The sequence below is a fragment of the Mytilus edulis genome, chromosome 8, assembly GCF_963676685.1.
Source record: "Mytilus edulis chromosome 8, xbMytEdul2.2, whole genome shotgun sequence".
NCBI classification, from domain to species: Eukaryota; Metazoa; Mollusca; class Bivalvia; order Mytilida; family Mytilidae; genus Mytilus; species Mytilus edulis.
In genome coordinates this window covers 69,386,459-69,454,371 of record NC_092351.1, presented here as the reverse complement: position 1 = coordinate 69,454,371, position 67,913 = coordinate 69,386,459, and the positions used below count along the sequence as shown (strand labels likewise).

The 67,913-nt window shown below is 31.8% G+C and overlaps 1 protein-coding gene and 1 pseudogene across 4 annotated transcripts; both read right to left on the bottom strand.

The window, feature by feature from the left end:
* Positions 1-10,656: 10,656 nt before the first annotated feature.
* LOC139486145 (alpha-N-acetylgalactosaminidase-like) lies at positions 10,657-40,805 on the bottom strand. 4 transcript variants are annotated; one of them, XM_071270878.1, is made up of 9 exons: positions 40,675-40,764; positions 35,703-35,820; positions 34,678-34,855; positions 33,632-33,806; positions 32,786-32,960; positions 27,299-27,393; positions 26,374-26,535; positions 17,195-17,392; positions 10,657-15,364 (listed from the first exon to the last, which is right to left on the bottom strand). In XM_071270878.1, the coding sequence occupies exons 3-9, from the start codon at positions 34,836-34,838 to the stop codon at positions 15,092-15,094; spliced, it is 1,239 nt and encodes a 412-aa protein (XP_071126979.1). In that variant the 5' UTR covers positions 34,839-34,855; positions 35,703-35,820; positions 40,675-40,764; the 3' UTR covers positions 10,657-15,091. The 4 variants fall into 4 exon arrangements, with proteins under 4 accessions (XP_071126979.1, XP_071126982.1, XP_071126978.1 ...); XM_071270881.1 differs by having other exon boundaries at positions 34,678-34,890; positions 34,953-35,820; positions 40,675-40,757; XM_071270877.1 differs by lacking the exon at positions 35,703-35,820 and having other exon boundaries at positions 40,675-40,805.
* A 24,784-nt stretch (positions 40,806-65,589) lies between these two features.
* Positions 65,590-67,913, bottom strand: part of LOC139484299 (SWI/SNF-related matrix-associated actin-dependent regulator of chromatin subfamily A member 5-like) — a 27,756-nt pseudogene continuing 25,432 nt past the window's right edge.

Below are 67,913 nucleotides of genomic sequence, written 5' to 3'. Positions count from 1 at the left end.
AGGTCAGTTTGTTCCAGACTTTTAAAAGCCTTTCAAAAAAATAAATCAAGAAAACTGGTTTCTTTTTCAACCCTTTTCTTTAAATGATTTTATTTTCAAGAAATTCTATATTAGAAACACTTAATTATAATACTTGATACGTGTTTTCCAACTTAAAAAAAACCCAAGTTTCTTACATAAATTTCATATAAATAATTATTTTTATTTGATTTCCACAAGTAATTTACCTGGTACCTTATTCATTAGGCAGCAGTCCTTTTGCGCCAATTACTGTTTTTCAGGGGTATCATTTGCGCCAAATTTTTTTTCAAAATATATCAATTGCGCCAATATTCGCAATTCATTTGCGCCAATTTACCTGTGCACATATCTATCATAAATATTAATGATTACTACATATTTATTCTTATTTTGGGCTTAAAAAGTATCATATGTTCGGAGATATTTCACCATAAAGATTAGTTTCTGAAGAAAAATGACTTAAAATGCATTAGACAGTCAATGTTCAGAGAGAGAATAAAACTTATTGCTTTGTTGAATATTTAACAAAGATATGCCAGTATAGAAAATAGAAGCTTTTGCTCTTTAAGTTTTAGCCACATATGTTGATGACATAGTGCTTTGTTTCCACCATGCGTATGAGCTTTATACTGTTTTATGAATTCCATCCTTCAATTTTTGTGGTCTTGGACAATAAAGAGAAGTTAAAAGCTACTACATACATTAAATTGGGAAGTACCCATGCACCAGCAGTAAGAGAAAGATATGTTTCCGGAGTAAGGAAGTCATTTTTCTTCTTATTGGCGCAATCGTATGTTTTATTTTTGGCGCAAATGATACCATCTAATTTTAAAACATGTGGCGCAAACGTAGCATTTGAGAAAAAAAGGTGTGGCGCAAAAGGACGCATTTTTGGCGCAAACGGATTTCTCCCATTCATTTGTAATTAGAGACTTATAACTAAAACAACAAATCTTGCAATAACAACATCTATTGTTCTTCCACTAATCTCCCATGTAGGAATAGCTAGAATTGTAAAATACTAAATGTAGGAATAGCCAGAAGACACCTAACCCGAATAATTCAGTCGTTATATTCCGCTGATCTCCTCGTGTGGGAGAAAATCGGACACGGAAAGGGCTTGAATTATTCGAGTTAGAAGACACCCAGAGTGACCTTTTAACAATTCTTTAAATCACTTCACAGCCTTGGGACAAATTATATTTTGTTTATTTAGTACTTAACAATATAACGATCGTTTGAACTTATTCCGTTATTTGCACAACAGTTGACACCTTTCACTAGCAAGTCTCGTCCAATATTGTGGACACAGGTAATTATTCTAATCCCGTTAGAATGATATTCCCAGATTCCGGTACCGATTTTTATAAAGGTACGTTGAACTTAGATGTTGAAGGATATTGTGTTATATATTCTACATACTGAGGTAAGTAAAGTGATTCCTAATTTCTAAAAATATGTTAAATAATGAATGTTATATATGTTGTGTACAAGTTGTAATGTTGTACAAATTATAATTTGTACAGATTTTTTGTACAAGTTATCAGTGTTTTATGACCTGCTGAACACAAATGGATAATGCAAGCAAACAGTCTTTTGCTTCGCATATTTCTGTCATATTTTCACAACTTCATGATACAGTCTAATACTGAGCATTGATACAAAAACATTATAAGACCACACAAAGATTTTGTATGGAGATGAATATGGTATAAGGAAAAAAATAAAATTATCTTCTAGAATTTAAACCATTCAGGTATCCTCATTTCCAGTTTGAAGACAAGGAGAATAGCACTAAATGTTAGGTTGAAGAATAATATTTGAATTTAAAACATTCCACTGGTACATTTTATAAGATACACCTGTATCGCCTGCTGAAAGAAGGAATGTGTCAAAAAACTTATTACTTGTACAAAAACCCTGTACAAATTATAATTTGTACAAACTTACATCTTGTACACAACATATATATGATTTGGCAAACTTGATTTGTGTTGATTTTTTCAGTGATTACTTTATATGTGGGCTCTTGTTATATCACTGAAATTAAAACGACATTTAATAAAAGGCATTATTACTTGGAGCCACTTTTATATTGAAGTTGAAAAACGACTATACCATTGAACGAAACTAACGGGTCACTATATTCTCCCTTCCTTTATAATCATACCCATTGTTTTAGTCTCAATTTACGGAATTCTCATAGTTATACTAAACCACCATTCATACTGTATTAGTGTAAAACTACCTGTAATATGTGTGAATGCCGTATTACGTATACGATGCATATGCGAATTGTGATGGAACAAACATATACGGTTGCATAGTCATATGGTTTTATAACTTTTATCATAATTATCTAGAAGAGAACCATCAATCGAGTTTTATATGGCTCCCACAAGTACATTTGGAATCAGGGAAATACTCTTTAAGTTCAATTGTCAGTGAATTCGCAGTTTTAATTATTTTCTTTTCTTTTACAGAAAACATTCGGCCATTTTTTAAAAGGACAAACCATGTCTAACTTCAAATTCAGATACATTTTGATTATTGGATTCTCTTTCGTCGTAACATATATTGTATTTTACAAAGCAAATATATTTCATGTGGAAGAAAAAATTAATCATACAGAACCTGGTGACAAACCTTATATTGTTTTGGGCATATTTAGTGCAAATGGCAGAGAGCGATTTCGGAAAATACAACGAGAGACTTGGATTGACGCCATGATGAAAATGCAACACCACATACCATTCAGAATAACATATAAATTTCTATTAGACAATTTTGATGAAGGATCAATTAAAGAAAACATTATTTATAAAGACATTCTCAGTCTGAATGTTACTTCTCGCGATGGATCTATAAATGTCGCCAGAAAGATGCACTTATGGATGGAACACATAAAAATATATTATCCAAATGCTCTTTTAGGAGCAAAGCTAGATGACGAAACGTTTATGTGCGTACCCCAAATATTTTACAGATTGGATAATCTAAAGTCTAAAAGCTTATGCTTCAGCTACAATCATATAAAGGGGAATGCAACAAACATATATTCTGACTTTGATGACCTGTTCGTTGTGTTAGGACGTGATATCATTGCAAGAATAGCAAACAGAACCTATTGTACACAGAATAAATGCGAAACAAAAAACAAAACAAACTATAGTGGTGTAAAGTCATTAGCCAAATGGATTACTGGGTCTTCTGATATAGATTTCCATGGCGATATACATTGTGCACCCAATGAAAATAACCAATACGTACAGCATAGTGAATCAAATTTTTGTAGAACCCATCTAATCTTTCATAAATCTACATACAACATATTGGTTCGGTTACAAAAATACAATGACTTCCTAGGAAATAAAATTCCGTTTGCTGTAACTAGTTCTGTAGGAGAAGAAGAGCGACATATACCACGGCTATATCCCCCATCAGAATATTCCTATCTGGCGAAACACGATAACTTCGTTAATTGTAACAAATGGGCAGTGGTTACTACAATATTTGAAACATCAAAAGCAGTGCGGCATATTGCAAATTATAGCGACTGGTGTATTATTGTTGTCGCAAATATCCAAACTCCAAATAAACACGACTATTTAAAGAATTTTCCGACAGAAAGAGGAAGAATGAAGTATTTATCTGTACTGGAGCAATCTATTCTGTATCCACTCTTATCCGATGTTATTCCGCCGAACCATTTTGCAAGAAAAAATATTGGATACATGTATGCCATTCACCACAAAGCAAAATTCATTTGGGATTTCGATGACGATAATATTGGAATTGTTGATATTGAACATTTGGGTGAAACACTGACAGTTTGTCAAAACAAGCAATCTTACCTAATGAATCCATATCCATACTTTGGGGTAAACAATACGTGGCCTCGAGGTTTCCCACTTCAGTTAATAAAAGACGAAAAGACGCATCCAACAGATTGCTACATAGAGGATAGAAGTAATACTATCCAAGTAGGAGTAATACAATCACTTGCAAATAATCAACCCGATGTTGATGCAATATATCGCTTAACTCAGAATGGTCCTTTCAATTTATCCACTAAGAACAGCGGTCAAATTTTGTGTACTAACAAATATGCTCCATTTAATGCACAAGCTACTCTATGGATATCTCCGGCATTTCTTTATATGGGCTTACCTAACAGTGTGAATGAAAGAGTTAGCGATATATGGAGAAGCTATATAGCACAGTATTTCCTCCATAAAGTAAATGTGTCAGTAGCATTTACAAAACCATATGTGACCCGGGAAAGCAATTATCATAAGCTAACGACAGATTATGATGATGAAACTGTCTTATATGACAAAAGTTATCAATTAGTTCAATTTCTATTAAATACAATAAGCGATGATTTGTCAGAACTGTATGAAAAACTTTACAAGCGTAATTTTATTGAAATTTCAGATATCCAATTTATTAAGGCATGGACTGAAACTTATCTACACGTCATCAAAAACTTTAAACGTGCATCATGAGGGGTAGGTGTAAATAAAATGGAATTCCTCATTTGATTGTTCATAATACACAAAAAGATCAGTATACAGTTTTTGCAAACATTTTACCAGAAGATGGGATATTTAATTACGAGTCTATACCTTCATACTAGGAAGAGGGTCCACCCCTCTCCCTCATCCCTTTTCGATGGTAGTTACGTTGACTCCAATGTCGATATGTGTGTCATTGTCAATCATACTACATCTCCTTGTATTTACATTAACGATTTTTTTTTCGACAATTACTCGTGGGAAGATTAATTTTGTAAGAGATTTACTCCATGCACGACAGTAAATTATACATGTATTTCTTTGTTAAAAAATTCACCACATTATTAATTTTTTTTTTATTTATTTACAGTGTTTATATAGCGCTTATCTAAATAAACATTTACTCTTAGCGCTTTACAATTCATAAAAAAAAAAACAATGAAACAAGTACATATAAACAAATTTAAAAATAAAATTATTAAAAGAGGATCAACAGAAGTGCTTCAATTTAAAAAAAAAATTGGACTAATAGCCAATTAATGCACAATATGATTGGGGAAAAAACAAAATAGAAACCTAATACCATACTATAACGTCATGGACAGGATCAGAGCCTAACACAAGTGTCTTACATTACTATTATATTAAATCTTATAATAATAAAATATTATTTCATATATTCTGTTTACATCTGGCTCTTATTTCTAAACAAAGCTTTAATAATGTAATTTCCTAGGCACATGAGAGTTGGTAAATGCTCATTTGTAAACAGCCAGAAATATTTTTTCATGATCCTTAGGTAGTTCTTTAAAATCAGTCCAACAGTGTTTACTTTATCAAATAATATTTTCCTCTGTTCATCATATAAAGGACAATTTACTGTAAAATGGGTCTCATCTTCAATAGAATTTGATCCGTATAAGCAGTATATAATGACATAGACGCTGAGTTCTCTCTATGTATTTTTTACTCTATCTTTCTCAGTTCTATTATCATGAGCACTTATTCTCATTTTACATATAGCTCTTCTTTTATTAAAATCTTTAGTTTGATAAATAAGCCTCCTTTACCAAAAAAGTAAAACCACAAAAAAACTGAACTCAGAGGAAAATCAATTCGGAAAGTCCATAATCACATGGCAAAATCAAATAACAAAACGCATCAAAAACGAATGGACAAGAACTGTCATATTCCTGACTTGGTACATGCATTTTCAAATGTAGAAAAGGGTGGATTGAACCTGGTTTTATAGCTAGCTAAACCTCTCACTTGTATGACAGTCGTATCAAATTCCATTATATTGTCACCGATGCGTGAACAAAACAAACAGACACAATAGGTAAAAATGTCAAAAATAGGGGTACAGCAGTCAACATTGTGTTATCATCTTAATCACTATAAAAACAACAAATGTAACGAAGAAGCACAAAAAGGCATACTTCAAATTAACATCCTCATTTTGATTATATTATACGATTTTATTTGTCTATGTAAAATGCACCCATCAAGGAAGGAGGGTTTTGAGTACTGGTGTAAAATTATAATTTACTATTACCTTGTGATAAGGTATCAGATCTTTTGACCACCCAACATGTTTTAAAACTATTACAAAGTTTACATTTTACGAATTTGATTAATTTATTTCAAGCTTTGTATTCAAATTTTGTATATCAAGTGATTGAAGTACATATCTCATAGATGAATACCAACAATTAATGGTTCCTGCATCTAAAATTTTATTACAAACATAAGCATCATAAAGTAACCCTTCGTCCAATTTGTTAAGCCTTAGTACAAAGAAATACTACACCTGGTACTAGTATATCACAACAACAAAAAGACACTAACTACAGACCTGAGAGTACACGTAGTTACTAGTTCAAAGCCACTAACAACTAATAAAACCAGGTGCTCCGCAGGGCGCAGCTTTATACGACCGCAGAGGTCGAACCCTGAACAGTTGGGGCAAGTATGGACAAAACATTCAAGCGTGATACAGCTCTGAATTTGGATTGTGATCAAATTTTTGACATTACATGGTTTTTTTTTACACAAAACAAATGTCAAGATTTTACAAATCAATTAAAGATTTCTTCTTCAAACTTTTTAAATCTAAAATTAAATAGTTGATCATGACACAGCATAGGTTTCTGACACAGAACGAATGTGGTCTAATGAACTTAAAAGTTTTTTTTTGCCTTTGAGCAATTCACTATGCTGTTGAATATTAATCCTCTCAAAAAAATGTTTGAAGAAATTTTCTTTTTATTTATGAAATCTGAAATGAGAAAAATTTAACCCCCCCCCTTTTTTTATCACATCCCCGTTTCCCTTTTTCCAAAACTGATATCAATTCAAATTTCTAATGGAGTTTGCAACAATAACTACTCTTTTAAATACATCATAAAATATTAAAATGTAAAATAAAGTGCTTGTTATCACTGAATGGTAAAGATTGGTTGGTAGTAAAAGTGAATATACATTGTTTATTGTATAAAACAATAAAAAAAACTTCATCAGCAACATTTTATATTGGCAAATTTCCAATGAAGTTATTTACATAAAGTTATTGGCAAATAAAAATAGAAAATGACATCATAGTCATGTCTGGCAAATGTCCAACATACATTATCTAAAAACATTTTAGATAAGATAAGGAAAAAAAGCTTCATCAGCAACATTTTATATTGGCAAATTTCCAATGAAGTCATTTACATAAAGTTATTGGCAAATAAAAATAGAAAATGACATCATAGTCATGTCTGGCAAATTTCCAACATATATTATCAACTACTATTCTATACAAAGAAAGATAACTCCAATTGAAAATTAATTGCTATTGCACAATATTGTGCAATTAGATATTTCTTGCTATTGTGCAATACTGTGCAATTGAAAATTTCTTGCTATTGCACAATATTTCATATGGAATCCTGATTTGGACCAACTTGAAAACTGGGCCCATAATCAAAAATCAAAGTACATATTTAGATAAAGCATATCAAATAAGCCCAAGAATCTAATTTTTGTTAAAATCAAACTTAGTTTAATTTTGGACCCTTTGGACCTTAATGTAGACCAATTTGAAAACTGGACCAAAAATTAAGAATCTACATACACAGTTAGATTTTGCATATCAAAGAACCCATTTATTCAATTTTTGATGAAATCAAACAAAGTTTAATTTTAGACCCCCATTTGGACCAACTTGAAAACTAGGCCAATAATTAAAAATCTAAGTACATTTTTAAATTCAGCATATCAAAGAACCCCAAGGATTCAATTTTTGTTAAAATCAAACTAAGTTTAATTTTGGACCCTTTGGACCTTAATGTAGACCAATTTGAAAACGGGACCAAAAGTTAAGAATCTACATACATAGTTAGATTCGGCATATCAAAGAACCCCAATTATTCAATTTTTGATGAAATCACACAAAGTTCAATTTTGGACCCTTTGGGCCCCTTATTCCTAAACTGTTAGGACCAAAACTCCCAAAATCAATACCAACCTTCCTTTTGTGGTCATAAACATTGTGTTTAAATTTCATTGATTTCTATTTACTTAAACTAAAGTTATTGTGCAAAAACCTAGAATAATGCTTATTTGGGCCCTTTTTTGGCCCCTAATTCCTAAACTGTTGGAACCAAAACTCCCAAAATCAATCCCAACCTTTCTTTTGTGGTCATAAACCTTGTGTCAAAATTTCATAGATTTCTATTAACTTAAACTAAAGTTATAGTGCGAAAACCAAGAAAATGCTTATTTGGGCCCTTTTTGGCCCCTTATTCCTAAAATGTTGGGACCAAAACTCCCAAAATCAATACCAACCTTCCTTTTGTGGTCATAAACCTTGTGTTAAAATTTCATAGATTTCCATTCACTTTTACTAAAGTTAGAGTGCGAAAACTAAAAGTATTCGGACGCCGGACGACGACGACGACGACGACGACGACGCCGAAGCCAACGTGATAGCAATATACGACGAAAAATTTTTCAAATTTTGCGGTCGTATAAAAAATCAAACATCTTACTCTTAGACTAAATCAACAATCAGTACACATCCAACATCCAATGGATTTAGTTTTTTAGTGTAAAGACGTCACAAACAGTCAAAGATAAACATGACATTGTGCAATACCAAGATACAGGTATCGACATATTGTAGATCCATGAATGTGTATATGTATATAACAATAATCTTTAGTTTGCTTTTAATTGACTGATAACAAAATCAATATTTATACCAATAAAACAGTATTCAATGATCTAACAACAGCGTTCATTTGATTACCTTATAGAAAAGTTTATCGATAAGTTTACAAGGATCGTTTCTAAATTTCCATTTCCATTTCCGTAAAAATGAGGATGTGCTATCCCGTTTGAAATAAGTTTTCTACAGGAACAAACAAACTTCAAAACCAAATATTTATATTTATATTATGGAAAAATTTAGTAAAAGTTATAAGTAATTTATAGTATTTAAACGAAATCCCTGGCTGAATATTTTACTAGAACTACATAGATTACGTTCGTTAAAATCAAAAACGTCACTAGAAACGAGCATAACGAACTAGTTGTGAAATACAAACACCATGGTGCCAAAGGAACATCAACATCCAAAAAGTGAAAATTAATAACAGGGAACGAAAAATTGTCCTTTGTGCGTAAATGTTAGTGTGGAGTTTCCCGTGTAAAACCGAAAGATCTAAATCTAGGAAAGGACAGTTATTGCCGTTTAAATTCAATTTATTTAAATAACTTCCTTTGGGTAAATTTCGACAGTATATTTAGAAAATTCTTGATGACGTCTACCTGACATGACAATACATCCTTGTCTTCCTCAAAGACGATATTACATCCTTGTACACCTCAAAAACGACATTACATCCTTGTCGACCTCAAAGACGATATTCCGTCCTTATCTACCTCAAAGAAGACACAACATCCTTGTCTACCTCAAAGACGACATTACACCCTTGTGTACCTCAAAAGACCACATTGCATCCTTGTCTACCTTAAAGACGACATAACATCCTTGTCTACCTCAAAGACGACATAATATACTTGTCTACCTCAAAGACGACATTACATCCTTGTCTACCTCAAAGACGACATTACACCCTTGTCTACCTCAAAAGACCACATTACATCCTTGTCTACCTTAAAGACGGACATAACATCTTTGTCTACCTCAAAGACGACATTTAATTGTTGTCTACCTCAAAGACGACATTATCTCCTTGTATACAAAGACCACATTACATCCTTGTCTACCTCAAAGACGACATTCCATCCTTGTCTTCCTCAAAGACGACATTACATCCTTGTCTACCTCAAAGACGACATTACATCCTCCTTGTCTACCCCAAAAACGACATAACATCCTTGTCTACCTCAATGATGGCATTTCATCTGTGTCTACATTTATTCTAAAACCAGTTGTTGGCATTATACGGGTTATTTTCTTCTCATATATTTTATGATGGTATAAAATTAAATCCTTAACAGGAAGGATTGTGCTTGATATTTTTATGATGAAGACTTGACCTTTCATTTAGTTTAATTGAGGGGTGAAGCTGAAGTAACTGCTAGTAGTCCTAAAAGTTTGTTTAATTTATGCATGATAGGCATTTTGTTTAGTTTTTTTACCTATTCTGACATCTGACTCAGACTTCTTTTAAACAGAGTTTTTCTGTGCGTATTGTTGTGTTTGTTTTTCTACATTGACTAAAGGTAAAGGGGGAGGGTTGATCTCAAAAAACAGGTTTAACCCCGCCAAATTATAGCGCCTGTCCCAAGTCAGGAGCCTCTTGCCTTTGTAAGTCTTGCATAAATCTAGTTTCTTCTATTTATTTTTGGAGTTTATGATGTCCATTATCACTGAACTAGAATATATTTTTGTTTAGGGGCAAGCTGAAGCACGCTTCCGGGTGTGGGATTTTTTCGCTGCATTGAAGACCCATCGGTGGCCTTCGGCTGCTATTTCCTCTTTGGTTGGGTTGTTGTCGTTTTGACATGTTTCACATTTCCATTCGCAATATTATTTTTATAATATATAGTGTATAATACAATACAAAACTATATTTCAATAATAAAACAACAACATAAACACATATTGAAGTAATGATGAAATGTATTTTATTATATCTAAATCTATACAATGTGTTTTTTAAAGACATAGACAACAGGCCACAACCGTAGGAGAATCTAATGATCACTTATGGTCTGACTGTTGGAGTATATCCATACGGTCCAGATCATATGTGTATGGTCCAAATTCTCATACGGTCAGAAACATATATATATATATACATTAAATCAAAATTTTACTCAGCATTATTGTCACAAATTATTGAAAAATTTCTAAGTTTTCAAAAGCAATCCTGAATCAAAATAAATTACTTTAGATCTGATTTTTTTTATCCTTACTTCTGACAGTTATTTGGCAGTTAAAAAATGTCTGTTTTCATATTTGGATAGATATTCAAAACCAGGTACATATTTCTCCAGCATTTATAATTGGGTCAATGTTCCAAATAGCATCTATATTTTGTAAATCACAAACGTGAATCTGTGATACTGTTAAATTTTAGTAAATATTAAAGGACTAATTCCATCTTTTCATAAAATGTGAATTGTCTCTCATAAATGTACTGGTATTCACTGCAAAGTACTTACTGCAAGTTTTTAAATCTATTTTACATTTCAAACATTTAGGGAAAGTATAAGAACTTTTGTAGGAAAATAAAAGTGTTATAATGTAAACTTAGTTTTCATCATGGTTTAGAAAAATCAAATTTTATGAAATACGATGACGAAGTCAAAATTGCCTTTTTTCATTAAATAAAATCTTACCAATTAGATTTTCAATTCATAATAATTACATAAGATGTATGTTTCATTATTATACTTTATTTTGAATGGATAACAGCAATATTGTGTCATTCTTCATTTCAAAATTAATTGCATAAATTGTTACATACATGATGACTCACATTTCCACAATAAAGTGTTCAGGTAAATAACAGAAAAAACTAGATAGTAATAATTGTATTTTCATGATCATAGCGAAAATATGTAATTATAAGTATTGAATCATTCTTTTAGTAATTTCATAGGGTTGAAAAGGTGTTGACTGTGCATACATTTTTAGAATGAAGCCATTTCGCGCTTCATACAAAATGTACTAATCCATCAACGCTTCTACACCTCAATGAATTTACAAAAAAGAAGCATACAATTCTTAAATAAAAAGAACAGTACAATGAGAAAGCATGAAGAAATTTAGACATCATTTAAATGATAAAATTCAGGGGCCGTGTCAATGAAAGTATCCTAGGACATGTCCTAAGATAGGTCTTAGGACATTATTTAGGATGGTCTTATGACGTGTCTGAGATATGTCTTAGGATGTAAAACAAAGCTGTCTTAGGTCAGTCCTATACTACGATGGTCATCCTAACACATTTTTTAATTGAAAATATATGTAAAGATTTGTATGACATAGATTGAATTGTATTTTAGAACCTATATGTAAAGAGAGGAATGATGACTCTAATATAGAAAACAATTAACGCAAAATAAAAGTTAAAGTTTTTACGGAATACTAATAAATACGTTATTAAATATGATAAAAGATATAAATGAATTTAATACGAAAACAAAAGTAAATGGTCACAAAACTTTGTGATATTCGTGCTGCAATTTTAGTACATAAACTAGTTTTGTCCTTAGGTCCACTCGATTTCATTACATGTATCGAATCAGGATTAGGTAAAAGAGAAGTAAACTTTTCCCCATATTTGAATTATTTAAAATATGTTGCTTATGATGATAGTATTGTTTAGGCTTCAAAAAAGGCAGCAGGAAATAATTTAATATAATACAATTAAAGTTTAATATTGTATTAGTATTTTTAGTATTGAGTTTATGCCAAATTTGTTGTTTTTATTACGTTTTAGGACGATGTAACCTTTAGGACTATCCTAAGACACCTAATTGTATATCCTAACTTTAGGACCAAATTTAGGACATATCTTATTTTAGGAGACTTTCGTTAACCCGACTTAGGACTAAGACGTGTCCTAAGACCATCCTAAGACATGTCTAAGTCCTAGGTCAGCTTCGTTGACACGGCCCCAGATCTTTATATGTAGATATTTCTAATATAACTCATCCCATTTTCCATAAAAAGAAGGACGGATAGAAACAATTTGCATTAAATTTTCAAAGTTTGATTAATAACTGTGAAAATTGGAATAAGACAAAGGGGCATTAAAATCAGAGGAAGAAAAACTAACAACAATGCTACCAGAAGTAAAAGTACAAAAAACAAGTTAACAAACATAATCTGTTAGCCTAAACTTGAGTAGCATGAATACTAGTCACAAATAATGCAGGTTTTTTTCATAAATCAATCTAAATTTTTTTTCTTTTTGTTTATAAATATGTTCATGAACAATTTATTATGAGTATTATACATATGAGTATTATACATAATCTAAGTAGAACTGGAAAATAAGTAATTACACAAGAGTGCTGAAATGTCTCGCCTGCCTGCCTGATTATTAACGATCAATATCAATGAAGTCAAGGTCAGATGAACCCTGCCAGACAGACATGCACACCTTATATAATACCATACAACAAATATCCAATGTTAGCATATTGCTTACAGTAACAGAGAAACCGATCTAATTGTAAAAAGTATACATTAACCAATGAACCATAAAAATGTTGTCAAGGTCAGATGAACCCTGACAGATGTGTACACCTTACAATCATTTCTTTCACCAAACAATTGCTTACAGTACCTTAGACACAGACATGGAAACTTAATATTGTTTAATGACTATGAAAATCAATGTCAGATGAAACCTGCCAGTCAGACAAGTTTACAATCAATCATACACTAAATATACTTGACTTATTGTTTACAAAAGAAAGGCGAAAGATACCAGACTTGACATTGATTGCTTATCCTAAAAATGAGGTAGATTCATTTGCATTTTTAAGCAATATATATGTAGGCTTCGGAGGTGCGATGGAGACACGGTAGTCCGATGGTTCTCTCGCTGAAGTGCCGTGGTTTGGCATGACATTATTATTTTGTGACGTTTTCATATACAACGTTACATCAAATACAACATAGATTCACATGCAAGAAAATAGATTTTGTAGATAAAAGTTAGATGCGAACAAAAGAAATGAAAAAAATTAACAATCGAAGGATTTAAGTCCCGAAACATAATTGAGCAGTGCTGGTGGATATTACAATAATATTTAGCTATATCAAAGCGACAAACAGATGTACTTGGTTTGTAGTAGGCCAGCCCTGGCCTCAGTGACTTATTTGTTGTTGTCAGTGAAAAAAAATAAGTAACCGAGGACTAGGCTGGTCTAGGTTTGCGTATTTGGCACAACTTTTTGGAATTTAGGATCCTCAATGCTCTTCAACTTTGTAATTGTTTAGCTTTATAAATATTTTGATATGAGCGTCACTGATGAGTCTTATGTAGACGAAACGCGCGTCTGACGTAGTAAATTATAATCCTGGTACCTTTGATAACTATTTGCAGAAGAACTAACCAGTATTTGGAAGAATGCCTCAAATTTTTTGTTCGAATAAAATGTCTTGATATAAATAGTAAATTTTACTTCTCTTCAAGCATGATATATACGATTTTATGTGGAAATTTTAATGATGAAAATTACTTACTAGCATTAGCAATGTTTTTATTATATCAAGTTGATGTGTAAGAACACCGTCACTGTAGCCTTATTTCATTGTGGTTACAGTGTTTAATTTAATTTTCACAATATGTAATGTCGAAATTAACCTGACTGGTTCATACGGATTCTTTACTTTTTACTTTATTTTCCTCAGCAGCGAATCAGCTAATTTCAGTTTAATAGAAATTAAAAGATCTTTCAAATGCGAGGTTAGCAGCTACTTTCGTCAAATCTGAATAATGTTATTTCATTTAAACATCTGATGTAAATTTTGCTTTGTACCGTCTATATCACACTTAACTACCATAGCTCTTCAGTGTAGCTATCAACAAGTTAGTATCTTAATGCTACCATCGCACTTCAGCGTGTTAACCAACGCACTTTAGCGTAGACCATCACACTTTAGTGTGACCAACGTGAATTGGAGTACCATCACGGTTCCAAGTCCTACATGTATACCAAATATATGCATACTTTTCCTATTACTGATAATAAGCAAGTATTTCAAGCCGTCACTGAACCATGACAATGAGGTGAAGTATAATTGAGACATGACAGGAGGAAACTTTGTAATATAAGGCATCAACAAGGTATGAAGCATCATAGTATTGTTCCTTCTGATATATAATTTTGTATATACTTGATCTACAACGTCACCCCCTCCACCAGATAGTAATCCCAAGGTCTTGCATTCTGCAACATTCGTGGCATACAATAAAACAATACCTGAAACATTTAACCCTCAACAGTTTCTATAATACAGTTTATCTTCTTACACCACACATTCATTGCATATTTTCTTTTCTTTTAATCTTCTTTCATCTTTTCCATGACATGACTGGATCCAGTCTAACCATATATATCCCTGTTGGATTAACTTCATATATGAATGAATCATTTACATGTGCCACACCATGGCTGGTACCATCAAATACATCAGTAACATTGAAGGCTGGGGAACCAGTCACTCCAAACTCAGATAATGACAACTTTATTGTCCTTGGAACACCTTCATTGTCACTGTTTATAACAGCTATAGCATAGGAGTGTGCCTTGTGAAGGGGGCGCTGCCAGATTTCAAACTTTCTAAACTGAAATCAAATGCATTCACATATTTAAAGTTTTAATATCATATGTTGAATACTTTAGAAAAACAGAAAAGGAGAAATTTAAGAATACAATATCACATATAACAGAAACAAGAAGTAATGATATGTCATATCAGAAAAATCCCCTGAAAATGTACACAGAAAGCTAATGCATAAGACATTAAAACTAAGTTAAGTATAATGACAAGATTTACCATGCATTAAGCTTATCTATAAAAGCTGGAATGGAAACTTCAATGCAAACTTTCTTTTTAAAGTCTCTACCTATGTAAAGGAGTGTAAAATACATGTAGCTAATAAATCAATTTCTATATCACTTATCTTACAATAGGGTTTAATATGTTACTGAGAAACATATCTAATCATTAAAAGTTGATGTTGAAAATGATCAATATTATGATTCACAAAATGAGGTCCAGGTCAGACAAAACTCATTACCTTCATGTCACCGGGTATATGTATCCATTTTGTTCCATGTATTAAATATATAATGTTTGTATCATTTGTGTTTTCAGTTTTATGTTTCACATTCATATCATAATCATATTTCATATTCATGTTTCTTGACGATTGACGACAAATAGTTTGCGCTGCGTATTTTGAAACAAACTATAGCTTTGTAAGCTATGTTTGGCTTTACATACTAAATATTTAAATTAGTATGATAAAAGTTTAATGCAATTTTTTATCATTTATGATTATTTAAATGATATATATTTATATTCAAATGGCATGAGTTACGCATGAACTCAAAGCGCGGCAATACCAACCATATATTTATACTAATATAAGCACTTTTCTAGTAAGTCAATGGTCAATATCACATACAGGAAGGGTGGAAGACAAGAGTCGCCGCTGCAGATTCATAATAAGGTATTATGATTGGACGACTCTATACATCATCACACAGATCAAAGGGGTAAGTACACTCCAGAATTTTAGGGAGAGGAGACTCTTCCAACAGCTAAACGGGGAGTCAACTGGGAAAGTGAAGAACAGCAATTACTTTTTTTATATGATAAATTTACTACCATTATAACTTTTTATTATTTGCAGGACCCTTTCTAATAACAAATGTTAAGATTTAATTTCTTTGCTTTATAGACTAAATGAATTTATTTGGCAAGCAGTTGTGGAATTTATACCCCTATTTATTAATATTAAAAATTCATGAATTAATATTAAAAATGTCAGTAATTTATTAATATCTATAAATGATTTTCAATTTTAATAAATAGAAAAAATAAATTCCACAACGGCTTGCCATAAATTTACAATGAGTTAAATAATGAATTAACTTTAAATTACTCTCAAAACTAATTCAAAGTGATAATATCAAATAATAATTATGAAACAACTCACTGCACCATTCTTTCTCTCTCGACCCAAATGAAATGTGGATGTATAGTTATTATGTAATCTTTATTACAATTTCACTCTGATTTCAATATCATATTTACTCTTTGAATGATTCAATTACATAGTTAGATCAAAGTTGACCTTTAAGCTTGCTGTTAGGTGTGAGCCAAGGCACCATGTTGAAGGCCGTACCTATAAAGGTTTTCTTGTTTATGACGATATAAAGTTTCTAAGGAAATATCTATAACATATTAATGATTATGAAAGTGAAAATGTCTACCATGTAGTTAACAAATAAGAAACTGAAGAAGGTCAATGGCCAAAACGTCTTGAAAATTGGTTTATGATACAATGAGTTACTTTTACAAATTGTAAATTGGATGTAGAGTTGTCTCATTGGCACTCATACCACATCTTCTTATATCTACTTCTGTATTCTATCACAACTCTTACCTTCCATATTCTCTGACCTTGAACTCCAAGAGGGTCCTGATTGATCTCTAATAGCATTTTATTCAATAGTAATCCTTTAGATGAGGGTCGAATGGTTTCCAAATCAACAGACATAAAAAGAGGAGATGCCATCATAGCCCACATTCCCATGTGTAACTTCTCTTGATTAAAACTCAAGCCATATCCACCTATTATTAGCTACAGAGAAAACAATCAAATATATACAGTTGATTATAACTCAAGCCATAGCCACCTATTATTAGCTAAAGAGATATAAACACAATTAAAAACCAATTCTTCAGAGAACAATTGAAGGTCTTTCCACCTCGATAATAAAAATGAAATTTAAAATACGTTGTTAGAAAATGTCACTCCTTGTTGATGTAATTTGGTTCTTCTAATTGATACAAAAAAATAAGATTAATATGTATATGCAGAAGACTTAATTGTTTAATTATGAACAGAAAATAATTTTTAGCAAAGGTCAAAATCTAGAGCTTCAAATTGACCTTTGACCTTGACCTCAATTTCAAGGTCATAAGTCAGTGATCTCAAATCAGAAGACCCCAGGTCAATCATTTGCATGGTTGTGGAGAAATACTGATGTCAAATACATAAGGGGAGAAAACTATAAGGGTTAACCAAAACACTTCGACTGAAATAGGTTGAAGTTGCGCCATTTTGTAAACAGTAATTTGGCAAACACATCATATCATTTACTGTCACAGTTTCTTTTGAATAACGATAACAAGCAAAATTCAAAAATTTATAACATGACCTTGACCTTTGACCTTGACCTCAATTTCCTTCAAATGGACCAAGGACTTCATATCTATAGACTGTAGGCCTCTACGACTTATAACGTATGAATTTATCCAACAAATCGCCTATCTTAAATTTTCAAAGGGAAATAACTCCCATAAGATGTCTTCCGATCACTGAAGTCAAAATTAACCAAATCATTCTCAAGAGTAGACGAACAATTTGGTGAAAACAGTTTGCTAAAATCTTTTACGGTTTTAGAGATACAGCGATAACAAGAAAAAGGGGACGCAGGGAGATAACTCCTATAAGAACGAGTGTTCAGTCACACAGGGTGAGTTTTGAAACCCCCATTACTGTACAACATCATTGGCCAAAAAATCCATTCGATATGTTGTAAGACAAAAAAAGCATCTCAGACGGCAGAAGAAAAAAAAATAATAATCAGAAGAAAAACAAAAGGTCAAAGTGGAAAGACCTAAATATATACAGTTAATTAAAATTCAAGACATAGCCACCTATTTTGAGCTACAGAGATACAAACACAAATATTTACAGTTGATTTAAAAACTCAAGCCATAGCCACCCATTTTTAGCTACCGAGATACAAACAGAACTATAAACAGTTGATTAAAACTCAAGCCATAGCCACCTATTATATTCAATTCAAATGTGACACAACATAACAAAATGAAAATAAAAAATAACAACAAGATCATTAATATACACAATTAGTTAGAGATACAAACACAAATATTTACAGTTGATTAAATCTCAAGCCATAGCCACCTATAATGAGCTACAGAGATACAAACAGAACTCTAAACAGTTGATTAAAACTCAAGCCATAGCCACCTTTTATTAGCTACAGAGATACAAATACAAATATATGCAGTTGATTAAAACACAAGCCATAGCCACCTATTATTAGCTACAGAGATACAAATAGAACTTTATACAGTTGATTAAAACTCAATCCATTATCACCTATCATTAGCTACAGAGGTACAAACAGAACTCGAAACAGTTGATTAAAACTCAAGCCATAGCCACCTATTATCAGCTACAGAGATATAAACAGAACTTTATACAGTTGATTAAAACTCAAGCCATAGCCCCCTATTATTAGCTACAGATATATAAACACAAATATATACAGTTGATTAAAACTCAAGACATAGCCACCTATTATTAGCTATGGAGAAAACAATAAAATATATTCAGTTTGTCTATACTTTTTCAAAGGTTACTGCAAAAAAAGCAAATTGAAACTATTAATAAGAAATTAGCAATATCCTTTAACTCTACTTTTGGCTATATAGATGATGTTTTTTCGCTAAACAATTCAAAATTTGGTGACTATGTTGAACGCATCTATTCCATCGAACTAGAGATAAAGGATACAACAGATACAGTTAAGTCGGCATCATATCTTGACTTAAATCTAGAAAATGAGGGTCGGTTGAAAACAAAACTTTACGACAAAAGAGATGATTTCAGCTTCCCAATTGTGAACTTTCCATTTTTAAGTAGCAACATTCCAGCAGTACCTGCATACGAGGTATATATCTCCCAATTGATACGATATTCCCGTGCTTGCATTTCCTATCATGATTTTTTTGATAGAGGGTTGCTGCTGTTAATTTTACGGACGCCATCACGAGTTGGTTGACCGTTATGGAATAACCGATTCTCAAATGATATCGGATAGGTTCCTAACGTCGTAACTACAATCCCCTTCCCTTTCATGAATGTGACCTACCGAATTGGGCTATTTTCCGGATTTGTTATAATATGAGCAACACGACGGGTGCCACATGTGGAGCAGGATCTGCTAACCCTCCGGAGCACCTGAGATAGACCCTAGTTTTTGGGGTGGTTCGTGTTGCTTATTATTTAGTTTTCCATGTTGTGTCATGTGTACTATTGTTTGTCTGCTTGTCTTTTTCGTTTTTAGCCATGGCGTTGTCAGTTTATTTTCGATTTATGAGTTTGACTGTCCCTCTGGTATCTTTCGTCCCTATTTTTTTTTAATAAGTAGATTCACTAACAATGTTAACATTATTATCAAATAAATTTAATGAATTTGTCATCTACTTTCTTTTTTTTTTTTATGATATCAGAGGATTAAACAAAACTAGGCTTACTATAAAATACATTTCAACATAGATTCATGGTCATCCAGTAGAGTACTTACATAAAATTACAACTATATCATAATAACAGCCATCAAATGCAAATGGTAAAAACAAAAGATAACACTTAAAATTTCGTAAGGGTTCCGCGGAACTCAGTGTCTCGCCTACTGTTTCTGTTAATCGCAGGCTCAACAAAAATGAGGAAATAAATCAACTGAATATTCCTGTTGATACTATCTTTTGATTGTAAGATGCTTCTGTCCAAGTTTGGTAAAAATCCAGGATAGTTTATGAATCTAATAAATGTTTAAAAACTTTAACTGCAGACTGAATGTAATGTTAACTGGAAGAAAACAAAATGTCCTTCTAGATACTAGCTTTTGATCATAAAAAAGCTTCTGTCCAAGTTTGGTACAAATCTAAAATAGTATAAGAAAGTTATTAAAATTCTAAAAAGTTTAAACACAGAGTGAATGTAATGTTTCCTGACAGAAAAGCTAAGTCCATTTGAAAGTAAAATACAGAAAAATGGATTATTTTTTTTTTACAAAATTTACTTCTGGATACTATCTTATGATCATAAACAAGCTTCTGTCTAAGTTTGGTACTAACCCAGGATAGTTTAAGAAAGTTATTAAAATTTTAAAAACTTTAACCACAGAGTGAATATTTGTGGAACCCGCCGACGACGACGACGGAATGTAGGATCGCTTATTCTCGCTTTTTCGACTAAAGTCTAAGGCTCGATAAAAACCAGGTCTGAAGAATGTTTCTGTCATGTGGTAAATTTCAAATTAATCTGATCAAGTGCAGAAACCATGACTTGGATAAACCAAGCATTTCGTTTTAAAAACTCTCTATTTTAATAGTAGTAATATGATCTAATAAGGTTGCATTATAGGGGATGTTTTCTGGTTCATCTAGGAATACAGTTACAATATCTATTAATTTCAGTGTCACTTGTTTGAAAGGTGTCAGTTTGATAGACTAAATCATAGTATGGATTCAGGCATACTAAGAAGGATCATTAAGCCTTGTGCAAAATCATGAATATACTGTCAGTAAAACATATTTTTATATTAGAACACTACATATATCAAACATTAAACTTAAAAGCTAAAACCATTATGAATACCTCGCCAAAGAACAAGAAAGGACATGGAGATTGTGAAAAAATCTGAAAATGAGCTTATGAACAGTCTTGACTTCTTAAATTTTTACTAGACTTAATATTTTCAACTGGTTGTGGTTGTTGATAAAGGTGATAACATGATATCTGATATATACTACAGCAATGAAAGAAAACCAAAAATAAAAAAAACAACAACCGGTTCCTGGCTTGGGATAGGCACATAAAATATGTGGCATCATCACTGGATTACAGGTTCTTGGCTTGGGATAGGCACATACAATATAAATAAAGGCAACAGTAGTATACCGCTGTTCAAACTCACAAATACATGGACAAAAAACAAAATCGGGGTAACAAACTAAAACTGAGGGAAACGCATAAATATAAGAGGAGAACAACGACACAACACTACAATGTAACTAACACACACAGAAACGGACTAAGCATCAGACAAAATCCAACGAGAATAACAAATATAACATCAAAACCGAATACATGAATTTGGGATAGACAAGTACCGTGACACGTCTTATCGCAATGTCAATTTACACTCAAAAATGAGAGAAAACAAACGACGTAACGTTAAATTGTAACACACACAGAAACGAACTATAATATAACAATGGCCATATTCCTGACTTGGTACAGGACATTTTTAAAGGAAAAAAATATGTGGCATCATCACTGGATTACAGGTTCCTGGCTTGGGATAGGCACATACAATATGTGGTATATTCACTGGATTAAAGGTTCCTGGCTTGGGATAGGCACATACTATACATGGAATCACCACTGAATTACAGGTACTTGGCTTGTGATAGGCACATACAAAATGTGTCATCACTACTGGATTACAGTTCCTGGCTTGTGATAGGCAGATACAATGTGTGGCATCATCACTGGATTACAGGTTCCTGGCTTGCATGGGATAGACACATACAATATGTGGCATGATCACTGGATTACAGGTTCCTGGCTTGGGATAGACACATACAATGTGTGGCATCATCACTGGATTACAGGTTCCTGGCTTGGGATAGACACATACAATGTGTGGCACCATCACTGAATTACAGGTTCCTGGCTTGGGATAGACACATACAATGTGTGGCATCATCACTGGATTACATGTTCCTTACTTGGGATTGACACATACAATGTGTGGCATCATCACTGGATTACAGGTTCCTGGCTTGGGATAGACACATACAATGTGTGGCACCATCACTGGATTACAGCTCCTGGCTTGGGATAGACACTCACAATGTGTGGCACCATGACTGGATTACAGGTTGCTGGCTTGGGATGGGCACATCCAATGTTTGGCATCATCACTGGATTACAGCTTCCTGGCTTGGGATAGGCACATACAATATGTGGCATCATCACTGGATTACAGGTTCCTGTCTTGGGATAGACACATACAATGTGTGGCATTATCACGGGTTTACAGGTTCCTGGCTTGGGGTAGACACATACAATGTGTGGCACCATCAATGAATTACAGGTTCCTGGCTTGGGATAGACACTCACAATGTGTGGCATCATCACTGGATTACAGGTTCCAGGCTTGGGATAAGCACATACAATGTTTGGCATTATCACTGGATTACATGATCCTGGCTTGGGATAGACACTCACAATATGTGGCATCATCACTGGATTACAGGTTCCGGGCTTGGGATAGACACATACAATATGTGGCATCATCACTGGATTACATGATCCTGGCTTGGGATAAACACATACAATGTGTGGCATCATTACTGGATTACAGGTTCCTGGCTTGGGATAGACACATACAATGTGTGGCATCATCACTGGATTACAGGTTCCTGGCTTGGGATAGACACATGCAATGTGTGGCACCATCACTTGATTACAGGTTCCTGGCTTGGGATACACTCACAATGTGTGGCACCATGACTGGATTACAGGTTCCTGGCTTGGGATAGGCACATACAATGTTTGGCATCATCACTGGATTACAGGTTCCTGTCTTGGGATAGACACATACAATGTGTGGCATTATCACTGGATTACAGGTTCCTGTCTTGGGATAGACACATACAATGTGTGGCATTATCACTGGATTACAGGTTCCTGGCTTGGGATAGGCACATACAATGTGTGGCATCACCACTGGATTACAGGTTCCTGGCTTGGGATAGGCTAATACAATATGTGGCATCACCACTGGATTACAGGTTCCTGGCTTGGGATAGGCACATACAATATGTGGCATCATCACTGGATTATGGCTTTCTGGCAGACATCATTGTCTAAATAAAAACTATAGGCTCTAAAGAGCCTGTGTCGCTCACCTTTGTCTATGTGCATATCATAAACGAATAAAAAATTACAAAATTTACAAAATTAATAAAAATTATTAAAAATTGACTATAAAGTGATGAGAAAAGCTCACTTGGCCCTCTGGGCCAGGTGAGCTAAAAACTTAACCATAGGTAATGTAAAGTCATCTCCTTTGCAATGCTATCAATTGGAGCAGTGCAATTCCAAATAATTGTGATAATATAAGTTAAAGTGTTCTTAATTTGTTTCACAAGTCTCCATCCCTTTTTCTAAGGCTTTAGTTGCCTACATCCCTATCTGTTGATCTCAGGTGAAGTATAATTATCTCATTTGCAAACTTACATCCCTATCTGTTGATCCCAGGTGAAGTATAATTATGTCATTGGTAAATTTACCACATCTCTAAGGCTTTAGTTGCCTACTTCCCTATCTGTTTATCTCCAGTGAAGTATAATTATGTCATTGGTAAACTTACCACATCTCTAAGGCTTTAGTTGCCTACATCCCTATCTGTTTATCTCCAGTGAAGTATAATTATGTCATTGGTAAACTTGCCACATCTCTAAGGCTTTAGTTGCCTACATCCCTATCTGTTTATCTCCAGTGAAGTATAATTATGTCATTGGTAAACTTACCACATCTCTAAGGCTTTAGTTGCCTACATCCCTATCTGTTTATCTCCAATGAAGTATAATTATCTCATTGGTAAACTTACCACATCTCTAAGGCTTGAGTTGCCTACATCCCTAACTGTTTATCTCCAGTGAAGTATAATTATGTCATTGGTAAACTTACCACATCTCTAAGGCTTTAGTTGCCTACATCCCTATCTGTTTATCTCCAGTGAAGTATAGATATCTCATTGGTAAACTTACCCCATCTCTAAGGCTTTAGTTGCCTACATCCCTATCTGTTTATCTCCAATGAAGTATAATTATGTCATTGGTAAACTTACCACATCTCTAAGGCTTTAGTTGCTTACATTCCTATCTGTTGATCTCCAATGAAGTATAATTATGTCATTGGTAAACTTACCACATCTCTAAGGCTTTAGTTGTCTACATCCCTATCTGTTTATCTCCAGTGAAGTATAATTATGTCATTGGTAAACTTACCACATCTCTAAGGCTTTAGTTGCCTACATCCCTATCTGTTTATCTCCAGTGAAGTATAATTATGTCATTGGTAAACTTACCACATCTCTAAGGCTTTAGTTGCCTACATCCCTATCTGTTTATCTCCAGTGAAGTATAGATATCTCATTGGTAAACTTACCCCATCTCTAAGGCTTTAGTTGCCTACATCCCTATCTGTTTATCTCCAGTGAAGTATAATTATGTCATTGGTAAACTTACCACATCTCTAAGGCTTTAGTTGCCTACATCCCTATCTGTTTATCTCCAATGAAGTATAATTATCTCATTGGTAAACTTACCACATCTCTAAGGCTTGAGTTGCCTACATCCCTAACTGTTTATCTCCAGTGAAGTATAATTATGTCATTGGTAAACTTACCACATCTCTAAGGCTTTAGTTGCCTACATCCCTATCTGTTTATCTCCAGTGAAGTATAGATATCTCATTGGTAAACTTACCCCATCTCTAAGGCTTTAGTTGCCTACATCCCTATCTGTTTATCTCCAATGAAGTATAATTATGTCATTGGTAAACTTACCACATCTCTAAGGCTTTAGTTGCTTACATTCCTATCTGTTGATCTCCAATGAAGTATAATTATGTCATTGGTAAACTTACCACATCTCTAAGGCTTTAGTTGTCTACATCCCTATCTGTTTATCTCCAGTGAAGTATAATTATGTCATTGGTAAACTTACCACATCTCTAAGGCTTTAGTTGCCTACATCCCTATCTGTTTATCTCCAGTGAAGTATAGATATCTCATTGGTAAACTTACCACATCTCTAAGGCTTTAGTTGTCTACATCCCTATCTGTTTATCTCCAGTGAAGTATAATTATGTCATTGGTAAACTTACCACATCTCTAAGGCTTTAGTTGTCTACATCCCTATCTGTTTATCTCCAGTGAAGTATAATTATGTCATTGGTAAACTTACCACATCTCTAAGGCTTTAGTTGCCTACATCCCTATCTGTTTATCTCCAGTGAAGTATAATTATGTCATTGGTAAACTTACCACATCTCTAAGGCTTTAGTTGCCTACATCCCTATCTGTTTATCTCCAGTGAAGTATAATTATGTCATTGGTAAACTTACCACATCTCTAAGGCTTTAGTTGCCTACATCCCTATCTGTTTATCTCCAGTGAAGTATAATTATGTCATTGGTAAACTTACCACATCTCTAAGGCTTTAGTTGCCTACATCCCTATCTGTTTATCTCCAGTGAAGTATAATTATGTCATTGGTAAACTTACCACATCTCTAAGGCTTTAGTTGCCTACATCCCTATCTGTTTATCTCCAGTGAAGTATAATTATGTCATTGGTAAACTTACCACATCTCTAAGGCTTTAGTTGCCTACATCCCTATCTGTTTATCTCCAGTGAAGTATAATTATGTCATTGGTAAACTTACCACATCTCTAAGGCTTTAGTTGCCTACATCCCTATATGGTGATCTCCAGTGAAGTATAATTATCTCGTTGGCAAACTTACCACATCTCTTTATTTCTATACTATTATCCAACTTATGCATAAAGTCAGAAATAATTTTTTAGCATAACAACAAAAAACACTTTATATTTTTCTCAAGTAAGCTCTATTTTGCCATGAATAAACTCTAGTTGAGAATTTCCATGAGAGCAATAAACTGTTGTGATATTGAAGTCAATAAGAATCTTTAACAATAAAATACCTCATCAGGGTCATTCCAATGTCCAGATCCTGCATAGGCTGACAAATTGTAAGTATTGTTGCCATAGTAATCGATGATGTCATACATAACATCCCATGAGTCTTGTATATCTCTATAGTTACGCCACTGGTTGCAATACTTCTTAAATGCTGGATAATCAGTCTGGAATTAAATATTTTTCATCAAAGATCAGTTGAAAGTATAAATGTTAAGGCATTCAACTATATATATATTAGCTATGTATTTTCCTGCAAACTAAAATTCAAAAACAATTTAGCAGTCAACATATTGGATATTGTTTTGCTTACTTATGGGTTAACATTTGTACATTTTTATACTTTCATATGTAAAATGACATTTTTCATGGGTAAATACAAGTTTAATATTCTACTTTGTTTAACACATGGCTCATTGGGTAACATTTTTTTCTAATTTACCCTCTCAACTATTCAAAGACAATATTTACAGGACATTCAGTACAACATCTTAAATAAAACAAATCTGAAAGGTTGATAAATAAGACCAAATTGTTACACAAGAAAAACATTGTCAGCTAAAGCATTCTATTATCTTGCCGTAATAATCATCTATAGAATAAAAATCACTGATAATTAAACGTCAGATTGCAAATTATAAATTTCTTTTTTGGGGAAAATTTTGTCTGTTTTATTTTCAGTTTGAATAATCAGGATTGAATATATTCAAGTAACTCACTCACAATCTTTACAGTTCTATGAATATTGTGGATTCATTATTTGTTGGATACCAATTTTCGCGGGTTTTCAATGAAAGACAAATTTTCTACAACTTTGGCAAAATCAAGAAATTAGATGCAATTTCCCATAATCCGCGAAAAATTGATATCCAACGAAAATAAATGAATCCACAGTATATAAATTGTATCAAAGTTGCAGTTAAATTTTACCAGATCTTTGTATGGAGAAACATATGCTGCCCAGCTACATAGATATAAAATAGGATGGCCTGTCTTGTTCAGGAAAAATCCCATTGCTTCATAACCTATAAATAGATTTATCATTTCTTGAAAAGAATGGCATCTGCAACCAGAGGGCGCAGCTTGATACGACCGCAGAGGTTGAGCCTGAACGGTTGGGGCAAGTATGGACACAACATTCAAGCTGGATTCAGCTCTAAATTTGGATTGTGATTGAAAAGTTGACACAGCATAGGTTTCTGTCACAGAATGAATGTGGTCTAATAAACTTAAAATTTGTTTTTTGCCTTTGAGCAATTCACTATGCTGTTGAATATTAATCCTCTCAAAAAAATGTTTGAAGAAATTTTCTTTTTATTCATGAAATCTGAAATGAGAAAAATTGAACACCCCCCACCCCCATTTTTTTTCACATCCCCCTTTCCCTTGTTCCAAAACTGATCTCAATTCAAATTACTAATGGAGTTTGCAACAATAACTACTCAATTAAATACATCATCAAATATAAATATATAAAAAAGGGCTTGTTATCACTGAATGGTAAAGATTGTTTTCATTTATCAGTTGGTAGTAAAAGTGAATATACATTGTATATTGTATAAAACAATGATTTAAGTTGATTCAACTACTATTCTGGACAAAGAAAGATAACTCCAATTGAAAATTTCTTGCTATTGCGCAATATTGTGCAATTAGATATTTCTTGCTATTGCGCAATATTGTGCAATTAGATATTTCTTGCTATTGTGCAATACTGTGCAATTGAAAATACTTGCTATTGCACAATACTGTGCAATTGAAGATTTCTTGCTATTGCACAATACTGTGCATTTGAAAATTTCTTGATATTGCACAATACTGTGCAATTGAAGATTTCTTGCTATTGCTGAATACTGTGCAATTGAAAATTTCTTGCTATTGCACAATACTTAATATAATAATTTTGGATCCTGATTTGGACCAACTGGAAAACTGGGCCCATAATCAAAAATCTAAGTACATGTTTAGATTCAGCATATCAAAGAAGCCCAAGAATTCAATTTTTGTTAAAATCAAACTTAGTTTAATTTTGGACCTTTTTGACTTTAATGTAGACCAATTTGAAAACGGGACCAAAAATTAAGAATCTACATAGTAGACACAGTTAGATTTGGCATATCAAAGAACCCCAATTATTGAATTTTTGATGAAATCAAACTAAGTTTAATTTTGGACCGTGATTTGGACCAAATTGAAAACTGGGCCAATAATAAAAATCCAAGAACATTTTTAGATTCAGCATATCAAAGAACCCCAAGGATTCAATTTTTGTTAAAATTAAACTTAAGTTTAATTTTGGACCCTTTGGACCTTAATGTAGACCAATTTGAAAACGGGACCAAAAATTAAGAATCTACATACACACTTAGATTCGGCATATCAAAGAACCCCAATTATTAAATTTTTGATGAAATCAAACAAAGTTTAATTTTGGACCCTTTGGGGCCCCTTAATCCTAAACTGTTGGGATCTCAACTCCCAAAATCAATCCCAACCTTTCTTTTGTGTTCATAAACCTTGTGTTTAAATTTCATTGATTTCTATTTACTTAGGCCACACCAATTTGATTCCTTGTTCGACGGACCCGCCCGCACCTATTTTTTTCAAAACAGAATTTTTTTTTTTTTTTATATTCCCGCTTCCCGCATCCGGAAATGTAATCATGTCCATTTTCCGCACCGTTTTTTTTTTGTAAATATTATAAAAAGAACAAAAAATTGGTTACTTTGCCCCTTACATATATTCCCTATTAAAAAATGTTTGTTTTTAGAATAAAGTACAAAGAACTTCTGAAGGATTTGCCTTCAACTGCAATTATATTGTATGCTGGCGAAACAAAACTATCCATAGCCGCTGCATGTTTATGCACCTGTCCTGATTGATTCAGGGGCCTGTCGTTCAGCAGTTATCGTTTGTTGATGTTGTTCATTGGTATTTTCCCGTTTGGATATACATGATATATAAATTAGATCGTTGGTTTTCCTCTTCGAATTGTGTACGCTAATAATTTTGGGGTCCTTTATAGCCTGCTATTTGGTCTGTATCAAAGCCCTGTGTAAAAGGCCGTACTTTGACCTGTGTTTGTTATTATCAGGTTGAGAACAACCCTCCCTCAGACAAGGGGTCATTTTACTGATGTAGAAAAGAATACCACGGATTTGTATAGTTCTTCTATACAAAACCTTTGAAAACTTAGAATTTTGTACTCAAAAAGAGGAGAGTTACATCATATTTTAAACAACTTTTTCTAAAAGAGGGGTCCACTTATTTTGAATAATATTAAACTGTTAAAGTAAATGTGTTAACATGGTTAAAGTCCAGGAATATTACAAAATTCTTGGACATGTTTTGACCATTTAATACCAGATAGATATATAGTTCTTTGAGAAAATATGAGCCTTTTGTACAAACAAATATATTATAACTTATATTAATCCCTCATAAAACATGTAAAAGGGATATTTATAACATTAAGGGGTTGTCCCCAAACTGATTATGACTTGGAAGGAGAATTGTCTCATTGTCAGTCACACATACATAACCCAGATTTAATTATTTCTTGGTGAACATGGAAAAAATACTTCAGAAATTAAAGAAATGTCAAAGTACAAGTGATAAATCAAGCTTTAATATTGTCAAAACCTACTATTTTATGTTTACAAAAAAAAATTATAATCGCTCGCCTTTACTTTTCAAGCTTCGCCTCAAAAATTTGCAAATTAAATATTTTTTTATTAAAATTTTCAAATCGCTCGCTCGCCCCAAATTTTGGAATCCAAAAATCCGTAGAACAAGAAATTAAATTGGTGTGGCCTTATACTAAAGTTATTGTGCGAAAACCAAGAATAATGCTTATTTGGGCCCTTTTTTGGCCCCTAATTCCTAAACAGTTGGAACCAAAACTCCCTAAACAATCCCAACCTTCTTTTTGTGGTTATAAACCTTGTGTCAAAATTTCATAGATTTCTATTTACTTAAACTAAAGTTATAGTGGGAAAACCAAGAAAATGCTTATTTGGGCCCTTTTTGGCCCCTAATTCCTAAACTGTTGGGACCAAAACTTCCAAAATCAATCCAAACCTTCCTTTTGTGGTCATAAACCTTGTGTTTAAATTTCATAGATTTCTATTTACTTAAACTAAAGTTATAGTGCGAAAACCAAAAGTATTGGGACGACGACGACGACTACGCTGACGCCAACATGATACCAATATACGACCAAAAAATTTTCAATTTTTGCAGTCGTATAAAAATACTTGATCCATAACTTATAGTTATACACAAAAAAATTAAATACCAGTTAAAATCAACAAGCATAGCGGGGAAAAAAAACTCCTGACTAATACAATTTTACCATTTTTTGTATTAAAGTTCAAGGGTAGTTAGTGCATAAAAAGTAGCTCATTCTTAAACCTTTACAAATCATAAAAATAGTTCAATATTAGAAAAGTATTAAATGTATGAATTTGTTGAATTGGATAAATAAGAAATAAACTTGAACAACAAAATCTGATAACCTGAAATACAATTCAATCTTGAATTCTGACACCTGGAAGGAAATCCAAACTCTATGTAAATTATTATAAAAAAAACTCAAGATCCAAGGTAGCATAAATACTACAGTAATGATAATAGATAGTTTATGAGATATTATTATCACACAATTCAATCACAAAGTTTGTGTTATAAAAAGGTGGGAAAAAACATACAAATATTTTCTAGACAAATGTCTGGTATGGATTTAAAATACAGTTTCATACAGACAATCCAAAAATGAATTTCATTGCTTTCATCGATACACGGTTGTAGGTACTAACCAAGGGGGCATGATTGATTTTTACCTGACACGGTAAGAAAATCTTTGTTTTGTTTTATCTAAATTCAGTGTACATTTCTCAACATCTGAAATTCATGCTCCCAAATAATGTTTGCGTTTAATTTTTTCCTATTCATAAGACAACTTTTATATTCTGATAAGAATAAAAACTTTTACATGCGCAAATAGTTGTATATGTCAACACCAACTTTCAATTTCGACACATTTGTTGAGCCATTTACATGTTTTATCTGAATGAAAGCTAATACAGGGCAAAAGTAATAGTTACCAATCATAAACCTACCTATGATTACTCATTCCATGAAACATTTTGGGTAATAAACATGATAAACAAGTGTGAAAATAAAGTTTTTGTGTACAGCCGCTGGTGAGTATGATGTATAGAAAAATAATTTCATATAAACTGTACATCATACACAATGCTTCTTTTCGGAATAAAATATCGAAAAATAACATATGTATGAAAGAATTCAATGCCAATTAATGAAACAGCTATACTTATTACGCACACACAGTGGCCTTCTATCAAAAAAAGTGTTGCAATGGATCATGTGGATATAGAATCATATTGGATGAGACAAGCACTAACTTCTTTGACAATGTTTGACAAGTATTTGCCAGTTTTTAGTAAGCGTTCTTGTTTTTGGAAAATAATGAGACTTCTCTAATAATTCACCTACAACCAAATCATTTCTTAAAACAACAATTATGTTTAGATTAAGTACACATTGCTATTATGTAAACAAAACAAAGATTTTCTTACCGTGTCAGGTTAGATCAATCATGTCCGCTTGGTTACTACCTATACGCTGTACATATCTAGATGATACAGTGTTTAATAATTAGCTTTGATATTTGAAAATCCGGACAAGTATAATTCTAATGAAATTTCCTTTGTCAAACTGTTATGTTTCAAGGAAAAGTCTTTCAACCAGAACAAAACATAAACTTGATTTGAAATTTCTAATCATTCACTAAAGTACCAAAAAACAGCTCTAATTCTTCAGGGATTAATATAAAAAAATGTAGGTGTAAGTACAATTTTAAATAAACTCTATCCACAGGCATAATAAGGAAAAAAGTCATGTGAATTGTTTGAATTTATAAATGACAGATCTAGAATAAAGGAATGATGGACTTGTTTGTACATAGTGGACACTGAATGACAGGTGTCCTCATGTGTACCGATTATCAAGTTGTCTGCATGTTGAATTGTAAAATATCAGCTGCGAGTCACAATATGAAGCTTTTTGTCGAGTGAGCGCAGCGAACGAGATCAAAAAGCCTTCATATTGTGTCGAGCAGCTGATATTTTACAATATCAATATGCAGAAAACCTGATCATCGATTTATCGGGCTATATTTGCCTCTTTTGGAAGTGTTTTCTTAGTTTCACCAGCAACCAGAAGTTGACTTGATAAGTTCGGGTCAAACTGATCAATGTCGGTTCAAACATTATGACGTCACTCATATGTCCGGGTCAAAGTTGTTAAGGCTATATGGAATAATATTAAGAGATGATCAGAGTGAAATAGACAGTGGGACGACCGATAAAACAGAATATTGATGTTTTAACCTACCATATTTCATATCTGTCCTGTCAGCATTACAGCCATCAAGCTTCAAAAGATCCACTTTCCAGCTGGCAAATGTTTGTGCATCCAGTTGTAAGTAGAACTCACTTCCAGGGTATCCCATACAGGTCCTAGTACCAAAGTCTTCATATATACCAAGCTTTAAACCTTTATTGTGAAGCTAAATAGAGAAAATCTTCATAAATACCAAGCTTTAAACCTTTATTGTGAAGCTAAATAGAGAAAGTCTTCATATATACCAAGCTTTAAACCTTTATTGTGAAGCTAAATAGAGAAAATGTATCTCTAGTTTATAATCCAACAACAGTGCATGGCCATAAGTATTTGTCATATTATGTGTTTTTCATAATATATTTTATATAAAACTACCTAAATTCAAAAAAATATTATGGGATTTTCTGATCGTGTTTTATCAACTTGCTACCAAAACAGATGAAATTGTCACATATTTATTTGTTCATATTGGTTATGTTTTTATATGCAGCGTTTTCATTTTCAGATTATATATGTCATACAATTCCATGCTTTTAGTATTCATATGCATTACCAGTAAATATCTTTGAAGACATAGTTATGTCAAAATGTTTTGTTGCTAACTAAAATCTACATTTTGTTTGAAGATACAAGAAGCTTTCAATTAGCAAAAATGATTAACAAATCATTCAAGGGGCGATTTCAAAGAAAATCATTTTTTTTTAAATCTGTTTGCAAATTTGACACATTAATTATAAAAATCAGAAAGAGGTATTAATCATATTGATAAAATTATTGCCTAAAACATAATTACTATTTCTTAATAAAAAATGGTTGAATACAGATCTAAATACTCACATAATCAGCCAAAAACTTAATTCCTCTTGGAAATCTAATGGGATCTGCTTGTAACCTTCCATTGGAATCACGCTCCTTAGCCATCCAACAATCATCAATTGATAGATAAACATAACCAGCATCACGATAACCGTCTGCTGCCATTCTATCAGCTTGTCTCATTATCAAGTTTTCACTGACAAAGTAAGACATTGTTTATATTTAAATAAGGTATTTTTATTTCTTTTTTAAATAGAGCACATTTTTTAAAGTTAACAAGATTTATTGTACACACTTGTACTCCCCTATTATAATGATAGTTAATTATACTTTACCTAAGCATTGTTCCTGATTTTAAGTTATTTTTCAGCTGCACTTTTCAGCCAGCAGCTGTAGCTGAGTAACCTTATTTATCTTCTTGTTTAGATTCTACTTTTTTAATTATTTGCCATCTATTATTTTTTTGTTCAAATTGATGGTCATCCTGTTGGTGATTGAACTGTGCAAGGTTTTAACTCTGTGTTTTACTCATACAATTTATGTTCTAGATAGACAAAAGGGAAAATTGGAAACATGTAAAACTAAGTTAACTTAACACATTTTGTTCCTGTTACATTAAGTCAGGCTATCAGGACCACATGTTGCTCATTGTTGTTTTTGGTTCTGTTTTTTTTTTCAAATGGAGATAGTGTTGTCTGTTATACTTTCCACTATAACCATATGAAGTATTTGCTATTATTCATTTTTTGTAAACATGTCTGTCTGTCATAATGTGGATAACCTTGACCTGGACTTAATTAAATAGTTTAATGATCAATCAATGTTATTTTTTAATTTTGAAGTCAATATTTGTTATTTTAAGATTTCATGCTGATATGAGGGTAATACAATGTACAATAATGTAGATAAACTTGGGTTATAAATCATTGTTAGGTGTATGTCTGTAAGGATTCAACTGGCCTTGACTTACTTTTCTTGGTTAAATGAATAAATCATACAATTTATATCTACAATGATTGTGGGAGCTACCTACAAGTACTATAGATTTCTTTGAGAACTGTGCTTACCTGAGACAATTTTTTGGATCTGTTTTACAATCTGTTATACATCTGAATCGTTCCCAGTGCATCCATCCCATGGGTGGTGTCAGAGCTAGACCATTATCTAAGGCATCTCCTACTTCAAACACAACTAATGATAATAACAGACAGAGGAGAACTTGTGTCATTTCTGTAATTTACTGACCTGTAAAAGTATAGATGTGTTATTGAAATAATAGCCTGATGAGGAGTATTCTAATACAAATGTAGTTTTTGATAATTAGTGTTATTGAAATAATAGCCTGATGAGGAGTATTCTAGTACAAATGTAGTTTTTGATAATTAGTGTTATTGAAATAATAGCATCATGAGGAGTATTCTAGTAGTTTTTGAGCATCATGAGGAGTATTCTAGTAGTCTTTGAGCATCATGAGGAGTATTTTAGTAGTTTTTGAGTATCATGAGGAGTATTCTAGTAGTTTAAATTATGATAATTACTTTTCTTCCCAGCATGCCATGATTTTTTTCCCCAGTGATCTCAAAGTAAGTCTTAACAAGAATGTGTCCATAGTACACGGATGCCCCACTTGCACTATCATTTTCTGTGTTTAGTGGACCGTGAAATTTGAGTAAAAACTCTTATTTGGCTTTTAAATTAGAAAGATCACATCACAGGGAACATGTATTCTAAGTCTCAAGTTGATTGGACTTCAACTTCATCAAAAACTACCTTGACCAAAAACTTTAACCTGAAATTTGCACTATCATTTTCTATGTTCAGTGAACTGTGAAATTGGGGTCAAAACAATAATTTGACATTAATAAAATTAGAAAGATCATATCATAGGGCACATGTGTACTGAGTTTCAAGTTGATTGGACTTCAACTTCAGCAAGAACTACCTTGACCAAAAGCTTTAACCCGAAGCTGGACGAACGGACGGAAGGACAGACAAACGGACGCACAGACCAGAAAACATACATGTATATGAAATTCATAAATATATATATACAAATTTTAAAGATATTTCCATTTCCATTTACATTCTGTACCTTTATTAGAATAGAATGCTTCACTTGATCAATAGACAAAAATTTCTACAAGGACTTCATACATGCAATCACTTCTTACTCATACTTGTCAATCATTTGATTTAGGACTGCTGGATATCTACAATGATCTATGTTAGTTATAGTGGATTTATTATTATTTGTTTGATACCAATTTTTGTGGAACAACTAATTCAAATGTTCAACAAATAACATATATATGTTCAATAGGTTATGTACAAATGTATGCAGAGATTGGCAAAACCAGGAAATCAATTTTCCACGAATATGTAAGTTTTCAGCATTCCAAGAAAATTGATACCCATGAAAATAAATGAATCCACAGTATGACATCTTGCATATGACAGATGTCAGATTGTTATTGCATAATGTCTTTAGCTGTTCATGTACAATGATATTCTCAGTCACAACTTAAAATGTATAAGATAATTCTAATACAATTTGCAAATCTACGAATACTTGAATGTGATTGGTCTGAAAGAATTTTTTTAGTACCCTTTGACAGACCATGTTTCAAAACTACTTTTAAAAATTGTCCGTTCATAGCCTTTGTCAACAGCCATAAATATACATGATATATGAACATGTACATCAGTGTTTGAGCATAACAAAAATATATATTGCTTCTATTTTGTTGTTCAAGAACTTCATATAAACTGGAAGTCGTATAGGATATATAATTTTTTATCTAAGTTAGTAAGTTTTGCCATGTTGTTTAAGAACTTCATGCAGTTTAGCTTGATCATTTTCATACCTAGGCGGTTTGTCCGCCCTGTGCCCAACTGGCCCTAGCTGTGCCCTTCTTATGATTCCCTGTTCCCTTTTTAAGGAAGCTGGCTTGTCATGTTTTTATAGATTTTTTGTCAGATTTTCGGAATCCTCTGGTTTTATCCATTTGAATGCCTTGACAAAATTTGCCCGGTGACCCCATTTTTCTTTTTGTAAATCTTTTACATGTATAATGATAAGCCATCTGTTAAAGTCTTATAAATTTTTAATTACTTTTTAACAGTTTTTGAGAACTTTAACTTGTCAATGATAAAGCTATGAAAAGTCAAGAGAGAATATTTCCCCGCCAAAATTTCAATGGCTATTATCTTGAAAACAAGCACGGTGACCTATATATTTTTTTTGCTCTTTGGATTCCTTTATTAATCCCCTATCTATATAAACTAGTGTTTTGAAAAGTTAATTACTTTGAAACTGATAAGCGAACTCCCTTAACATGCACTGCCCTTCTTCACAAGTTTATCCTAGTATTGTCACATCATTTTGATGATAAAATACTATAATTCTACCTGTCTTAATGTTTCTTGACATCATGTGACACAAATCATTTAAATAAGACACTGAAACATAGAAGAACACAGAGTAGGCCAACACCTTTAAACAATGGACTAAACTAATAAAACCTACATGTATATTTGCATTCAGGTATCGCAGATCAAATTTTTTCTTTCATAGTGTGTTAATTTACATTTTTTGATTGAGTTAAAACTTCCAATTGATATTTTATCATGTGGTTTTCTATGTTGTGATGTTATACTACTGTTTCAGAAAAAGGGAGAAGGTTTGGTACCATTAAAACGTTTAATCCCGCTACAAATGTTTGCACCTGTCCTACATGTAAGTCAGGAATCTGATGTACAGTAGTCGTCGTTTGTTTATGTAATTTATACGTGTTTCTCGTTTCTTGTTTCTTGTTTTTTATATAGATTGGACCGTTGGTTTTCCCGTTTGAATGGTTTTGCACTAGTAATTTTGGGGCCCTTTATAGCTTATTATTTGGTGTGAGCCAAGGCTCTGTGTTGGTGGTTGTATATTGACCTATAATGGTTTACTTTTATAAATTGTTATTTGGAGAGTTGTCTCATTGGCACTCACACTACATCTTCCTTTATCTATGTAACAACACAACATTTGAAAATACCTGGTAAATACCAAATCCAGGCATAAATATCACTTCCGCAGATCTCCACTCCAAATATAGATTTAAGCAGAATACTGTAAAGAACTGTCACTAATCAATACTACCAGTCACATTCTTTAACAGATTGTCAGATTATATGCAGATATTATTAGGGTGGGGTCAGGTTTTAGATTAATTGCTACATGACACTGAGGCAAAATGTAACAATGTCCGTTGGATGTGTACATGTAACTGTAACATATCAAGATCAGAACTATTTGAAGGTTTTAGTTGTGTGATTATGCTCCCAGAGAAGATATGAAGCAAGGAATATATTAGAGTGTTAGTAATACATCCTTGTTGCAAGGTACATGTAAAAAAAAAAAAAAGAGAAATAAAGACTTCTGATAAAATATTTAATTCAGCTTACACTGTCACTGTACAATGTAAGACAAAAAAAGCAGATATAAAAACAGTGAAAAGACAGAATTAACATGCAAACTTTATAAAACAAAATTCCATAAAAATCTAATAGATTACTTTCAATGTATGTCCTTCAACAGAAAATTTAAGCCTTTTAAAGTCATTTCCACTTAGAGGGGACAACCTGTATCCCTGTACTTTTAAAGTTCATCAAGCTTCTAGGTGATTATATATAATTATTATTATACAGGATAAAATCAAAATAATGTTTGAACCCCAGGTCCGTAATCACATTTTCCTAATGACAGCAGTGCTGATTATAATTTAATAGAACTTAATTTGCTGACTATTAACATTCATGCAATATATATAGCATCATATTTTTTCAACAGATCACCAAACGCAGGAATGATGTTCACTAAAACCAAACTTTTTGACTGAAATTCAACGAACTAAAAAATTGTCTATTATTTATTTACTTCACCCACATTATATAGTACTGTTTACATTAAATTTTAATTTAGAAATACAAATGTATTTCAAATTCCTAGATGACTTTGTCGATCGATCATCTTGAACTGTACCCTAATTGCACCAAGTACCCAAATTGCACCTATTTATCCAAAAAAGCAGCGGAAATCTTACAAGATTTCCTAGAGACTAAACAATTTGTATATTTATGATTTGATACTATGCACGTCTTTCAGCATAGGTAAAAGTATTTAGATATATACACAAAACGTCCACAGTATTTATCAACAGATTAAGTGTTTACTAGCAGAAAAATGTACGATAACGTTGCCAAAATTAGCATAAACAATATTATATTTCAAGTATCCATTTCTTAAAAAATGAAGAGTAAGCATTGACTGATATTTAATGGTTCAAAATATTTGAAGAAATTAAACAAAAATATTATTTGCGTATTTCACAGTTCATTGTGATTATATAATTATTATTAGTTGTTTTAAAATATAAAATCTGATTAAGGTGGTACCTAACACTACAGGGAGATAACTCTGTAAAATCAGCCAAATGTTTTAATAATGTTGTGTTGTAAAGGGAATATTAAGCTTCTCAATTATCAAAATTGGTGTTTTTCAATCTGCTATATAACCAGTGTAATTTTTCTGATAAAATGGTTGGTTCAAAATTTTTAAAATTTATATATTTTGGTTAAAGGGTCAAAGTAAATACTTTGTCAAAGTTTTATGAAAATTAAACGAGCCAAATTAATTTTAGTGAAAGTGTTGGGTACCACCTTAATAGCCATTTACGATGGCAAAAAATATCAGATTTAATGATGAATTATTAAACTTAGACGTATCGTTTTAAAGAACATCCCAGTTGTGTAAAATGGTTTCCATATCAAACAAGAATACAAGATGGCGGCTACTGAAAATTCAACGAAAAAATACCTCAAAGTTCAAAGATCAATATCTAAAAAACCATCCAAGAAATCTTTTCAAAAACAACATTTTGCAATGACAAAATTTTAAAAAATTTCATAAAAAACGATTTTTTGTTAAACCTGAACATATAGATATGAAGAACACTTCGTAAATGTGAAATGATTTGCTATAAAGTCATGTGACATTAGCCATGTCAGCTAGAATCCGGGTCCGTTCGCCCTGATTCATGTTCGCCCTAATATCTGTTCGCCCAGGGTCAATTCGCCCTGATTTTTATTTTTCTCTAATTGTTGTCTTGTCGCATTATTTTAAGTATTTAAACAAAATATGTTAAAGTTTGTTGAAAAATTGACAGAATATTTATATTGCCGCAATCAATTCATCATTTTCCCTTTGATTTGCAGAGTAGAATACAGGAATACAATGTATTTATCTTTATTGATATTTGTTAACAATATAATTATATTCAGTTATTCACGAATGTATGCATTATGGCTAGTCTTAGAGTATATGTACGTACAAATAAATGAACTTGTAAATCCGTTTCATAATTTACAGTTCGTACATCATTGTTTTTATTAATTTCAAGCTGAATATTTTATCAAAACAAAACGTTTGTTTTTATTATTAATCCATCAAAAGACAAGTATCACAATAATCAGTGATCCGAATTATTGAACAATTAATGATCCTAAACAAGCCATAAACTTTTAACTATTTCAATGTTTCCATAAATAAAATTGCAAGAATATACATGATAATGTATACCAATTTTTTTTTAAATATCTGAATAAGTTTATTCAACTTCAATGCCCTGAATATTAATATTTTTATAGTAGGGCGAATGGAATCTATGGGGGAACGAACTCAGAGCGAACAGACCTAGGGCAAACAGTCCGGATACGAGATTAGTTTGATAATTTGTCAGACATTGTTATAAGTGCCCATGCATGCAGTCCCGTTAGTATAGAAAGTCCCTGGTTCAGACTATTTTTTCTATGATTCCATATGGCTTCAAAATCAAATTGGTAAAACCATATAGTGAATACATCTACAAAATAAAAACATAATGGACACTTTTGTCTGAAGCAAAAAATAAACGTAGGTAAAGAAAAACTGTCAAAAATATAGGTGCAATTTGGCTATCCAACTTACTAGTCCTATACATAGATACAGTGAAGTATTTAAATATACTTTTGAGAAGTCTTACACATGTAAATGTTGATATTTTCCAGATGAAAGATGCAATAAACTAGCCACTTTACAGTCATTGAGTCAAAGGCACATGATGAAAATATTGATCATGTGACAATCAGTCTAAAAACTCTATTTCTAGAACAAAGGAATTGATTTGACGCTTAAAAATTTCCACACGCATTGCATTAATTATAACATTTATTATTCAACCAAGCATTTAAAAAACTTAAAAAGAAATTTGGGAATTAACTGTCTGGTGCTAAGCATAAAAAAGTCTGTAAATCAAAATGCTATTTATATTCGTTTTTTTAGTACAAAATCTAGATTATTACTATGCTTACAAGATTGTTCTCCAATAGGATTATTTAAAAAAATAACTAAGAACCGCTAAACCTTTTAAAAAAATAAGGTATAGCAGTCGTCTTTTTAATCAAGTTTACATTTTTTTTTAACAAGAACAGGTTTATTAAAAATACAATTATCTCTATCAATATTTGATAAAAAAAAAAAAAAAAAAATCACGTAATATCATTTTAAAAATACAACATTATGTAAGCCTAAAAAAATTAACAGTTGAATACCGGGCTTGGCGTTTTACACCATCGATATAAGTTTACAGTTAAACAATTTCACATGATTTAAGTTTTTAAAAGCCGTTAACTTTAAATTCAGGACCAGAACCCACTTTGATTTAGTTAATTTTAAACTTTGTGACCTGCACGTGAGACGTAGCTTTCCATTTATGACTGAGGAAACGACGTTCATGTATATTATGAACACAGAGAAGATTACCCCGGCACCCTTTGCCAAAAAAAAAAATTTTTCATCCATGTGCCTTTGGACTTTATGTTTTGAATTGTAGTTTCACTTTCCATATTCGGTATTCATTCTAATGTAAGCTCCACGTGGCAAAAATCACGTGATGCAGGAATATTGTATCTTGGAGTTAGGCTATTTCTTTCTTTTCGGGCGGGTACTCCAAGCAGACAACATGCATGTTTTATAACGCAACTGTATATTTTCTTATTAAATGAAGAAAGTTGCCGGTCCAGTACAAGGATAGATCGGTTAGAAAGCAAGGTTTTAATTTTAATTAGATTGGAAAGCTTAATTTGAGAATTAAAATCGGAGAGGACGAAAAAAGGGGGGAGGGGGCGGGTTCTTCCACAGGGAATATTTTTATCTTAGGAACTCTACATTAGAAAGTTTTTTTAAATTATTTATTTAAAAAAAAAGAAAGGGAAAAACAATTGTAAGGCAAATTGTGAAGGTTCTTTCTTCCTTTCTCCCGTGGGGCTATCTCGCGTATATCTGGTTTACCGTCAAACCGAGCGCATGCATGTCTTTTAGTTGTTTCTGTTACTAGGTGGCGGGAGGGTCTAAAACGCGGAAATGGAAAACGCGGAAATGAAAAATGAGTGTATTATAACTAATATCTTTGGAACCGCTAAAGCTAAATTAATAAATAAAACTGATTTTGAAAGCTAATATAATAGTCTATAAGATAAAATTTTAAAAATATATATTTGAATATGCTTTTTTACCGAAAAGTTGACCGGAAGGCTTTCTTAGTGCGACTCTGGCAACACATTTTTGAACATTAAAACTTAAATTCACGAAAAACCATATAACCCGGTCAAAGTCTTTAAATTGATTCTTATAGACATTTAAATGACAAATAATATGATATAAAGAAAAAAATAAATATTTTACTATAAAAGGGCAAAAAGTTGACCGGAAGAACCCCTTGTACACAAATATTGAAGTGAAATTTTCAACTTTGAATTAAAATTCACAAAAATATAAAAAGCCCGGTCAAAGTCTGTCAATTGACTCTTAAAGACATTTAAATGACAAATAATATGATATAAAGACAAAAATAAATATTTTACTATAAAAGGGCAAAAAGTTGACCGGAACTCATCCTTGTATACAAATATTGAAGTGAAATTTTCACTTTGATACTAAAATTCACAAAAATATCTAAAGTCCGGTCAAAATCCTGAAAATGATTCTGAAAGACAATTCATTGACAAATAAAATGATATAGAAATATAAATACAAACCTCAAATTAGCAAAAAAAATGTTTCCCGGAAGCCTATCTTGTGTGTAAAATAATAAATAAAAAATTCAACTTCAAACTAAAATTTACGTAAAAATACATAAATGTGACCGAACTCATGCTAGAATTTATAAAAAAAAAGTAGATAATAAGATAATATGTAATAAAATTAATGAGCAAAACATTCAAATAAGATAGGAAAGTCTAGACCGACATTCTCTTTAATGCTTTTGAATCTATCCCTTAATATTAAATTTTATAAAGATTTTCAACCGTATACACTATATCATATAAGGTAATGATTATTAATTATTCTATTTTATTTATGTTTGATTGCATTATTAAAGTATGAATTATTATATTAATTGATTAATAATTATTTTTTTTTCGCTCGCATCAAGGTATGTAAGGAATGTCGGCGTGTGGACTAATTATGTTGTCACAAGTGAGCACGTGTCACCTTTACTGAATATCGGCATGTTGATATCAGCATGACTCTGAAGCAAAAATTGGTCGAAAGCGACCTCGTTTTACATCAGATTTTAAACGTATAGCTCCATATTGGTTAGACAGTAATCCAAATTTGGTTCTCATTCACTATATAGGCAACGAAGATTCATATCAACCAATGGCGCATGGAAATAGTAAACATGATACTGAATTTGTTCGTACTATGCCTTCAGTCAGTGATACCATTAAAGAAAAAGAGGGTAATCCACATAAGGTTTATAAAAAAATGATTTGTACAAACGATGTAGACGGGTCGCACCAAGCCGTAGCAAATCCCCGAAATACAAAACAGGTAAAAAATATTTTAAGTAAAGATAGGCAAGAAAAGGCCTTATCAAAAGATGACATATATAATTTAGTACTTTTGGCATATCAGTTAGATGGTTTTGCTTCTGAAGTTTTAGTCTATCCAGATCTTTACGCGGTTGTCGCACTCCCCGAAATCATAAACGCATTCAAAGATATAATTGAGCTGAAATCTGAAGACCCAGTTTACTTAGTTTATGACACAACTTTTAATCTTGGCGATTGTTATGTATCACCGATAGTTTTCAAACATGTCATATTTGATGAAACACCACTTGTTCCTTTGGCATTTTTTTTTCCATGAACCAAGAACCAGGTTTAAAAAGGGCTATTCGAGATACTTTTCCAAATTGTCCGATTATGTTTTGTTGGAATCATATAAAAGAAGATTTTAAATTCTGGTTAAAAGGCAAAGTGGATAGTGATAATATTAAAATTTATATAGATCATTTGAATCAGATGTTGCATTCTGATAATGAAGAATTTTTGGAAACAAAAATGAAATTAACAACAAAATGGACTCCCGTAGTTTTAGAACATTTCAATAAACATAGATCTCCGGCAATTCAAAATCACTCTGGTAAATGGTTAATTGAAAAATATCCCGGCATGTTTGATCCTATATTCTGGAATAACAAACAATCTTTCCGAAAGTATGAATGCCGTTTTAAAAAGAGAAAATGATTGGAAAGAGCTACCAGTAGATTTGCTAGCTTTGGGTTTTTATTACATACAAAATTTTGAGAATTAGGAAATTTTACGTGGACGTTCTGGTTTAGGAAATTATCATTTGAAAAAGAGTTCAGTAGAGCATTTATTTCACCATCAGATGTTATTTTTCCAAAAAGAATTGTAAGTCCTGATGAAGTTATTGAATATTTAAAAAACGACAAGCCACTTTTTCAGTCTAATTCTTTCCAATCTGACACTGATCCTTTAGGCAATTTAAATTCACAGGAAATCATAAAACAAACAAACTCTGATGAGAACACTAGTACTTATCAGGTCAAATTAGAAAATAATGAGGTAATAGTTAGAGGGAAACTTCGCAAAAAAATCAAAAATTGATATTATGTCCATTCTGTATAAAAATGCTCAAATTTATAGATATTAAAGTTTTATTCCGCTAAATAAGAGATCACCATCGATTTTAAATTTTGAGTATCAGTTCTCTACTCTCCGCCATCTTGTCACCTTCTCCGATGAAAAATCACGATATGTCAATAAACCACAAAGGAACAAAACTACAGTAAACGATGTAGTCGTAATTGCGTGTCGATATCTTGTCAATCGTACGGTTGTTTTATCTGACTGACTAACTTGATACGGAAAATGGTCTTATATTTTTAAATAACCATATAGTCTGTTATTTTTAAACTGATAATATTGTAATTAGTTAAAAAGTCAAAGTTCAAATCATAAAATGATAAATAAGTGTTCCGTGGAAATTGTTTTCGAAAATCTAATTCGTTCATAATTCTTTCAAGTAATAAACTTTATTTAAATAAATTCGGATCTTCCCTCATCTGATCACCAGCATGGCTAAAGCTATTACTCCCAAAGGTATTGGAAGGGGTGTAAGGTGACACGTCCAGGTATTCAATCGATTTCCTGTCCGGCGGGCTTGCAAGTTCATGCATCGTTTCACTTCTGTCGGTATTGATCAGTGTACACGACCGTTACTTATAACTTTCCATTTTGAACTATCAGGTGCATGTATAATATACATTTTTGTCTTGCGTGTCCGAAAGTGATATAATATACTAGTCATTACTGAACTCATACGCTTGTTTATAAATAACATTTCTGGTGTAAAGAATATTATTTATAAAAAAAAAATAATACAAAAAAAAAATAATTGAAGAAATACAAATCTATTTACATATTTTTCCAAGGGTTAATTTGGGAAAATGTAATATATACTCGTTGTCAATAGTTTAGGACAGATTGGAACATACCAGAATTATTGATCTAAAAAAATGTGCGCACTTGTCGACGATTCGTGTATACATACGCCTGGTAGAAAGTTACGGAACTATAGTCAGTAGCGCTATTTAAAATATGTATACATGTATACATTGAACATAAGAAAGAAACATACATTTTGTGTAAATTGTGGTAAAAGTTTTGTAAATAGACTAGTCCACGTATGCCAACAGTATGTAATCAACGAATTCGATAGACTATTGTATACCAAAAGAAGAAGAAGAAAAAAAAAGAAACAATTTGATTTAAATACAGGTCAATTTATAACTTGCTTTGGTTCATTGAAGTTAAGAACATAATAAACTCACAGATTTATATATCAATTAAATTGTTCTCGAATAAAGGACGAAATTCGTCATCATCACAATTGTTCCAACATTCATGTAAAATATATGCAACTGGACGTACACTAATAATCCCCAAGGAATGTGAATATTTTCTAGGAAAACTATTGAGTATCAATTTCGGGATTTATTTTCTTTCTTGATATTCAATGACAGCAATTTAAAGAATAAACTGCTTGTCGGATATTTGTCCGCTTTAGGGGTATTCTTGCAAGTTGAACAGACTTATAATAACATTCAAAAATAGGGAAAGATAACATTAAATTCGTTGTCTTTTAATTTTAAACATCGTTGATCAAATAGTTATTTAAGTATTTATATACGTTGGGAGACGACGATTATTATAGTTGTCTCAGATTTTAATAAGGACGTTCCCGATTATGAATAAATTTGGTTGACGTTTATCACACTTGAAAAGAATATCTATTCGTAATTTTTCGATTCCATTACAAAAATATTTTTTTCTTTATTCGTACATATTATATTCCGCTTCGGTAGAGTTATCTTCAGATAGTTTCATATATTAATTAATACATGGCTTTCAAAAGTCTAAATGTAAGTGTTCTCGTACATTTTTTCGCCTAATAAAGACAAATAAAAATGATTTAGTAAAGCTATTTCTAATTTCTAAGTCCCCCTTTTTTATGAGACATAAATCAAGGACAAGACTTGTATATCATTTCATTCTGACATATGAATTAAGTTTCCCGTCTTTAACCGAAAATTGTGTATTTCTTAGTAAATTAACTTATTTGAATTCAAATAAATAATAGCACCAAATATAATTAAATAATTCCACGGCGACCAATTTTTATTTGTCACCAACTTGAATATGTATTTTTAATGCGTGTATTAAATGCTACCACTGATCCGAATAGACAGTCACACCTGGCAAGGTGTGCCCTAGAGGCGTGGTTAAATACCGAAGTGCAAATAACAATTTACCTTTCAACAAGCCATCTACGAGTATTGCCACAGAACCGTGAATACACACATCGTATAAACCTAGCCATAGCAGAGATAGTAAAAGGTCAATAATAGTACACCAACATATTGTCTTTACAGATTATTGTACTTTAATTTGTTCACCTTATCAGTCCGAAAATGCATTTATTAAAAATAAATTTATAACTTTTTGTGTTGTCTACAAAAATAATTCGAATATATACGTTTAACATAGATAATTTATCTCACGAATGAGTACAATTGAACGTCTGTGCGTTTTATCTTCTTATTATCGGATGGTTATTAGATAAAGCATACGTCATCGGCGCGCTTACGATTACGTTAAAATATGATTAAAAACCAAGACTTTTAATGATTGCATTTTAAATCCCGGCATGCAAAAATCAGGAGAAAACGTCACGACCTACAGGAAGTAGTTGATATTTTTTCATTAATTATTGAATTTCTCCTTTATTACTGCACATATAGCGATAAAACTTTGTGAATATATATATTATGTCATAATGAACATATTTAAACCCTAAGTAAAAAATCGTGAATTTTCCCTTTAATCAACAACCTGTCATACAATACCCGACTGATAGCAGTCAACAAAGTTTGGCACGGTTTATTGTTGACAATCATTTAATTACTTTGGTTCCACAACAAGGTGCGTTTATTGTAAATGGCAGTCCTCGTCCTCGTCCCTGAAAGGAAAATACTGTGTAACTCTTTTTCCAAAAGAAACATGTCAATGTGAATCATCATCTACTTGTTTTCATATTTTGGCTGCAAAAATGAGTATAGGGTTACAGTCAACACAAACAAATAACGTCGTTAGTTTAAGGGCACTTTCAAAAAATAGCAAGAAAAAAATTGACAAAAAATCAGGAAGAAAACAACCAAGAACAAATGATTATGGAATTGAATTCGAACCTGCGCCATATTCACAATTTTCTATAAATACTCCTTTAAAGCAAAAATTGATGACAACACCTTCAACGAATGGTAGCATAAAACTTAATAAAACGCCTAAAATATCAACCGAATTTTCAACTCCTAAATCGAAAAAAAAAAACTTGAACTAAGTGTAATCGAAGAAGATGCGGGAGAAACACATATTATAGATGAGAAAAAAAAATTCGACCGAAATTAATAAATCACTCCCTGTGAAAAAAAGAAAGATAGACGATATCAACTTAGATGAAATGGAAACCCCCACTAAAAAAACAAAAACTCTATCAGATCTCCCTTGGATAGGGTATTGCAGTCAACAGCACAAACAAAATATTTTAAATAATAAGTATCTTTGTTCTGATATCATTATTTCAACACAAAATCTTCTGAAATTTGAGTTTCCAGAAATAAATGGGTTCCAGGAAACAACTTTAGCGCCTGTTAAGGTAAATGGTAAATGGGTAAGTGAAACAGGTTTTCAATCACAAGAGTCACCAAGTGTACAAATACACCATAATGGTAATGATCATTGGGTTTTGTCTCTTCAAACTAGAGATGGAAACATCTATCTTCTAGACAGCTTATCACTAAATTTAACAACTTCATTAGAATATCAGTTAACGCAAATCTACGATAAAGACAAGAAAAAATTATTAATAAGAATACCCGATGTCCAAAAACAACAAAACAGCATAGATTGGGGACTTTTTGCAATTGCAAATGCTCTTGAATTTTGTCAAACTGGGTTTAAAGGAGGTACTCATATCACATACGAACAAAAATATATGAGAGAATATTTAATTCATTGTCTTGAAAATGGTAAATTCACCCATTTTCCAAAAAATTATTTCGGTAAAACTCCTAAAAATCTGAAAACTAAAACCCACATTATCTCAATAAACTGTGATTGTGGAAAACCCGATACAATAGAGGATATGGTAGGTTGTGAAGGAAAAACCGGGCGTAAAATGTGTGATGTCTGGACACATCGATCTTGTTAAAAAAAATATGAGAGGAAACAGCAGGTTCTGCGAAGTACATAGATAGTTTAACTGAAATTTTATAGCAATTTAAAGCCCCGATTTACAGTTTTGATAAATCTGAAATAAATCTTAAAAATGTTAACAATGCCTATTCTTTAAATTAATTTGAATAATATTTATCCTACATAAATAGATAATAAATAGATGAATTAATGCCACTGAGTGTAGTGTATCAATAAATAATTAAGCAAAATAAGGAGAGAAAAAAAAAAAAAAAAAAAAAAACAATAACTCTGCCTACGCCGGTCCAAAGCCCGGGTGAAAAAGGAGGAGGGTTGTTAATATCTCAATGGAACATATGAAATATCAGAAATGATAAGTATGTTGATACTATTGAAATAAAATTTAATGTAATAGAAATAGCAAGTTCAAAGTTGAAAATTTCACTTCAATATTTGTATACAAGGATGAGTTCCGGTCAACTTTTTGCCCTTTTATAGTAAAATATTTATTTTTGTCTTTATATCATATTATTTGTCATTTAAATGTCTTTAAGAGTCAATTGACAGACTTTGACCGGGCTTTTTATATTTTTGTGAATTTTAATTCAAAGTTGAAAATTTCACTTCAATATTTGTGTACAAGGGGTTCTTCCGGTCAACTTTTTGCCCTTTTATAGTAATACATTTATTTTTTTCTTTATATCATATTATTTGTCATTCAAATGTCTATAAGAGTCAATTTACAGACTTTGACCGGGCTTTTTATATTTTTGTGAATTTTAATTCAAAGTTGAAAATTTCATTTCAATATTTGTGTACAAGGGGTTCTTCCGGTCAACTTTTTGTCCTTTTATAGTAATATATTTATTTTTCTCTTTATATCATATTATTTGTCATTTAAATATCTTTAAGAGTCAATTGACAGACTTTGACCGGGTTATATGCTTTTTTGTGAATTTAAGTTTTAATGTTCAAAAATGTGTTGCCAGAATCACACTAAGAAAGCCTTCCGGTCAACTTTTCGGTAAAAAAGCATATTCAAATATATATTTTTTTAATTTTATCTTATAGACTATTATATTAGCTTTCAAAATCAGTTTTATTTATTAATTTAGCTTTAGTGGTTCCAAAGATATCAGTTATAATACACTCATTTTTTCTCTTCCGCGTTTTTCATTTCCGCGTTTTAGACCCTCCCCTAGGTGGCTGTATCATTGACGTTGATCCCATATTTTCATATTGAAGCACAATGCACACGTAAATATTGTTTTAGAACATGAATTTAAAGTTTAATGTCATGCATACTAAAGTAAAGAAAAGCAAAAAAGCGACTCAAAGAACTAAATAGAAAATGACGAAATGATCTGATTTTCTGTACCTCAATTTTTTTTAACTGAAACAAAAAAAAATGTCTTCACTGGGAACTCTCGAGCTGAAACCTACACTCTTCAGGTTAGCAGGGACAATACTCTGTCTTTAATTTTGTCATTTTTGCGCATTGGATCGTTAAAAACCCTGTCAGTGGTTCAAAGTATTGCTTATCAAAGACATGTCTACTAAGTTAACGAATGCTGCATTCGAATAGGGACAGCTCTATTCATTCTCAAAAATTTTGCAATCTTTTGACATAGAAAACACCCTTTTGTATTTAAAATAGATATTCTACATTATGTGGTGTCGACTTTAAGTTAGTAATGGAACTTGAATAACTTTGAAAAGTTTAATTTTTGTTATAAAACTTAAACAAAAGGTTGTCTCTGCGATCCGCCATTTTGTCTTCTTTCCCGATTAATAAAAACGATATGTCTATAAACCACAAAGAAACAAAACTACAGTAACCGATGTAGTCGTAATTGCGTGTCGATATCTTGTCAATCGTACGGTTGTTTTATCCGACTAACTAACTTGATACGAAAAATATTCTTTTTTTTAACACTTGAATATAAATTTATTGCACTAAAGCTGTTAACAATGACCTTACCGCTACAGCTTTAACTGTAAGGTACCCTGAAATAGTTAGTATCTATAAGAACAGGGTTTCATATAGATAAGTATTTTTTCTTAAATTTTATATTAGTATATTACAATTAAATACAATGTTCAATAATAATGTAATACAATTCAGTACCCTGATCTGAAATAAATGATATATTTTCCTTCTATACATGTAATCAAATTAAATAACGCCCATTTAATACTCTTATCCGAAGTTGAATGTTTGGTGTCAATTATCTCGTTTAAAAATTACATGATTTAAGAGTGTGTGACATCGATTTTCTTGATCGGAAGGTTTACCTTGTTTAAAGGTGAGAGAGAGCATGCTTTTTAATGGATGTATGTTGAATTAGGCTACTTTACTTCTTTTTTATTTGGATTTTAAACATTTTAGGTGAGTCTTTTCTTTATTTTTATTTATTTAGTTAAAGTGTTCTAGAAATATCTTCTTTAAGAGTGTTTTATTTTGGAGAAATTAAAGTTTGAAGCACTTGGACTGTAGTATATTCTTGTAGATTGTAGGATCTTAAGTATTCGTCCAGTTCAACTTTAAACAGATTGAATACATTAGTAGATTTATTTCTCTGATCGGATACATAGTATGATTTGTAGATAGCAAATCCTATAAGTGTCAGAATTATATTGAATCCGATATACTCATTATCTGTTATTTTGTAGCCTATTACAATGTCTTTTAAGTTAATGTTTTTGTTAAAATTCATTTGAGATAAGATTTTATTAATGATTTCCCAAAATTCTTTTAGAAATTTACATTCGATAAAAAAGTGTTGATACGTGTCTTTGAGTTGACAAAGTTGACAAAACGGACTAGTTACGATTTTCCATTTATAGAGATTATCTCTATTCGGTAAAATGCAAGTTATTAGTTTCCACCTAAACATTTTAAGTTTATTAAGTTTTAAATGTTGGTGTATAAACTTAAACATATATTTGGTAAAGTCATAATTTATTTCTAATTCATTTTTCCATTTATTTATGCCAATGTTTGGAGAAATTTTTTTTTTGAACGAGCAATTGATACACGTTTTTGTTGCTTAAATTTTCAATTTTAATGTTTTCTTTGTTTATATTGATAAATAATCTGTTAAAATTTACTTTTGATTTGATGGATTCTTCTGTAGCTAAAATTTTTAGCCATGAGGTTGGAATTGAGTTTTTTACTTTTGAAATTTCTGCTATCCAATTTTTAGTGTTTCGCAGTTTTCTAAATATTTTATCTTGGGCAATTTTTCCATTATCGTCAATAATATCGTTAATGTAAATAAAATCACTGTGTATCCAGTTATGCATAATAAGCGGCTTGTTTTGAAATTTTATAAATTTTTTACCCCAGATAACTTGCTTTCTTATTTCGACAAAGTTTTTCAATTCTGTGATGTTCGTTTCATGAAATAAAATCCAACTTTTTATTATTTCTAAGTAAAATTCTGGAATGTCCTTAGTTATGTAATCTAGTTTTTTTAAAGTTTGGTTATTTAAATTCATTCTAAAAATGAGGAAATTAGAACCTAATTTACTTAAAAATAATTTTGGTATCAATGTCCAATTTTCTTGTTTTGCCTGTAGCAATCTAGAGACCCATCTTATTTGAAGAGAGGAGAAATAGCTTTTTATGTCGGTCATTTTAAGCCCTCCCTGGTTATAATCTGCTACCAAAGTATGTCTTTTAACTTTGTCTTTCTTATTGTTCCATATAAAACCAAAAATTTCTCTTTCTATATCAACTATTTTTGAGTTACTTAAAGCTGTAACATTTGCTAAAAAAGTAAATTGTGGTATAATGAGAGTTTTAACTATTAGAATTTTGCCTAAAATGGTTAAGTTTCTTTTTTTCCACGATGTTATCAGGTTTCGACTCTTTTCAAATCTTGTATCCCAATTTAATTTTTCACAATCTTTTTTATTAATGCCGAAATATATACCTAGCACTTTTACAGGTTTGTCCGTGAATTTAATTTCATCTACTTTATCTCTACAATGCTTTAGTTTACCAATCCAAATTCCTTCCGTTTTATTTTTGTTTAGTTGTAATCCAGAAAAAGTTCCAAAATTTTCGATTATATTTAATGCTGTTTGGATTTCTTCTTTAGATTTTAGGAATAGAGTTGTATCATCAGCCACTTGCGTGATTTTTAAGCAATGTGTTCTACTATCAATTTTTAATTCTATGCCTGTTATATTTTTGTTTTGCCTTAGTTGGTTAGCCATTATTTCTACTGACATTACGAAAAGTATAGAAGAGCACGGGCATCCCTGTCGGATACCTCTTAGGGGTCTAAAGGGGGCAGATATCCAACCGTTATTAAATATAGAACTATCTATATTTGTATACAAGGTTTTTATCCAGTTTATGAAGGGTTTATTAAAACCAAAATATTCTAAAGTATGATACATAAAATTCCATTCTAATGTGTCGAAAGCTTTCGAAAAATCTATGAATAAAATTGCTCCTTCTATATTAAACTTATCTGCGTAATCTATAACATCTTGTATTTGGCGTAAATTAAAACCTATAAATCGGTTCTTTATGTAACCGGTTTGATCGGCATTAATGATTAAATTTAAGATTTTTTTTATTCTTAAAGCTAGAGTGTATGAAAGTATTTTGTAATCACTATTTAATAATGATATTGGTCTATAATTTGCAAGTTCTAAAGGATCATTTTTTTTATAAATTAGATTCAGTAAACTTTGTCTTTGCGTAAATGGCAGATATTTATTTTCAAAGCTAAAATTAAAAATTTTTACAAGCATCGGTCCGAGAAGTTCCCAAAACTTTTTATAAAAGTTTATACTTATTCCGTCCATACCAGGACTTTTGTTTATCTTTAGATTATTGACTGCAATGGTTAATTCTTCTAGAGTTACATTTCCATCACAAGACTTACTTTCTTCTTCTGACAGTTTATAATTACGTTTTGTTTCAGAAATGTATTTTTTAACATCTATATCCGGTTTTTGTTTAGTGTCGTATAGATTAGCATAAAAATCTCTTTCAAGCTTTAATATTTCATCTTGATCTGTTACTATATCACCCTTATCGTTTTTTAGTTTAAGTATTGTCTTTTTCGTTTGTTTAGATTTTTCAAGACCTAGGAAATATGCATTATTTTTTTCTCCCTTTTCTACCCACTCTTGTCTTGATCTTATTTGAGCTCCTTTTGCTTTGTATTCATATTGATTTTCTAGCTCTTTCTCTAAAGTGGATATTGTTTCTTTAATAAAATCATTATCTTCATTATTAGATTTTTCATATAATATTTTTAATTGTAGTTCTAAATTACGCGTTACATTTTTTCTTAGTTTAGCTTTACTTTTACTATACTGAATACTGTATTCCTTTATTTCCAACTTGAGGGAGTCCCACAGAAGTCTAGGATCTATTTTATTTTTTCCTATCTCATTACTTTGTTTTTGTATAATTTGATTTATTTTGTGTTCGTATTCTTGCTCGTCGAGAATACCGTTGTTAATTTTCCAGTATCCCGGGCCTCTAGTTTCAGATGATACAGATTGTAATTGTATTGATACTGCTTGGTGATCAGTACTTTTAATAAGAATAGGCCTAATATCACATGACTTTACGTTTAACACAAAGTCTTTTTTAACAAGGAACATGTCAATTCTACTAGATTGGACTGGATTTTTACGTCTCCATGTATATTGGATCTTTTGAGGGTTAACGTATCTCCATATATCTATGAGATCATTTGATTTAATTAAATTTTTTAGGCTATTAACTGGTTTACTTACTTTTTTACGAATATTTGAGCTTTTCCTATCTTCATTTTTAAGGGCATCGTTCATGTCTCCTCCTAAAATTATTGTACCTATTGCGTTTTTGTTTAAAAAGTCATTTAATTTTTTATAGAAGCTATTTCGTTCAGATTCTATATTTGGGGCATATATGTTTATAAGAGAATATATTATATTTTCAAATTCAATATTTATCATAATTATTCGACCTTCTAAATCTTTATGCTCGTCTATTAATTTATAGTCTAGTTTGTTATTAATTAATATTGCAACTCCTCTGCTGGAAGTCGTTCCGTGACTATAGTAACAAGAATGATCTGATTCTATTGTTAGGGCATTTTCTAGGGATGTATTGAAATGAGTTTCTTGAATAAAAGTTATTTTACATTTCTGATTTTTTATCCATTGATAAAATCTCAATCTCTTTTGTTTATCTCGAAGTCCTTTAACATTTGCTGTACAAATGTGTAGGTTATTTAGCATATTTTGATTAAAAGTTGTTCGATTTGTTTAATACCTTTACTTAGTGAGCGTACATCACGTTTTAGTGGCATTTTTAAGGTAAACTTTATTTCTCCTAGTTTTGATCGTATTTTTTTAACGTGGGAGTTACCTGTGAAAATAATTATGTTAACCAATTTTCTTTTTTGTAATTGGATTATAACAATATTGTTATAGTCTGTTTCACGATTGTGTTTTGACCGATATTTAGATGTTAATTTTGAAACAGCATATAAAACATACTCATACACAATTACTATATATATGAAATATATAAAACACAATGTATACAAAACTATAATAACTGAAATTACAAAATAATACATGTTTTGTTGATTACAAACTAGAACAAATGTATGGTTTTGACAGTGAAAAAATGATAATCTCTTTCTAGTTTTCCAATTTCGTAATGTGTAAATAATGTCAAATCTATGATACTCTAGTAAAGTAGTGCTTTTTTTTGATGTTTTGTTTTCCGTAACATTTTGACAGTGTTTATTTAATTTTTTCTTAATATTTTCCTTTTTTCTATTTTCAGTTACCTTATATGATTTACGGTGTTCAGATGTTCTAAGAAGAGATGTTAATATGGTAGGTAAATCTTTTCTTTTGATTTGATATTTTTGAGTACTTCTACTATAGATAGAAGTTCTAATCCTAAAAGGTTTTAAATAGAAATCATACAGTTTAACTTTTCTAATAAGATTGTTTTTATATGTATCATTTTTTGTTTTTGGTATTATCAAAGATACTTCTGTCAGTAGTATCATTGACATGAATATCATGTATGTTATAATACAATGTTTGAAAAGTTTCACTTTTCTTTTTTTTATATTTACTCTTGTAACATTTGTTTTTGAATCTTTCTTCCATTCAAATATCTTCTTATAATTACTTAATACACACAAACATAAATACAATAGACCAGACAAATAGACATACATGGGTTTTTTTTTTGTTTTTTTTTTCTTGTTATATATAAAATGTTCTATAATTTACAGATGTACGGATTGTCTTTTCCCATCTGGTTGATTTGGAGTAGGTGGGGTTCTCTCCTTCGCTGTTTTTGTTTTATTGTTTGGGGTTAAAAATTTCGAAATGTCAGGTTGAGTTGATGAAGAATTTTTATTCACTTCAGTATTATCTGCTGATTTTGATGCCTGATGTTTAGAAGAGTCACACTTTTTTTCTTCCTTTTTTGCAGACTTGTTAGCAGCTTTTCTTGTTTTTCTTGTTTTTTGGTTATTTCCTGGTGTTATTTCTTTGTTTAGTGACATAGAATGAGCCAGAATATCATCATGATCTCCTTCTGTTAATTCAGATTGTTCATCAGTTTCTTCTATTTTGTCATTTTCTATGGGAGTTTCATCTTGTTGACTTTCTTCATACTTTGAATTTACTTCATCAATATCTATTGTTGTTTCCTGTTGCTCTCCTTCTTGGGTTTCAGGTTGGTTTCCACTTTTCTTTTTTATAAAGATAGGGCACTCAAGCATTTTATGGCCATTTTGATTGCATAATCTGCATTTCCATTCATTTGGACAGTTATGTATATTATGTCCTTTCAGTTGGCATTTGTTGCATAAGAACATGTCTGTATCTTTCAGTTGACCAAAGTGATATACTCTTGCTGTGTATTTTCCTATTGTAAGGAACCTTGACAGTGGTGTGTCAAACTTTTTGCATACCACTAATCTGTCACCTGTCCAGCATTGGGTAACCAAGTTGTCAACTCTGAGTCTTTCTCTGTTTATACTCATGACTTCTATGTTTTTTTGTCTTAATTCTCTGTCAATTTGACCGTCATCTGCTGATAGTGGGATGTTTTTTACTCTTATTGTTGTTGTTAATAACTCATCCTTTTGATAGTAAGGGTTTTGAGAATGCAGGGGTATCGTCTTGTTTCTTAGGGTGATACCTTCTGTTAGCAGCAACATTCTGTCTTCTTCATTGTCTAAATATATTCTCCACATTTGTTTTATTCTTTGTATGCCTCTTACAAATTGCGGTTTTATCTTGTGTTCAAGTGCTTTGTAGATTTCAACATGTGTTATCCAAAGTTCTTTTGGTGGAGATTTGTTACTAAAGAAGTCTGATTCTTTAATGAAGATGGGTTTGACTCCTGTAAGCTTTGGTTTAGGATCACTGTAGGCCTGATAATTTGCACTATGATATTTGACAACATTGGAGAAAGATGGCGCCGAATTGTTTTCACTACCACCGGACGAAGATTTGTCAATTTCTGGTTGTTTACTATCTAAATCTTGCTTGTTGTTCTCAATTTGCTGTTCTGGTGTCATTGTTTGATTGTTAGACATCGTTTTAAAGACTTACTCTTCTATAAATATACACTTTTTATGATTTTTTCATCAGAGCTATTCACCATTAGACCTTGGTTAAAGGGCGATAATTCTCTTTCCTGGTTAAAGGGCGATAATTCTCTTACTTTTTTTAAAATACCATGGTCTGTTGTTTTTAAACTGTTGATATTGGAATTAGGTGAAAAGTCAAAGTTGAAATCATAAATAAGTGTTCCGTGAAAATTGTTTTCGAAAATCTAATTTGTTCATAATTCTTTAAAGTAATAAACAAATATATTTTGATCTTCCCTCATCTGATCACCAGCATGGCTAAAGGTATTACTTCCAAAGGTATTGTGAGGGGTGTGAGGTGACACGTCCAGGTATTCAAGCGATTTCCTGTCGGGCTTGCAAGTTCATGCATCGTTTCACTTCTGCAGGTATTGATCAGTGTACACGGCTGATAACTTATAACTTATAACTTTCCATTTTGAACTATCAGATGAATAATATACAACTCTGTCTTACTTGTCATTACTAAACTCATACGCTTGTTTATAAATAACATTTCTGGTGTAAAGAATATAATTCATAAACATATAAATAATACCCAAAAAATAAGATTTGATGAAATTAAAATCTATTTAAATATTTTTTCCAAGGGTGAATTCGGGAAAATGTTATATATAGTCATTGTCAATAGTGAAGGACAGATTGAAACAGACCAGAAATATTATTGATTTAAAAAAATGTACGCACTTGCCGACGATTCGTTTATACGACTGGGTAGAAAGTTACGGAACTATAGCGCAATTTAAAATATATACATGTATACATTGAACATAAGAAAAAAACATATATTTTGAATAAATAGGGGTAAAAGTGTTGTAAATAGACTAGTCCACGTATGCCAACAGTATGTAATCATCGAATGTCGATAGACTATTGTATACCAGAAGAAGAAGAGAACCAATTTGATTTAAATACAGGTCGATGTATAACTTTTGCTTTGGTTCATTGAAGCTGTGGACCTAGTAAAATCACAGATTTATATTTCAATATGATTGTTCTCGAACAAAGGAAGTAATTCGTCATCACAATTGTTATATATGCCACTGGACGAACACTAATTATCTCCAGGGAATGTGAATATTTTGCTGGGAAACTTTTGAGTATCAAAGTTTCAAATTAATTTCGGGATTTATTTTCTTTCTTGGTATTCAATAACAGAAAAAAGAATAAATTACTTGTTCGCTAAATAGGGGTATTCTTGTCAGATAAAAGACTTTTAGTTATATTTAAAAAATAGGGAAATATGACATTAAATTGGTTCTGTCTTTTTTTTAAACATCGTTAAAAAGATGTGTGTCTAAGGTGAACGCCACAAGAACCCTATAATACTAGTACGAGAGTATAGCATGTAAACATTCCTTCTCAATAATATGATTGTATTGGAAATCTTTTCATACAGATTGACAACTCATTGTCCGATATGCATGTAATGTTTGCCACCTGACGCCCATAATTCTTTCTACCATCATCATCTTATTCTGTGATATTGCTGTAAACATCGATGGTTCACACCCAAACAAAATGGGAGTAACGGACTTTCAGAGCTTCTCCGTGTTATACACTTGTGAAATATATAGACGAAATTTCTGTATTGAAATGAATCTACATCTCACAAACAGGATTTTCAAATAACGATTGTGAGTAATCACCTTACAAACCAATATAAACGTATGGCAAGATATAACCATGAAGGAATTTAGTTTTTGCCAGACGCAAGAACTCATCACTATATATATCATAAACTTATACGTATATATATGCATACAGTTTCAAATATTAAGAACAAGCGGTCGATGTCGATAGTCTGTTTTCTAACTGTTCAGAGTTAGACATGTCACTTGTTCATTCTTGGAAGCCTTCATATTCCCCGTCTAACGATGGGAACTCTTTCTGATTGTGTTGACTATAAATGCTTGTATGGTGATTCTGTCGTTTATCTGTACAAGCGGTTGCATTTCCTCTCCTTTCCCAACAAACAAACGAACGAAACGCCACTAGTCTGATTTCTCTGGAGCTCATCCTCAATGGCTCTTATACGTCAGGAAACTTACATGTATACTAATAATGATTGTTTCAAGAACAACGATGTATGGACGAACTATTATAAATTCGTCAATATCAGTTATGCATGACTAAAATATAACTTTTATTACAACTACTGTATTACTTATTTGGATTAATGACGGCTATCATGTTCAACATTGCACAAATATTATCATAGAATTTAAAAAAACAATCCTCAAAAATCCTCAAAAGAAATAATGCCTTAGCTTAGATAATTGATATTCTTTTCACAAAAAGTTCGTGTAAATGATTGTCAAATGAATTTAATTATGTAAGAATAAAATGTTAAAAAGAAACTAAAAAAATCATGTATGTTGTATGTTGTATTTTTTTGTCAATTAGAGGTATTGAAAAGTATTGCAATTTATATCAATAAATGTTTTGAACTGAGAAACCTATCAATATCGTACAGATCGATATTGCTTTTTTAACACGTACGTTGAGAATATTTCAAGCCTGTTAATATTAGATATAATTGTTATGCCTTTTTTATTTTATATGTGTGTGGCTCTGATCTGGCTGTGGTTTAACATATTAGAATTGAGATACTTTTATATTCATATTTATATTTTATTTACATATCAACATTATATTTTGTGTCAATTATCAAAATCATTGTAATAAACTACTTTGCTCTTCATGGGCCCTTTAATTGGAATAAAAATATATTATCTTCTCTTATCTTAGCTCAAAAAATTAAAAAAAAATTTAACTTGCTTTTGAAATAAAAGTCACTGAGTTTTGATATTTGTGTTAACAAAAAAGTTTTTAACTTTGCTTTCGTTTACCGGCCTCAAGCCGGCAAAATAACATATTTTCTATTTTTACAGCACCAACAACAAATTAACTATGTATTGCTGACACTGTTATTTCTATAGAAATAGGCTATTTTGCCGGCTTCATTTAAGATATTTTTATCAGAGCCGGCAAAATCATGAGCAAATTTTGCCTATTTAGGCTAAATATTGCAAGTCTTACACCTTTGCTGTCACACCCAAGCATGGACAATAGCTACTGTTAGTGCGATAATACTAAACTAGAGGAATGCACTTTATTGAAAGAAGAAGAAGTGGCTAAGGGTGTAAAATTCTAATTGTTCTTAAATTGATCATATTTTATACCAAAACTACCCATACTATTAAATAACAGCAACATACAGTATGTTGATTTAAATAACGTGTAAATTATATCAAACTAGCTCTTGACAATAACACAAAAACAGAGGGGGTTAATTTATAGATCATTACAGTGGTTTTTGAGATAATAGACAAACACTTGAAAAGTTTAGTCATAACAACAACCACTATAAGACGTCATTAAGCACTACTGTTTACAGCTTCTGCTCTATTAGGCAACAACCATTTTCTTATCTGGGGGGGGGGGGGGAGGCTGGGATTTTTATTGTGTTCATAATTTTTTTTTCAGAACCTTCCTCCGACAAAATTTTTTTTTTTCTTACGAGAAGGAAAGCAAATTTTTTTTTTCTATAATGTGGAACAGAAATACAATTTTTTTCACAAAACCATAAAACTAACATAAAATTCATTTTACTTTTTTAATTGATGTAAAATGTAAAGTGCATGGCTCTGTCTATATCCTGGCATTGACTGTTGTCTCAGTTGGTTTTTTTAGCCCACTTTCTACATTATGATATTCTCAGAGTCCGTCATACAGGTATCCTTAAATTTTAATACTGCAATTGAAGTGGCCATCATTGCCATATGTAATGGCAAATAGTGAGTAGCTTCAACTTATAAAATCCACCGTTTCCAATTCAACTATGATAGAATGATACAAACGGAAAAAACTACCAGTATACAAGTCTGTGTCATACACAATCAGGGCTATCTTAAAAGACTGCTTATGATACCATATCTATTCCTGTTATAAAATGACCATTTCATGTTTATAATAGTTGCAGTTTTAAGTATGGTCTTACAGTAGTAACATATATATGCGAGAGATTTGGAATTCTTATAAATATTTCTAGATCAAACACTATTATAGGAACATACAAAAAGTGATAAGGTATAAAGATCTATAAATAGAAATCTTAGCTTAATCTGTAGACTGGACAGATGTTTATAATCTGCTGTTTCACTGTCTCGTCTGTTGTTAGTTTCACCATTCTCAAATTCAGCAGTGCAAAAAAAAAATTTCAAGCAGGTGACAGCATAAATTTTTTTTCAGCTTCAGTGCAAAATATAAATTTTTTTTCGGTCAGCTAGGCCATCAAAATATTTTTTTCAAAAAAATCCCAGCCCCCCCCCCCCCCAGATAAGAAAATGGTTGTTGCCTTAGTTCATACCTACCAACTGTCACTGTTTGCAGGGGAAATGGAAATATGTCCACAAATTCAAACTAAACTATCAATTTTACCATGCCTATATGACTGGAAAAGTATGAAGAAGAAAAAAACCACACTTAAAATATATTTGAAGGCTCTTAAGGTTTAGTTTGACCATCTTGCACAGAAATTTTGAAATGTTAGTTTTTCGCAGTAATTCCAATTGTTTTGGTCATTTTGGAATTTCTGTTGATTTTTAATTTTGGCTGATTATTTTTACTGTTCAGTTTTTTTTTTTATTACATTTTTTAAGATAATAGGCATTAACTTGATAATATGCAAAAAATTGTCATTTATGGGCAATAACTTCTATAAAGTAATCTGATAATTTTGTTGGAAAAGAAAGAAAATAGCTCTTTTAAAACATGCTTTGTATTTTTCACCCTTTTAGTTTATCCCGATACAAGATATAAAAGGCAGGAACAAAAACTACATACTTTATACTAGATACCCTAAGGATCATTCAGTAAGATTGGTTGAAATTTGGTTTCATTTTTTTTTTTTTTTTTTACATAAATAAGGCCGTTTGTTTTCTCGTTTGAATTGTTTTACATTGTCTTATCGGGGCCTTTTATAGCTGACTATGCGGTATGGGCTCTGCTCATTGTTGAAGGCTGTACGGTGACCTATAGTTGCTAATGTCTGTGTCATTTTGGTCTTTTGTGGATAGTTGTTTCATTGGCAATCATACCAATCTTCTTTTTTATATTAGTATTATTTCAAAAGATTTTTTGTAAGTTTCTGATGATGAATACCAAGTGATACCAGTATGTCATATGGCCTTTCGAGCTAGGAAACAATACATGAACAACTAAGGAATGAATAATCACACACTATTAAGTAAATATAAACTAGAAGCTCTTTAGAGCCTGCGTCGCTCACCTTGGTCTATGTGCATTTCAAACAAAGGACACTCTCCAACATTGCAGAAGAGAATAGACTTCATGACAAAAATCTACATTTTGTTGATCTTGTAAGATATCTTTAAGTCTGTTAAGTTTCTCTCTATCTCATTTAGTTTTTGCTCAAAACAGAAAAAAAGGTAAAACCAATCCTCATTTAAGGGCAATCACTGTTCTATGAAGAGTGACAGTCTACTAACTACTAGTATATCAGCAAAATTTAACTTTTTCAGAGGAGAAGATTTTTGTAAAAGATTACAAAAGATTATTAAACTAGAGGCTCTTAAGAGCCTGTGTCGCTCACCTTGGTCTATGCATATTAAACAAAGACACAGATGGATTCATGACAAAATTGTGTTTTTGTGATGGTGATGTGTTTGTAGATCTTACTTAACTGAACATTCTTGCTTCTTTTAATTATCTCAATTTATAATGAACTTGGCCCATTTAATAGTAAAAGAGGAAAATATTTTGTTAACATTTACCAAAATATTAAAAATTGACTATAAAGGGCAATAACTCCTTAAGGGGTCAACTGACCTTTTTGGTCATGTTGACTTATTTGTGGATCTTACTTTGCTGAACATTATTGCTGTTTACAGTTTATCTATATCTATAATAATATTCAAGATATTAACCAAAAACAGCAAAATGTCCGTAAAAATTTCCAATTCAGGGGCAGCAACCCAACAAACAGTTGTCAGATTCATCTGAAAATTTCAGGGCAGATAGATCTGGACTTGCAAAACAATTTATCTCTTGTCTGAATTGCTCTTAATGCTTTGTGTTTAAATTTCATAGATTTCTATTAACTTATACTTAAGTTATGGTGCGAAAACCAAGAACAATGCTTATTTGGGCCCCTCATTCCTAAACTGTTGGGACCAAAACTCCCAAAATCAATCCCATTCTTCCTTTTGTGGTCATAAACCTTGTGTTTAAATTTCACTGATTTCTATTTACTTATACTAAAGTTATTGTGCGAAAACCAAGAATAATGCTTATTTGGGCCCTTTTTTGGCCCCTAATTCCTAAATTGTTGGAACCAAAACTCCCAAAATCAATCCCAACCTTCCTTTTGTGGTCATAAACCTTGTGTCAAAATTTCATAGATTTCTATTCACTTAAACTAAAGTTATAGTGCGAAAACCAAGAAAATGCTTATTTGGGCCCTTTTTGGCCCCCCAATTCCTAAAATGTTGGCACCAAAACTCCCAAAATCAATCCCAACCTTCCTTTTGTTGTCATAAACCTTGTGTCAAAATTTCATTGATTTCTATTCACTTTTACTTTAAGTTAAGAGTGCGAAAACTAAAAGTATTTTGACGACGACAACGACGACGCCAAGTTGAACATGATAGCAATACATGACGAAAAATTAAAATTTTTGCGGTCGTATAAAAACGGTATAATTTCCTTAAAATTGCCAATTCAGGGGCAGAAACCCAACAACCAGCTGAATTTTTTTTAGGGCAGATAGAAATTTACCTGATAAACAATTTTACCCCCATGTAAGATTTGCTCTAAATGCTTTGGTTTCAGAGTTACAAGCCAAATTCTACATTTTACCCCTATGTTCTATTTTTAGCCATGGTGGCCATTTGGTTGGTTGGCCGAGTCATGCCACACATTTTTTAAACTAGATATCCCAATGATGGTTGTGGCCAAGTTTTGGTTTAATATGGCCCAGTAGTTTCAGAGGAGAAGATTTTTGTAAAAGCTAACGATGACGGACGCAAAGTGATGAGAAAGGGCCAGGTGAACTAAAAATGACTTTAAAGGACAATAACTATTTAAGGGGTCAATTGACCATTTTAGTCATCTTTGACTTATTTGTAGATCTTAATTTGCTGAACATTATTGCTGTTTACAGTTTAACTCTATCTATAATAATATTACAGATAATAACCAAAAACTGCAAAATTCCTTAAAATTACCAATTCAGGGTCAGCAACCAAACAACGGGTTGTCTGATTTGTATGAAAATTTCAGGGCAGATAGACCTTGACCTGATAAACAATTTTACCAATGTCAGATAAGCTCTAAATGCTTTGGTTTCAGATATATCCGCCAAAATCTGCATTTTACCCATATGTTCTATTTTAGCCATGGCCGCCACCTTGGTTGGTTGGCCGGGTCATCAAACGCATTTTTCAAACTAGAAACCCCAATGATGATTGTGGCCAAATTTAAATTTGGCCCAGTAGTTTCAGCGAAGAAAATATTTGTAAAAGTTAACGACGACAATGATGATGGACGCTGGACGCCAAGTGATGAGAAAAGCTTACTTGGCCCTGTGGCCACATGAGTTAAAAAGACATTTCTAATTACAGGGATTGGCAAATAGACTATTGGAATGATCTTTTAAACTACAGATACAGAAGGCAAATTTTGTCATACGGGACCACACCCCTAGCTCAAGGTACACAACAGAATTCATTAGTGAGAAATTTCCCCGAAAGTGAAAAGGAATTTGGAGTTGTAGATACAAGCTCTGTATTTTTTTTTTTTTTCATTTACTTTTTATGAAGTCTATTTCTGTGTATATATAGTAAGTTATCATAGTTGCATACTGTACATATATTATTCATTTTTATGACTGTTGGAAAAAAAAGTAAAATCAGAAATTTTTTATTCAATATTTAATACCTCAACATAAAACAAAAGTAACACATCTATAAATTCTTTGATAAAAATTCCTTTCATTTTCATCCTATCACAAAATCAATGATTCAACTCAAACTTTAACATACAAAAATAATAATAATAATAATAAAAGAAAGAAATATGATTTTCCTGCTGAAATCTTCTTTATTTGGCTTTAAACCAAAGTGATAAAACTACAAAACAATAAAGACTAGCAGAATTATATAAAAACAAGAATGTGTCCATAGTACACGGATGCCCCACTCGCACTATCATTTTCTATGTTCAGTGGACCGTGAAATTGGGGTCAAAATTATAATTTGGAATTATAATTAGAAAGATCATATTATAGGGAACATGTGTACTAAGTTTCAAGTTGATGTAACTTTAACTTCATCAAAAACTATCTTGACCAAAAACTTAAACCTGAACTTCGCACTATCATTTTCTATGTTCAGTGGACCATGAAATTGGGGTCAAAACTATAATTTGGCATTAAAATTAGAAAGATCATATCATGGGGAACATGTGTACTAAGTTTCAAGTTGATTGGACTTCAACTTCTTCAAAAACTACCTTGACCAAAAACTTTAACCTGAAGCGAACGGACGGACGGACGCACAGACGAACGGAGGCACAGACCAGAAAACATAATGCCCCTCTACTATCGTAGGTGGGGCATAAAAACATGTGCACACTGCAGTTAAATAGTAACAACATATATCACTAACATTACAGTTTACTCTCAACTGCCATCACACAAAAATAAAGAGGTTGGTTCATGCCAATATTACAAAATTAGAAAGACAGTTCAAATCCAGGCTCTTTCCCTATTGCCAACTTGCCCTCAATTTTTCAAAAAGAGTAAAAACAACCATGTGCAAAGTGTGTGCCAAATTGACTTTCACTTTATATGATTATATGTCATCAGATTGTCAGGCATATTTTATAACTGTTTCCCTTCAGTCTGGGGTAGCAGGAATTTTCGTAACAAATTCACTGAAAAGTTTTATTAAGGTTTAACTACTGGAATTTGAGGATCAACTCAATTTGAAAATAGGACATGAAAATGTATTGGTCTCAATAACAGATGTCTTCAAGGGGAATAACAATTCTTACATTGACACGTCCTTTCCCTGGAAGTGATGCTGTATTATTTATTTTGTATTATACGAAACACAAGCAATTTTCTTGATATTTTCAAAATAGTGAATTCTTCATTGATCATAAGGGACACCAAAGGAACCCAACTGGAAACATGGAATCTTAAAACAAGTTGTTCTAAAATTTATTCTTTTCTTTTTGTTTAAAAGACCTTGGTAAGTCTATTTGGCTAGATACAAGATCTTCCAGCAAAGGCCCTTATTGTTGGAAAAAAAGCAAATAATTTATACAAGCATTTCTATATAATCCAGTCATAAAACATGTACCGGTAATGCATATTTACTACAATACCATAGTCTGCATCTTTTAACAGTACATAGTTCAATATTAATTCTATAACTAAAATATTTTGGACACTATTCTGTGTACTTTTTAATGATAATATTTGATAAATTAATGTCATTTAACAGGCTTATTATCTTGCCTCAATGACTATTTGTTTATGGAAAAGTTTTAATATTAGTATACTCCTCTCAGAACTCTTTATTCCTGCCAAGTACAAAGGAATCTTAATTGGTGTTAGAAGATATGACAATGTCTGCTAGTGGCTGAGATGTGTGTATTGTCGATTTTTTAAATGCCTTCTCCTGGCTAAGTAGCTTTTCCTGAAAGAATGAAGGGAAATTTTCTGATAAATTCCTTGAACTTGTCTCAACTGTATTTTCTTGGTTTGCAAACTTCACCTTTTTGATGACTTTTTGTACTCCATAGATACCAGATTGATATTTCAAAGACAGATCATCCTTTTTTGTATTCTGCAATATACGAAATGATTGCGTTTGATTCAGCTGTACATTTTTCTTGATTATATTTATTCTCTCTACAGCAACTGATATCCTGTCTGTACATGACTTTTTATAGGATGACTCCATCAAGGAAGACCCTGCTTTTCTTTTTTGAGTACTTAATGCCCGACTAGTTGGAATAATTTGGTTGTCATCATTTCTCTCAGAAATGTTTTCAGAATTAACAGCTTCCTTTGAAGACAAAACTTTATTACTAGGTAAAAAGTTAGCATTTTGTTTTGGCAGATCATATGATCCTGTCTTAACTTCATCAGATTGTTTTAGCAGCACATATGATCCTGTCTTAACTTCATCAGATTTTCCAATTATGCATCTTTCTTGTTTCTTTTTTCCTTCATTATTTGAAGCATCTCCACTATTTGATATAAAGGAAAGGTAACTCTGGATGAAATTTCCTCGACCCTCATTACCTCCCCTTTGAATGCCAAGGTGTTGATTTTCCTTGTTTCCACTATCTACATTCTTAGGTTTGCTCATGATCTTGCCATCATTGGTCAAATAAGATGCATCACAAGTTAGTGCATTCATCTAAATATGAAAGTAAACAAATGAAATCAATACAATAACATGAAAATTGTAGTG

Bases quoted from the DNA above. Each gene is read 5' to 3' on its own strand.
- LOC139486145 (XM_071270877.1), bottom strand. From the start codon at position 34,838: ATGACACAAGTTCTCCTCTGTCTGTTATTATCATTAGTTGTGTTTGAA. The intron at 33,807-34,677 runs GTAAGCACAGTT...TTACTTTGTCAG, and splicing joins GATCCAAAAAATTGTCTCAG to TGAAAACTTGATAATGAGAC. The intron at 26,536-27,298 runs GTAAAATTTAAC...ATTTAATTCCAG, and splicing joins TTTCTCCATACAAAGATCTG to ACTGATTATCCAGCATTTAA.